Source organism: Beta vulgaris, chromosome 8, assembly GCF_026745355.1.
Source record: "Beta vulgaris subsp. vulgaris cultivar EL10 chromosome 8, EL10.2, whole genome shotgun sequence".
NCBI classification, from domain to species: Eukaryota; Viridiplantae; Streptophyta; class Magnoliopsida; order Caryophyllales; family Amaranthaceae; genus Beta; species Beta vulgaris.
The window spans coordinates 33,190,718-33,262,806 of NC_079209.1; the positions used below are offsets into that span (position 1 = coordinate 33,190,718).

The following is a 72,089-nucleotide window of genomic DNA, read 5'->3' on the forward strand; positions in this document are numbered from 1 at the left end:
GAAATGTAGAAGTCCCATTTGTTGGAACGATTTTAGTGAGAATATCGTCTTGGGGACATAATTTATTGAGGAGACCGTTAAGAATGTCAGATTAATCCAGGCTAGAATTCGAGCTGCGCAAGATAGGCAGAAAAGTTATGCGGACTTAAAACGACGCGAGGATGAGTTTGCCATACATGATAGGTGTTCTTGAAAGTATCACCCACTAAGGGCGTCATGAGATTTGGGAAAAAGGGCAAGCTAAGTGCTAAGTATGTAGGCCCATATGAAATTTTAGAGTGCATTGGAAAAGTGGCCTATCGATTGGCACTACCCATGGAGTTCGAAAAGATGCATGATGTATTCCATATTTCCGAACTTAAGCGATATATCCCTGATGAGCGTCATGTCCTAGAGCCTGAGCGAGTTCAGATCGATAGTAGCCTCACATACGAGGATAGACCTGTCAAGATTCTCGACAGAAAAGTGCGTAGTACACGCAATAAGGATGTCCACAGCGTGAAAGTCCTTTGGTCTAACCACGAGTCTAAAGAGGCAGCGTGGGAAGCCGAAGATGAAATGAGAAAGAAGTATACAGATATATTCCTTGAGGTAAGTTACGAGGGCGTACTCGTTTTCTTTAAGGGGGGGTAGCATGCGATAAATTTTGCGCTTTTTGCCTATTTTTATGAAATTTTCATTCATTTGTATGCCTATGTTCGGCAATTCGCACATGTAGTGCAAAAGAAATAGATTCTCCGCATAAGAAAAAGGTGTTCATAAGGAAAACAAGTGTTTTAACACTGGGAAAAGTGCACAAAGGGCACAATTTTCTTCAAAACTTTCGAAAAGATGAGTCCAGACTTTTAAAAGTATGTGGGTTTTGTGTCAAGTTCCGGGACGAAACTTCTTTTAAGGGGGGTAGACTGTAATCCCCCATAATTTTAAAGGATTTTATAAATATATTTAAGTATTTATATATTTATATTTAAACCCAAATTAGTTTTGAAATGATTTGACTATTTTAAAAGGTTGACTATTTTAAAAGTCAAATGAAATTATTTTTCATGGCTTAATAAAATTGAAAATATTTTAATTAAGCATGTTTTGATAAAATTTTAAAGTACTAATATATATTTAAAAAGAAGTCTAATGGAACTGAGGAACCTAAAAATCCTAAAAGGATAAAAGGAAAAAGAGTCATGTTGATGATTAAAGTCCTAAGCTATTCATCTTGTTCATCATCAAATTTCATTAAATCTTGTATCTTTTTCCTAAGCCCAAAAGGAAAGCCTTTTTATAAATATCCTAATACCCAATTATTTTTCCCCACACAAATTATTTTTCCTCTCTCCTTCACACACCTTTCACGCCATTCACCCTCTCGGTTTTTCTCTCTCCTCTTCGTTCGTTCCTTCGTTTTTCCTCTCAAGCACTTTTCTTCTTCTTCAAGTAACGTTTCTTCTTCAACAAGAAACGTCACAAAGCCTTCAATTTCACCGTGAGTTGCGTCGTGGTGCTGCTGTCGTAGTCCTTCCTTGCCGGCGCCTTCTTTCCTTCTCCTCTTTGTTGGTTGTTTTCTTTTCTTCTTCCTCAAGTTTCCATTAAAGACTATATTTTTTATGTTTTCTTTTATTGTTAATCATAATTATTAGTTTTAATTACTGTTTTATTATGTAATCTTGATTTATATATAGTTTATATTATAAGAAAAATTTCAAATTTGTTATTATGATTAGATTATAGTTTTAATCATGAAAACATGAATTTTTAGGGTTTTAATTGCTAGAAAAACTATAGTAGCTTATTAGATACTGTGAAATCGATTTAGAATATGATTTTAAATATGTTATATATGTTTAAAGGAGGTTTATTAATTTTTAAAGCTGCTGTAATTTCAGAAAAGGTTTTATTAATGGAGTTTTAAGGGTTTTAAATTACTAGTATGATAGCAATATGCTATAAATTACAAATAATTGAAGTTTTGATATTAAAATCAACTTTTAAACGTATTTAGAGGGGATTTTAAATAATTTAAAGCTATTGTAATTTTTATTTAAGATTATTAATTTCGGTTTTGTTGTTTTCTAGGTGGAGAATATTTCGTACGGAACTTTTAGAGAGTTAAAAGTGGCCTACATGCTAGTTTACACGAGGTACGTACATAATTACGTGCTATGTGATTAGTATCATGTTTTAAGAGATTTTTAGCAGCTTGGTGAGGAAGATTAGCGTGCATCTGGCAGTCTTTGCACTTTTGGACCATTATCGAAGTGTCCTCCCTCATGGTGGGCCAGTAGTACCCTGCTCGAAGAGCTTTAGCTGTGATAGTTCGAGCCCCTTGATGACTTCCGCATGCCCCCTGATGTATTTCTCAAAGGACGTAGTCCCTTTCTGGGGGGGTGATGCAGCGGAGAAGTGGGTGAGTGAATGATTTTTTGTATAATTGTCCCTCGTGGTAGGTGAACCATCGAGCCCGCCTCCGGACTCTTTCTGCTTCGAGCTCGTTTTCGGGGAGGATACCATCTCGAGTAAAAGATATGATTTTGTCCATCCAAGTCGGACTTTGGTCAAGAGTGGTTACCCCCCTGTTGATGTAAGGTGCCTTTAGAACTTCCCACATGATGGGTCGAGGTTAGAGATCCTCTACTGAACTTGTTAATCTCGATAGGGCATCTACTTGTTGATTCTCAGATCGAGGGATGTGAGCTACGGTGAAGAGTAACAGGCCTGAGATTTCCTCCTTTACCTTTCTCAGATACATCTTCATGCTGTCGTATTCGGCCTCGAACTCCCCTTTCACCTTCCCAACGATGATCTGGGAATCAGAGTGGGCTTTAAGTTTTTGAGCGCCGACCATTTTGCAAAGTTGGATACCGAGGAGCAGTGCTTCATATCCGGCCTCGTTGTTCAAGTCAATAAAGTCGAACTTGATTGCGTATTCTGTTCTGTTTCTTTGCAGGTCTAGGATCAAAAGCCCAGCGCCGCATCCTGCTTTGGACGATGACTCGTCGACAAATAAATCCCAGGAACCTTCCTCGGTAGGCTCAGGCCGGGAATTGCATTCTGCTATAAAGTCAGCCAGAGCTTGTGCATTGATGGCACGTCGGGGCTCGAATTCAATGCCGAAATCTGAAATTTGGTTAGACCAGTCAGTCACCCTACTAGACTGATTTTTTCCTTTGATTACTTTTCGGATTGGCTGACTTGTGAGAGCTTTGATGGGGTGCGCTTGAAAATAGGGCTTGAGCTTTCGAGTGGGGAGAACCAAGGCGAAGATCATTTTCTCGATGGAAGGATTCTTGGATTATGCGCCTCGGAATACGTGACTTATGAAGTACACTGGATGCTGGTTTTTCTCGCGCTTGGCCATAAGGACCGCGCTAAGGGCATGTTCGGATACAGCCAGGTAGACGAAGAGTGTCTCCCCTAGTAAAGGTGAGACTAACTTGGGAAGGTTCGCTAGGTCGAACTTGAGCTGTTGGAATGCTTCCTCTGCAGATTTATCCCATTCGAATGTCGACTGTTTTAAGGCTTGGAAGAAATGGAAATTCTTGTCGGCAGATCGAGAGAGGAACCGCCCCAAGGCCGCCATGCAGCCGGTTAGGCGCTGGACTTCCTTGACAGTTCGAGGACTTTTCATTTCAATGATGGCCTGAATCTTGTCAGGGTTGGCCTCTATCCCCCTTTCATCGACAAGGAACTCGAGGCATTTTCCTCCCTTTACACCGAAGACACATTTCTTCGGATTCAACTTCATGTTCTAAGTGTGAAGGGTGGAAAGTGTTTCTCTTAAGTCGGAGACATGGTCTCCCTCCTTTTTTCTTTTGACGATTATGTCGTCAACATAAACCTCCACTTTTCGTCCGATTTATTTTTCGAACATCTTATTCACGACGCTGGTAGGTAGCCCTGACGTTCTTGAGACCGAAGGGCATTACTTTGTAACAATAAACCCCTGAGCTCGTGGTGAAAGCGATGTGCACCTCTTCTTCGGCAGCCATAGGGATCTTATGGTACCCTGCATCGGCATCCATGAAGCTGAACAATGCATGGCCTGCCGTCTAGTCGACCACCCTGTCGATCTTTGGGAGGGGGAAATCATGTTTTGGGCAGGCTTTGTTTAGGTCGGTGAAGTCGACGCACATCCTCCAGGCCCCGGTTTGTTTTCGAACTAGGACTACGTTTGCTAGCCACTCGGTGTATTGGCATTCCCGGATGAAACCTGCGGCTAGTAGTTTCTTTACCTCTTAGGAGGCAGCAGCACTTCTTTCGGCCCCTTGATACCTAAGCTTTTGTTTGATCGGCCTGTACCCCTCCTGGATATTCAACTGATGAACCATAAGATGGGGCTCGATTCCCGACATCTCGTCGACAATATAGGCAAACACATCTTGGAACTCATGAATGAGCTTGACGATTTGGGCCCTAATGCTATCACGGACTTGCTTGCCGATTCGGACCGTGCGACCCTTTTCATCATTGATACACACTTCTTCGTCCCTGTCGGCTGGACGAGGCCTTTCGTATCGCTTGGGGTTTTCGGCCGTGTAGAACCCCATGACGGGTCGAGGATCCTCAAGCTCAGGGCACTTTCTCTTCCGAGTCACTTCTTCATCTTTGTTCTTAAGATTGATGACGTAGCATTCCCGGGCGGACTTCTGGTCCACGAATAGTCGGCCAACCTTCCCATCGTCGCCCTCGAATTGCAGGAGCAGATGGTATGTCGAGATGACAACTTTGACTTTGTTGAGCGTGGGGCGCCCTATAATCACATTATAGGGGAGGCTAGTGTCGACGACAAGGTAGTCGACGACCACATTTCGACCTTCTCCTTTTTCCCCCATCCGAGTGGGTAGCTTCACCGAGCCGACTATGTAGGCCCATATGAGATTTTTGAGCGCATTGGGAAAGTAGCTTATAGATTGGCGTTGCCGCCAATGGAGTTTGAGAAGATGCATGATGTATTTCATATTTCCCAACTTAAGCGTTATATCCCTGATGAGCGTCATGTCCTAGAGCCTGAGCGAGTTCAGATCGATAGTACCTTCACAGATGAGGAAAGACCTGTTAAGATTCTCGACAGGAAAGTGCGTAGTACACGCAATAAGGATGTCCACATCGTAAAAGTTCTTTGGTCTAACCACGAGTCGGAGGAGGCGACGTGGGAAGCCGAAGATGATATGAGAAAGAAATATCCAGAACTATTCCTTGAGGTGAGTTACGAGGGCGTAACTCATTTTCTTTAAGGGGGGTAGAATGCGATAAATTTCGCGCTTTTTGTCTATTTTTATGAAATTTTCATTCATTTGTATGCCTATGTCGGGAAATTTGCACATGTTAGTGCAAAAGAAGTAGATTCTCCGCATAAGAAAAAGTGTTCATAAGTAACACAAGTGTTTTATAACTGGGAAAAGTGCACAAGGGGCACGACTTTTCTTCAAACTTTCGAAATGATGAGTTTAAAGCTTTGAAAGCATTTGGGTTTTGTGTCATGTTTCGGGACGAAACTTCTTTTAAGGGGGGTAGACTGTAATCCCCCATAATTTTAAGGGATTTTAGAAATGTATATATTTTATTTAAACCCAAATCACTTTTAAAATGTTTTGACTATTTCAAATGATTGACTATTTCAAAAGTCAAATGAAATTATTTTCATGATATAGTAAAGTTGAAAATATTTTAATTAAGCATGCTTTGATAAAAAGTTTTAAATACTAAATTGTATTGAAAAAGAAGTCTAAAGGAATTGAGAAACCTAAAAATCCTAAAAAGATAAAAAGGAAAAGAGCCCTAGCGATGATTAACGTCTCGAATTAATTATCATGTTCATCACCAATTCCTAAGCCCAACCAAGGAAGCCTTTATATAAAGACCCTAGTACCCAATTATTTTATCCCACACAAAAGAAAAATTTTCTCTCTCCTCCTCCTCAATCACACGGCTTTCTCTCTCTCTTTTCCCCTTCCACATTTTTCTTCTTTCTCTTCCAAAGTTCTATAACGTTTCTTCTTCAACAAAAATGTCACAAGCCTTCCTAAAGTCACCATTTTGCCGCCGCCTTGCTGCTGCCGTGAGCTGCTCCTTTGCCGGCGCTTTTCCTTCTCCTCTTTTGTGGTTGTTTTCTTTTCTTCCTTCTTAAGATTCCATTAAAGACTATATTTTTATGTTTTCTATTATTGTTAATCATGTTTATTAATTTAAATAACTGTTTCTAATAAGTAATTTCGATTCATCTATAGTTTATATTATAAGAAATTTTTCAGATTTATTATTATGATTAGATTTTTAGTTTTAAACATGAAAACATGAATTTTTAGGGTTTTAAATTGCTAGAAAACCATAGTAGCATATTAGGTACTATGAGATTAACTTAGTATATGATTTTAAGTATGTTATACATGTTTAAAATAGGTTTATTAATTTTTAAAGATGCTGTAATTTCATAAAAGGGTTATTTATAGAGTTTTTAAGAGTTTTTAATTACTAGTATGGTAGTCCTATGCTAGGAATTAAAAATAATTTAAGTATTGATATTAAACTCGACTTTTCAACGTTTTTAAAGGGGGTTTTAAGTACTTTAAGGCTGCTGTAATTTTTATTTAAAGTTATTAATTTTAGTTACCTTGTTTTCTAGGCGGAAAATATCTCGTAGGGGACTTTTAAAGGATTAAAAGTGGCCTACGGACTAGTTTACACGAGGTACGTACATAATTACGTGCTATGTGATTAGTATCATGTTCTAAGGAAGATTTAAATTTTAGTATCATGTATAGGAATCTACTTTGTTCATATATATGTGATTTCTAGTAATTGATTTGCATGTTTTATGCCTTTGTGCAACATGTGATTTGGAATTTAGTATGAATATTAGATTGTATGTTTGTATGGAATAATTGATGCAAGCATGAAAAGAAAGTTTATTTATTAATTCCCATGAAGAATTAGTATATGTTATAGAAGTTGAATCATGTTATTCATGTATTCTTTGAGAAGTATTATTTTATTATCTTATGAGGATTGTGGACCTTATTTGGTAATTTTACAAGTTATGCCTATATAAAGGTAAGATTATTGTTGGCTAGGTTCAACAAGTAAAGAAAGTTGAGAGTAAAAAGGAATTAAAGTAGTCTTGGATTGTAAGTTGTGATCACTTGTTAAATCCAAAGATAAAAGAAGTTAAGTTGTGGCTGTCTGATTATTATTTATGTGTTACTTGTATATGGGTGTCATTACAAGTGATAAAATGTAATTAACGTAAAGATTAACGAGAATAGTTATAGACTTTAGACTGGTGCACGTCTAGAGTTGGACATTAAGGGTTGGAGTACATGGTGGTAGCCCACCATGGCTTTTCTAGGAATGGATTGATCACCATCCCTCTTTTATTTCAAGGGCTCCTCGATATCGCAGGTCACTCTGGAATACGGAGTCGCGCCCGTATTTCGCATCAGTAAATAAGACAACTCAGTTCCAATAAGTATTCCATTTAAAGTGAGAAATGATGTTTAGAGTCTAGTTCAGTAAAAGTTATCTGCAGAGTGTTATATGATTATACTATTATTTATCCCTGCATATTATTGTTTAGTATCATGTTTAGGATTACTTACGTTTGATATGTAGTACTCAGCTTTGCTGATTACGTGCTTTGTTTGTGTGTGTGATCATGGCTTTGCCTTATTGGTCATGTGATGATCCTTTTGGTGAGCAGAGTCGGTATAGCATTGACATTACAGGTTCGCAGATGTGCATCATTGGGAATCTGGAGTGGAGAGTTTGTGTAACTAGCTTAGTTTAATTTCTGTTTTGAGAACATATTTATTTAAGTTGTTTGAGTGTTAAGTTGGTTGGTTTATGTCCTAAACATTTGTTATTTATTTTGGGTTATAATAAAGTTAAAGTTTAGTTAATGATTTTCCGCTGCAAAATTCTGAATAAGCCGATACGTTATCACACGGGAGATAATACTTGGGTAATTCTCTACTTGTATATTATAAAAGTATTTTCTAAAAAGAGAGAATTATCGGGGTATTACAAAGTGGTATCTGGGAGCTTTAGGTTATTTTTAGAACTTATAGGCGCCTAACTAGCTAACTAGTTATTTGAAGGAAACTTTAGAATTGCTCCTACTTATTCATTTTGAAAACTTATATAGAGTATATATTTTTTTTGACCGGAAATTTTCTTTTAGATAACCGAATTTTTTTTCGAAAATCCTTATGATTTGAAAAAGAAAAAATTTCATTCGAAATTTTTTGTTAGTGTTCGAAATTTTTTTTCGAATAATGATAGTGCTTCGGAAATTTTGTTTTTTTTTTCGAATGTGATAGTCCGAATCTATTTTATTACTCGAAAATTTTTAGACACTTAAGTATTATTATTCATAAAAAGTGTCTGCATTATATTTTCATGCCTTTAAGGTTTATATTATTGCATTGTGAGAATGAGTAGTATAGGAAGGGCATATAGGATAGAAATATTATATGCCTGCATTCAATAGTTAGTTCAACATCATTATATTTTTCTTCCCTGCTGATAATGCATTATTATTATTCTTTCCTACTAACAATGCATTATTATTATACTTCCCTGCTAATGACGCATGAATGTTTTTCTTCCCTGCTAACTGTTTATATTTTCTTGCCTGCTAGATGTTATGATTTCCTGCCTTGATTTGTGTTTACTCTTATTGTTTCTTGTGGGAATAAGTTAAAAAGAGTACTAAGACATCATGGTTGATTGTATTGTAGTTCCCTAAACATGTCTGCCAGACTAGGAACCTACAATAACCCTATCATCCTAAGTGACGATGAAGTTGACAAATTCTGTAACACCCTATAATTTCAAAGCGGAAAAGAAAGAAATAATAATAATAGAAGTATAGGACGATGGCGGAAACATCGTCTTATGGGAATGTCACTACTACAAGAAATGCGTCTAAATATCTAAGTGATAAAAACCAACATAAATAAATAGTATAAATAAATTAAATTGATAGCCAAAAGAGAAAACTAACTCTTAAATTGATATAAGAGTCTAGGCCTAAAACATCTAACATTTTAATGCTCACAACTTAACCCGAGCCCAAAACCAAATTAAATAAGATTCTCATCAACATAACCTGCAAAAATATACAACAAATATCCACAATCAGTGGGGAGTAACTAACAGCTCTCCCAGCTTAATTAGGACCCACATAGGAGTTATCAAGCATTAATAAATAAGTCTCAATCAACATAAAATATCAACTAAACCAAATAACAACGAAACAACTGCTAACAGTTTAACATGGTTAAATAAAGTAAATCATGATTAATAAATTTAATATAAGCATACAAGATCCATAACATAAGCCTCCAAAATAATTTAACAAAATATTATAAATAACTTTTGAGAAAGAGCAGAACGCCAGTGGATCGCAACCCACTTCCTAAGGTTTGTCAGATCGAAATCTCCAGACAACCTATGAGCTTACGTTCCCTACTGCCTGTGTCTAAGAATGACCAAACTCCCGATGCAGGATAGTACCCAGCTCATTACTTCCCAACCTCTCGGACGACAATAATTAACCCAGGTAATACCCCTAAATCGCAACCAATGTGGTTGGCATGTTCTTCACCGGGGACTACATCTATCCCACTGGATATCTAATCTCAATAAAAACATTTCTACAAATAAATAACTACAATAATTTATTCATCAAATATAAATAATAAGGATGCCCTTCAGGCCTTACACCTAAAATCAGCAGAAACTAGGATCGCAATCCAAAAGTCTCATTTCAACGATCTTTATTCTCCTCAAAGTAATAGTAGTTATAATACTATAAAATCATTTCACCCAACTAAAAAGAATAAACCTTTCTTAAAACATAAATATACACCAAATACACAGTATAATCAGATACTCCAACTACTATACTCTCGTTATCTGAATTTGGGTACAAGGTTAATTACAACGTTAGCTATAATACCCCCGGTACATAACTCTTCACTAGTGGAAAAAACATCAATTGCTCCGGTTGAAAAGCCCACAAATGCTCCGTATTTGACCCGTAGCAGAAGCCATACGAGCATTTGAGCGTTTTGCAAATGCTCCGGTTTCAACCGGAGCATTTGGTGTCTCAAATGCTCCGGTTGTTTAAAAAACCGGAGCATTTGATTGTTAAATGCTCCGGTTGTTAAGGAAAAAATGGAGCATTTGTATCACAAATGCTCCGGTTTTTTCTAAACAACCGGAGCATTTGCTAGTTTTTTATTTTAAAAAAAAAATTACAACTGGCTGAAGCTGTACATGCACCAACAAGGAGTAAAAACTTCTACATACAGGTGACCTACTCAATTACTAGTACCTTTTAATGACAGCCCCTGCTAATCCTAAAACTACAACTAATCCTAAAACTAATCCTACTAATCCTAAAACTTATCCTTCTAAATAAGAATAAAACTAACAATATAAATATATCAAATGCTAAAGAAACTACTAATCCCAATCTCTAAGTCTACTGTAAATCAAAATCATAGAATATTATCATGCTAAAAACCATCAAATATAATCATCAGAACTGATAAAGATCAACCTGAACTAAAATATTCTAGTAAAAATTCGAAGACAATATGAACCAAAAAAAAAACAAAAAAAAAAAATTGATTAAAGTAATAGGATTGAACATTAACACCTAATAGATAATGAAATCAACAAAGGATGAACTTCATTTAGTACCAACGCCACTTCAAAATTAGAATTAACAATAGATTTTGCCGACGATAGAAAATCAACTACTCAAACACAAGAGAAAGATACTACCATTGAATTTGAAATTCAACGAATTACTAGGAATGAACGATTGACGCAGCAAACAAATCGCCAGAAATCTTGCAAGTAGAAGACGATTAAACAAAACACCAGTTATGGGGTTCGACAAAGTAGAGACCGACAACAATCAAAAAATGGCAAGCAACAGCAGAGCGATGGCAGCACCACAAGAGGCAACAACCCGGGACAACAAAACCTTGCAGAAGACAACAAGGAATTCATATTTAAAAAACAACATTAAACAATATTTTTAAATTTGCAGAAAATCTAAAAATTAAGTACCTGAAAATGAGGGACAGCTGACAACCCATTTGATGAAGCACTTGCACAATTGTGCGATAGGCATGTTTGATTATGTTTTCTGGGTCCTTTCCCCTTGTGTGTTCACCATTAAGAATTTTCAAGATGATGTATGTTGTTGCAGTTGTTAACTGTGATCTTTCTAGAGTTGATGATGTGAGTAGAAGGGCTACGAAGTTGTCACATACATTTGCAAGTCTTGGCAGGTTTGCACTTTTCTTAGATGGTGTGCCAGAAGCTGGTTTCTCTCTGGACCGTGTAGGAATTCCACTCCCTGCAGAAGGCAGCGGGTGCAAATTGGTATTAAGTACTAGATCTACTTTGCTGTGCAGAATGTTGGATGGTTTTGAAGCAATAAAGTTGAACGCCTTCCAAGTGAAGAAGCATACCAGTTGTTCAGGCATGAAGCAAGGATCAGTGAGGGCTCTGGACCTTCTCTTCGAGACATGCCTATGTTACTTGCAGATTCATGTTCTGGTGTTCCACATGAGATTGTACAGCTGGCTACTTCCATGTGTGGCAAAGATGACCCTCATGAATGGAGGTATGCACTATATCAATCGGGATGTCTTGGGACAAAGAACAAACTTCAAATAATTCCTGAAGTTAGGCGTGAAAGTAAGAGACTGATAATACTCATATAAGTTCAACACATCAGGGTTTCCTCGGCTCTGAAATCATACATTTGCACATATTTCTTCATTATTCCACAGCAATGATATTGACATTGCAGTTATGCATTAACAACAATACCAACAAATTAAAATTTCTTTGATTCAAGTAATCGTCAGTCAAATATGTGAAGAACTCGCGATGTACCTCAGCATATGCTTTGATTTTAGAAACTCTCTTCTCAACAGCTTGCCTTGTACTTCCATCAGTAACAATTAAAGTAGTTTTGTTAGTTATGACGACTTTCGTAGCAGTTCCTAACACATCCATTCCAACCTTTTCTAAATCGAGACCCAAATCATCTCTGATTACAGTTCCTGCACAATCGGGATGTCTTGGGACAAAGATGGGATCACGTTCATGAAAATGATACAAAAGAGCAAATAAATTTAACACGAAAAATAATCAAAAAATTATCTAACCAAATCACAGCGGCTTTCAAGTGCTGTAGAACTAAAAGGAAATTTGGCACAAAGATGCCGCGCATGGGGATAATCTCTGCATGCGACCTGCAATGAAGTAAAGCCAGCAATGAGAATTCTATGCCATTGGGATGATAATGGAAAACTGAAAGTGGACAAGAAAAACACTTTATTTATACAATTTCTATAACCAAATTTTGTACTCAATTATATTTCATAATGCAACTTCGCGAAGAGACATGATCCATGATAACATGCATGGCACATGAAGCAGACAAAAGCAAAAATAGTTGTCAAACATAGTAAGTGCAGCTAGCAGCGAAATTTAAAAGCACTAAAAGCACCAACAAGCAAGCCCCACATATGATGATGCTCTACAGAAAATCATATGGAACTGTGCAAGGCATACCAATGCACCCATATGTGGTACCCACATGCAACAACTCTTTGAAAGAACTGCATACGCCTGAAAACTGGATCTGCATGAGCCAGCACTTAGAGAGCATTGTCAATCTGCCCTAATTTCATGACTAGCATCTGGACTCAAAGAACTTCTCAGTACATCAAAAACAAATCCAAAGCGAGGGGGAGTTTGACCAAAAGATAAAGAACGCACCCATTTCCCGAACAAGCACTGCAAAGTGACCCAACTCATAGACTACCAAATCCCAAATTTTAATCTCCAAAAGAACGGAAGTTCAGTTCTCAATCCATAAATTCGTAATTATAACTATTACAAGGAAACTATTCTGTTATCATAATTTAAACGTAAAAAACCTACATTTTCGATCCATCCCAAAAAAAAAAAAAAGAGATGAGTAGACTTCATCTCTAACAAAGTATGTAGTCATATGAATTTGAAGTCGACCATGAAAATTTTCCGGCACCAAGTCACAAACTAGAAAAGTGAAAGCAAATCAAAGTTTGACACATCCAAATTTCCACAACTTTTTAACAAATGGATCCATAAAATCTCAAAGAAGAATTTGTATGCCTCCAAGCAATTCTATCAGCCCAATTGTCACAAACAAGAAGGCTATGGACTTTTAGTATACAGAGTAAAGAAGTTGACTTAAAGGCCTTATGACCAGCAACAAGTAGGCAAAATGCATACAACAGAGACAAACTGGGATACTATACGGGTATCTGATCAGCTTCTAATGCTGCCCTGTAAGCAGCATCTTGTTCTTCCCTCAAACGCATGTTGGCACTACCTGCACAGAAAAATAGTTGTAGAAAGGCAAACATCATGCTTAAGTTTGAAGTGAGTTTAATCACATTTGTTATGTCTATAACTTAGAACAAAATATACTGCAAACTTTTAAATACAAAATATTTTAAATATCCAACAAGAGTATCGCTGCAATGGCTCAAAATGAAAATGAAAATGAAAGGTGGGTATATGAAAATGAAAGATATAGTACTGATTCTAAACTCATTCATAAGCATAAAAATAATTGAAATAAAAACACACATACATCATAAAAAAAAATACAGTCAACTCATAATAGTAGATTCCCACCTAGAACTAGAAAAAATAACTATGAAGAAACTCCTCATATATAATTGCGGTTATTATGATTAACAACATTTCCATTTTCAATCATCTCAAATTCCTTCAGTTTCGCTGCTACAAAACACAACCTCTTTTGCTGTACACTCTTAGAAGAAAGGTCATCAGTGGTTTGACCCACACAAACCTAATAGAGCCATTAGAAGAAAGATAAGCTGAGAGAGGGAAATATAAGGTGTTACCAAATATGAGATTTCTCCATTACTGATTTCGATGGTGTGATTCAATTTCAACTTTTTAGTATTTCTCTGCTTCTCTTATGGATTTTTGAATCTTGGATATGTGAAAATAGAAGAACTGTCGTCCCCCATGAGAACTATACCAGTGAAGGAGAAGAACTGCTTTTATAAGATTTCCACTGTCGTGTAACGGTTGCTTGAGAAAATTTTGGGGATTGAAGTTAGTGGGGGAAAGAAAAAAAGAATAAATAAATAAATAATAAACATAATCAAAGATAACAGGTAAGTGGAACACAGTTCTATAACAAATAGATGAACAATTCCACACTACTTTTGATTAGAAAAGATAACATTCATTTTACTAAGGGGATAACTTTTATTTAACATAACACCTCTTCAATTAGGTGTTTTCTAAAAGCTGTTATCTTTGCCTTATATTATAGTAGTGCTACGTGAAGTTCAGTAGAAAATAACAAAACATCAGAAGTATACTAATATCAACTAAATGAATGCTGACGAAAGAAAAACAGTCACAGAAGTTACCCAATCCCCTAGACTTCAATTAGTACAAGGTTAAAAAGAAGAGATAATGAAATTTGATAGGGCATTGCAATTGAAAGACTTACAGCAGAAGCAGCTGCCTCCTTGTTGCCTCCATATAACATTCCTGCAAATATCCCCATGACAGTAGCTGTTCCCCAATTAACAGTCCCATCTAATTTCAGAGTTCCCTAAATTAACCAGAAACTATGTCACCACAAGAAAACACGAGACAAAAACACGAGTTGTAAATTTACAAACAATGCAACCCTCTCCTTCCACAAAGGATTAAAAAACAAGATTAATCTAATCAGATGAAAAGACTCCGCATAATTTGTTAAGCAAATCGTTGAAGACGTATTAGCAAGTTTCTGATTTGACCACAAAAATGTGTAAATCAGCATAACTAATTAGAACATGACATGCTAATCATTCTCATGCCAACTGTCACAGGGTCTCAGTTTTCAAATTAGATATAGACGAAATATAGTTTCTAATTCGAACTAATTAGAATGATATTCTAGATTTGTAATTATGTTTCGTTATATTTTAAAAAATCAGTTATAGAGAGCAAAAATACTTGTAGCTGCCAGAAAGCTTAAAGTTTCAGTGGCAAATAGTGCCTTCACAATCCCTTCTTGAAAAATAAGCTCCACCAATTCCTTAATTATTGGAAGAAGCCCAGAATGATGTACAGCAATTCCCCGTTGAAGAAGTGGCAACATCAACTCAATAGCAGGAAGGCTCCTGTCCTCCTCATTCAAGCACAAAATTGCATATTTGAAAATTCAAAAATGCTCGTCCTTCAAACTTCAAACAAAGAAAACCCAAAAAGTAACAAAGTTAAAGACTCAAAGAGATCCACAATGTGGTTAGAACTAATTCTGTAATTATGGACCAAGATATACGTGAAAATTCAGTTAAAACTGAATCCAGCCACAGAAACCATAAAATTAGATGTTAGGGTTTACAAAATTGACAAAAACAAAATCGAAAAAGATCAGCAACAACAAAAAAATCAAAAGAAACAACAGATAACGAATCTAAGAAAAAAAAACGTAAAATGAGTTCCTCCAGACAACATTAATTAAATTACAGTTAGATGAGCAAAGTTGACACTCAACTACAAAAAAAATCACAAACCTGAATGAACGTGCTGAAGAACCACCATCGCCGCCGCCTCCTACCGCGGTGATGAAGAACGGCGCTGAAGAACTCGTGATGAGACATCAAGATCTGAAGAGAGAACAAAAATTCAGGGGAACTCGTGTAAGGGAGAAATAAATCTTCTTTGATTTCTAGGGTTCAAGTTTTAGAACAAAATAAATCAGAAATCGAAAAAAAAAGCAACAAAAAATCGAGCCACTTACTTATTTTTGTGAAGAATGGGTGAGATGCGAGTGAAAATTGAACTGGAAACCCTAGAAATGGGGGATCCATCCGAATTCAGAGCTTCTTACGAACGTATTACGGATACTAGCCAGGGAAGCTGAAAATCAACAACTCCCAGTTTATTACGTTAGCAAATCCTTGCTGGATGCTGATGCCAGGTACACACCACTTGAAAAGTTAGTATTAGCTTTATATATGGCATCTCGTAAGCTGAGGCACTATTTTGAGTCTCACCCCATTCATGTTATGACTAATTACCCCATCAAAGCAGTATTACGAAAACCTGAGCATTCAGGGAGAATGGCCAAATGGGCCATATCCCTGAGTGCACATGACATTAGGTATCTACCCAGGACAGCTATAAAATCGCAAGCCCTAGCTGACTTTGTGGCAGACTTTAGCCCTGACTTAGCTGCTACCGCTGAAGAAGAAGTGCGCCATGTTAACAAAGTAGGCAAATCAGGCTCATGGCAGCTGTATGTAGACGGATCTTCAAACTTCAGAGGAGCAGGTCTAGGTATAGTGCTAAAGTCGCCACAAGGGGACATGATAGTACGCGCTATCTGCTGCGATTTTAAAGCTACCAACAATGAAGCTGAATATGAGGCCTTAATAGCAGGTATGACACTAGCACATGATTTAAAAGCTAACAGTTTGCGTGTCTTCAGTGATTCGTTGCTAATAGTAAGCCAGGTAAATGGAGAGTACGCAGCTAAAGATTCTAAAATGGCCTCTTACCTTGAGCTAGCCAAAGACAAAGCCAAGTTATTCGAAGAATTCAGCATAAAGCAGATCCCAAGGGACCAGAACACCAAGGCAGACGCCCTAGCTAACCTCGGATCAGCACTCAGAAAATGCGATTTCAAATCAATACCTATAGCCCACCTAGCTGAGCCAGCTATCAGCAAAGAAGTAAACATGGTGCGATCAGATGACAACCAGGCAGGAAGCACCAGCTGGACCCAGCCAATCATCGATTTTCTGGAGAGGGGCATCTTGCCAGAAGATAAGCTGGAAGCTAGGAAGCTGCGAATGAAAGCCACAAGATATCATGTTATTTCCGCACTCTATTCAAAAGAGCTTGCGCCAGCTACGATCTATTACAAAGGTGCTTAGACAAAGACCAATGGGAGCCCACCCTCAAGGAATTCCATGAAGGTGAATGCGGGTCTCATGCAGCTGGAAGAAGCTTATCAAACAAAATCCTAGCATACGGGTATTATTGGCCAACCATGCGTGCTGATGCTAAGAAGTATGTGCAAAAATGCGAAAGCTGCCAAAAACACGCAGGCATGACACATCAGCCAGCTGAGATATTGCACCCCACCTTAACACCCTGGCCTTTCATGAGGTGGGGCATGGACATTGTGGGGAAATTGCCTGTAGCTCCAGGGCAAAAAGTTTTCATGTAGCACTCACGGACTACTTCTCTAAATGGATCGAAGCTGGGGCATTCCAGCAGGTGAGAGATAAAGAAGTAATATCCTTTTTGCATACTAACATTATCTGCAGATTCGGGGTACCCAGCGAAATCATTTGTGATAAGGATCACAATTCATAAGTGACAAGACAAGGCAATTCTGTCACGAATGGAACATCAGCTTGATAACTTCCACACCTAGATATCCGCAAGCTAACGGACAAGCTGAGTCCAGCAATAAAGTAATTATCAATGGCATTAAGAGGCGCCTAAAAGCTAAGAAGGAAGATGGGTAGAAGAGCTACCTAAGGTGCTGTGGGCAAACAGAACAACACCAAGAGGCGCCACAGGAAGAACTCCTTTTTCACTTGTGTATGGATGCGAGGCGGTACTACCTGCGGAAGTAGCTGTCCCAACAGCTAGATATGGATTGATACTCCTGAAGCCAACGACAAAGAGCTTAGCTACGACCTAGATTCCATCGAAGAATTGCGAGATAAGCATTAGTACGAATGGCTGCACAACACAAATAGTGGCTCGTAGCTTCAACAAGAATGTCAAAGCTAAAGTATTCAAGGTAGGAGATTGGGTTCTAAGGAAAGTTTTTCAGAATACCCAAGAAGTCAATGCGGGTAAATTAGGGATCAGCTGGGAAGGCCCCTATCTAATCGATCAAGTAGTTGGAAAAGGAGCTTATCGTCTAACTACTAAAGATGGAAAAGCAATACCTAGAAGCTGGAACGCTTCTCACCTTAAGCTTATCATTTCTAACCTGGGGCACTACCAGGTTACTATCGGGCCAAAGACGCCAGAATCTTAAAGGCAACCACTGCTTTGCACAAAGCATTGGTCCACCAGGTAAACAACCACTTAATTTGTCTAACGACTTAAGTATTTTATGCTCGTAGCAGCAAGCCATCTAAAGTCCACTTCATACGCAGGTAAACGCAAGGGGTTGCAGCACCCAGGTGGGTAGCTGGAATTTCGAGATCCAGCTACAAGGTCGTAGCACCAGCATCAAGCAGCTAAGGGTTAGTTCACCCAAACTTAGCTGAGTGGTCGTAGCACCAAGCAAACGGGCCCAACTTAAGTTGAACAGCACTTACCCCAGGTAAATATGTTGTTCTAATACCTAAGATTAAAAAGCATGCATGTAACTTAAGTATTCATCAAAGTATCAAAAGCTAAGATCAAAAGGCAAAGACATAAGTTCAAACGATTAAATTGCTGAAAGAAAATATGTTCTTACAAACACATTGCCCCCGTAGGCAATGGTAAAAGTATCCAAGCTAATTAAAACTAAATTGTTCCAAAAGAAAAACTAATGAAAACATTGAAGAAATTAAGAGATCACGCTGGCATCATCGCCAGCAACCTTGTCCTTGTCACCAAGAACAGCACCTTCTGGCTGGTTGAGAGAAGGAGGAGATTCAGCTGTAGACTTCTCCGAGTCATTTGTTTTGCCACCTGTAGCTAAAGCTTCCAGAGCGGTCATAGAATCCAGCTTGAGGAATCTGTCAATGTAGAAATTGACACCCTTGTCATCTAGCTTCTTGAACTTAATCAGGAAAGCTAGCTTCGCAGTTTCTATAATTTTTGCTTCAGCTTGGATGTCTAAAGCCCTCTCCTCAGCTTCTCTTACAGCTGCAGCCAGGCGTGCATTTTCCTTCTCCGCCTCAGCTATCTTCTCATCTTTTTCCAGCCTCTCTTTCTCCATCAATTTTTGCTCAGCAGCTAACTTGCTCTCAGCATCCAGCCGGGACTGTTTCTCCCTCTCCAGCTTAGCTTGGTGGCTCAAATTGTCCTTTTGCAGACGAGCCACCTTATCCTGAAGGGTAGCAACAGTCCGCAAGCTGTCCCTGGCAGCTATGCAACTCTGGGAAAGCTGGCGAACAACAAAAATCATAAGTATAAGCGGCATTGATCATTTTCTTGATTTAAAGTAGGTCAAAAGATGTTACTAACCTGTAGGGATAGCTGGACAGCATGGTTCAGGATGACCTCAGGGTCCTGTCCCTTTAACCTCTTTTGTGCAGCTGGGAATACGAGCTTGTCAGCTGCAGGCCAGATCCCACCTTCTAGACCTTCTTCAGCTAGAAAGTCAGCAGGAAAGCTCACAAGGACTTCATCCCTAGGAGAATCAGTCGTGATGTCAATGGTGGTTGGGATGGAGGATGAGCGTAGGTTCTTGCGAGGAACTCTTTCAATCTGAGACTGCCCAGAAGAAGCAGCTGATCTCTTCCTGTTCTTAAGCCTGTCCATTGCATCCTCGTCGGATAAGTTACTGGATCTTGCTGGAGCTGCATGAATGAGAAAAGTTAGTTAGCCTGGTATCTAAGATTTGTGAGCAAAGTATAATCTGCACCAAATATCAAGATTACCTGTCGACATCGAGTTAGTGCGAGAAGATGCTCTGGAATCTAAGGGTAGAACCTCGGTAGGAGCTGCGAAGGTGCGTTCCTCAACAGGAAACTTGAGCAATTCAGGTAATCTCTCAGCTTGTTCAGGAATCTGGGAGATAATAGGGCCAAGACCTGCAAGAGAAACAAGGTAAGAACCTAGTTAATTCGTTTTTAGAAACAAAGCACAAATGGACAGTTAGGTACCTTTGGTAGACCAACCCCCAACTAGAGGGCCCCCAGCTTCGCCCAGCGAATCTTTCACTACAAAAAATACCTAGTTTTCCAAATAGAGTCTGATGCAATTGTACCTTCTATTAATGGGGGGAAGGGAGCCTTAGCCCTAAAAGTGATGAAACCCTTACCCGATTTTCTAACGCTATAGGCAGTCAGTAGTTCATTTAGAGAGAAAGGATTATGCCATGCCTTAGTTAGGGCTTCTAAGGTTAGGCAGGTTTTCCAAAAAGCTGGCATCAGCTGGCCAGGGAAAGGTGCAAACTTCCATGAAAGATCTAGTGAGGGGGGAAAAGGTGTAATTGTATCCTAGGTAAAAAGGGTGTTCGTAATAACAGATGTAATCTTCAGGGCAGGTTTCGGGCCTGCATGTGGGAGTAGGGAGGATAATCTGAGCATTTTCAGGGAAGCCCCCCAGGACCTTAAGCACCTCGATATCTCTCTCAGTGACAGACGAAGCAACGTCATCTATGGCTCTACCCATTAGAAAGGAAGAAAAACTCTACAGAATTCTTGAGGAAGAAAGAAAGAGAAAGAAGCTTTACCTGAGAAGGAGACGAAGTCGCTAGAAAATAAAGTGAAGTTCAGAAAAAGAGGAGGAGTCCTTTAAATACTGGTAGCTCAACGGTAGTTTGGGCTAACGGATAAAAATTTATTGATGCGTGAAAAATTATCTTTTAGCTGTTGATAAGTAATCATTAATCTGATGAATTTTTTCGTTTCCCCAAGAAAATTATCTTTTCAGCGGATTAAAGGGATTTATCTTCTAGAGTAAAAGTTATTATCTTCACACGTTTTCATTCCTCAGATTAAGAGATAAAATTTTGAAATACCAGTTTGTTTAAATCTTAAGTCCTTTTGCTAACAGTTTGTTTTTGATTGGTAACTTGTGATTTTAACTCAGTTGCGCCTAGGTTGGCATCACAAGTTAGGGGCAATTGTTATGTCCTAAAAATCTTGCTAAGCTGAATCTGCAGGATATACATCCGTCCCAGCTAGAAGTTATCAGGTAGCAGCTACAGCAAGCAGGAACGAAGGGAGTTGAATAAATTTGATTCAAAGAACATTGGATACTGATCAAGACCAAGTCAAGTAATGCTGTTGCGCCTACAAAATAGGGTTGACAAAGTCATTAAGCAGAAGTGGAGATACTCCTTGATATTAGGAGATCATGGCATCATATTAGGAGATTAGTTATGCAACGTAAACATGTAAAGCAACGTTACAATAAATGTATGGATATAAATAGGAGTAGAAGTATTGAAAGAAAGGCAGTTCATTAACATTGCTTACATTAGAACACTTCCATTTACTTTCACAAATATCAACAAGTGTATTTAGTATAAGCTACAAGCTGCTAGCTGCTAGCTATAAGTTGTAATCTTCCTACATAGTGGATTGGTGGACTCAATTCCACCCGCGGTTTTTACCCTCCTCTTGGGGTTTTCCGCGTCACCATTTCTTGGTGTCTCTGTCTTCTCTTTGCATCCTCTTTTGATTTCATAGCCAGTATCCCTTGTTATTGCATCTCCATTAGCTGTAGATCCCCAGCTAAGTTCTGCCTGATCAGAATTTGGCATAAACAGTTAGTTTGTGAACTTTTCGTGCATCATGCATGGGTCAAGAGACTAGTATATATACTACCTCTGATCTTTATTAGTTTACCTATATTCCTTTTTGAGATGTCCCTTGTTAATTTATCCATTTTTTTTGTTTTTATTTTTAGAATGGGACCAGTCACTTTCCTTCACACATACTTCCTCCATTTTTTAATAAATGACACACAGAGAAAGGGCACACATATTAAGGAACTTAGAGAGAGAAAGTTGGGGACCACAATTAACAAAGAAATTGCAATGTAATTAAATAACTTAACCACTTAATTAACTACCAATTCACCACCAACCTTTTACCCCACCACCCACTAGGCCACCGACCTAACCACGTCCACAACTAACACCACCACTACCGCCACCTTCGTCCACCATTGCCCACCACCGCGTGCTTGACACCATTGTCATCCACTATATTCTCCACCTGTCAACGTCTATTTACTATCCACATCCACCACCAACATCCACAACGTCCGTACACCATTACACAATGCTTAAAAAATCAAAATTTTCACCAAATTTTTTCCAAATATCTGAACAAGAAGAGGTATGAGACTTTGTTCTTCAAAATTACAGAGAAATAAAAATAAAGAAGATGGTGCCAGAAACCCAGAAAAACCAAGAACCTAAAAAACCGTCGCTAAGCTTGAAGATAGAGAAAGAGCCAGAAACCAAGAACCCTAAAAAACCGGGAAATCCAAAAAACCGTAGCCGGTACTGAGCTTGAGGAGAGAGAAAGAGTTGTGACGGATCTTGAGAGTCATGTGGTAGATGGTGTCGTCGAAGAAAGGGTTGAAGGAAACTGAGATGAGGAGATCTGGGTTGAGGAGAAAGAAGGTTGGTAATTGAACGGTGGTGGGCCGGAAAAAATGGTGGTGTGTTGAGGTGAGAGAAGATAAAGGGGGTGAGAAAGGAGGAAGATGGTGGTTGAAGGGTGGTGGGATTGAGATCAGAGAAAAAAAAATGGGTTGAGGGTGAGGATAAGTAGAGCAGCTAAGACATAGGGAGTGGGTGATTAAATCTAAGTTGGATTAAGTTTATAATTAGGTGATTAAATAGTTTGGTTTATAAAAAATAGTAATGGCAATTTTGTAATAAAAGTAATAAAAAATTTCCATTTTGATCTATGTATCACTTATTGAGTTATTGTGATATTTTCTTAAAAGAAATACGTGCCACTTATTAAAAAATAAAAAAATATATTTCACTGAAATATAAAATAATAATTTCTTTTTCATGTTATATTGCACTCCACCATGTTATTTGTTCTCCTATAGTTTTGTGAAAAAAAGAGTAAAGTAATAGACACCCGAGGCGAGGAGTACTTCTAAACAAATTGTTGTCTCCCTGAATTCTTCCCTCAGTCAATTCCCTTCTCCATACTCCTTCTTCTTCTTCACCGTAACACTGCAACAACAGAAAAAATTAAGAATGGAAGCTGCAACATTATCTTCTTCATCTCCCAATGTTGCAGTGAACAAACCAACGCTAACACCAAAATCCATAATATACCAGAAATTTGGTAATAAAGCATGTTATAAGATAGAAGAAGTCCAAGAAGAATCTTCTCAAAATGGATTCCCAGGTTTGGCTATAACTCAAAAGTGCCCTTCCCTCTTTCGCTGTTACTTGCAACTCCCCGAGTTCTCCGTTGTTTCCCAACCCTGTAAAAAGAAGAAGGAAGCTGAGCAATCTGCTGCACTTATGGCTATACAGAAGGTGAATTTTCTAGTTTTTTGGGTTTTTATTTTTAGTCTGCTTTATACGGACATGTTTAACTTTGTTCATAATGTCTGATTTTGTGTGCCGAATTTTCTTTTGTCGAAAATTGTTTCTTGGGATTGTGTTCCATTGTTATAGTCTGCTGTTTTATTGTGCCATTGGCCACCGGAGATGATTTCTTATGACGATTCATGTGAATCCGATCCCAAAGCATTTTGGTACTAAGGCTTAGTAGTTCTTGTTGTTGTAGTGGTATTTTAATAGTCCAAAGTTGGGTTTCTACTGGTTAACTACATTTTGGGTGAAATGCTAATTATGCTTGGAGTAATTTGTTGGTTTTTTCGTTGATGAGTATTTTTTTTAGGTAGATGAATATGCTTTGCCGGGGGAGGGGGGAGGGGTGGTGGTGGTGGTGGTGGTTGGGGATCCCACTTTGCATGGGGAAATAATCGAAGCCATTTTGGTACTAAGGCTTAGTAGTTGTTGGTTTGTTAATAGTGCAAAGTTGGGTTTATAGTGGTTAGCTACATTTTGGGTGAAATGCTACTTGGACTAATTTGTTGGTTTTTCTGTTGATGAGTATTTTTTTTTTTGAACGTAGATGAATATCCTTTGCCGTTGGGGTGGGGGGGGGGGGGACTGAGGATCCAACTTTGCATGGGGAAAGAATCGAACTATGAGTAATATCCACAAGTGTGGAAGGAAGGCCTCCAACCAACTAGGCCAACGTTGATTCTTTTTCGTTGATGAGTATGGTCTCCATTGTTTTGCATTGTTTTTGATGTTATGACTGGAATCTTCTTAAATTTTGAATGATATCGATTTGCTACTCTTGAAGGAGATCATATAAGAAGTCATGTACGTGTATACATGTGAATCACTGTAATAGGATAATGAGCAATAAATATCGTTGTGACATGATGTGGAATAGAACGGAGAGGAAACTTGATCTTGGAAGCCCCCAAGCTATGATGAAGGATTTACATTTTGCTCTTCACCTGTACATGAAGATACTAGATCTCGGTGGTGGTTATGGGGCACTTTGTCCAAAGGTCAAGTTAAATTTTTCATCGTATAAGGAAATTTGCTAGTGAAATATACTCTCACAAATAAATGCTATAGGATTGTGACACTTGATGTATTTATCTTTTTCAGTTAGGGTTTAGGTAAGATTTAATCTTAAATTCTTGTAAGGAAAAGCCAGCCAAAGCTAGCCTTAAGTCCATTAGTTTAACTTTGATTCGTTAAAGTCAATGTCACCAACAAGCAAAGCTAACCATTTGTGTCATTTTGTAAGTACAAACGCTTTCAACCAATTTGCAAAGGAACAAGAGAAAAAATTATCACCTTGAACAAGTCAGAAGTTGTTGAATGCAATTTTTTTATGAAAGATATTGCCAGTACAATAGCTATAGCTTAAGTTTCCAGCTTGATTCTCCTAGAGAAGGTAGAATTGTACTCCTAATACACCCTAGGAAAACTTGTGAAACCATGCATACGTCCAACTTTAGGCATCAGTCCAAGGAAAGAATCATTTCTTGCTTCACAAGAGTTCAAAAATAGCACCATTTTAGACTTTGAAAATATGTCCAGTTTTTGCATCAGCGTCACATCGATTTCTGCAACGAGTCCCTTGCTCATCTATTAATGTGGTAGTCATAGGCTTTCCTAAATGACTATATATAAACATTTAGTTGACAAGTAAGGGGAGAATATTTGATGATGGATAACTAATTAGAGAGTGACATGTGTCATATGCTGAGTAATTTCCCGTTGCAAAATTTGAAGGCTGCTACATGTCTTTTCCTAATCAATGGATTTGATGATGCTGACTAGTGAATGTGTGCAATTATGGCATGTGGCAAGTTTTAGGTGACTCGTGGTAGAAGAATGTTGGCTGGCTTTCAAGTGGGGCACATCAACCATTTCATAAATATCAAGAATTGCTCCTCACTATTTCCCTTGCCAAATGATTTTGGGACGCAACCCCACTAGAAATGGTATATATTCCTTGCCAAATGATTTTTGAATGGAACCCCACATGAAATGATAGGTGGTTTGACTCTTCTCCTTCAATGGGCAATAGGTGTCCTCTCAAAACTTAAACAAAGTTTGATAAAACAGTGGTATTAGTATGAGTTAAGTGTATATTGATATGTTGTTTGTTAGTGTATGGAGATTGACACTGATGCACAAATTGCAACTAATGACCTGTTGATATTATTATCTATTTCATTGATTGCAACGGAGATAAAGGATATGTCCTACAAAAACATAATTCTCTACCTAGATTTGTTATGCTAGTTCAGAGTTATAGTACATAACTATGTCTATGTATTATCTCACTTCTCACATGTTTGGTATGGTGGCTGGAGGGTTTGTTGACAAACTAGGTAACATTGTTGGAGTAAGTTTCAGATTCGAGGAATTAATCATATTTTGCGAGGCGAATTTTTTTTGAATATATTCATTTATTGAAACCCTTAACTCATCTTATGTGAAGCTTTGCATTCTTTAGCAGAATACCTTGATTTTGTTCTTGGAAGGTAGAAAGGAAAAATTAAATGGATCTTCTATTGTAGCGGAATGATCATAATTCTCTCGAACGACCCCATACACATACACGTGTTTATTTATATGAATAATTGGATGAGCAATCTCTGATCAATCTGCCTTTTGTCATATTATGGCATGTGTGCAAATTTTAGGCGACTCACGAAATTACGTAACATCGCGATGTCCGATACGTAATGCTGAGTTCCCGCGATTTTCTTCCCTGTTTAGGGCTACCTTTAAGATTTTAATGATTCCTTAAATCTATTATGTGTCCACAGACCGATAATTTAGTTTAAAATTTGAGTCAACTTAGAGTTGATTGATGCCATAAGATTTTTGTCCTTGTGAAATGCTCAAATGTGGTAACTTAGAGCTAATAATTTTCACAGAAGATGCATGCTTTGAATAGAGGATCATGGTTATGGCCTATGGGGAATTCCAACATAAAAAAAAACTTTTAATGCAGTAAGATTTTGTTACCAGTCAGGATTATAAAGATAGGTGACTAGTAGAGAGGGAAATCAGGGAATTGTATTGGACTCAGTTGTTATCCTTAGTAATCTAAAGAAGGGGGTAGAGTTTTGATGCATTGGTGCTATGATTACCTGGTAGTTGGTACACAAGTGTTATAAAAACTCGGCCAGACTCAAGACTTCACTTTACTCAAATAGAGGATTGGTCATCTTTGCTTCTCTCTTTCCAATAATATGCTGACATTGGACCTTGAGCCTCATGATTAAAAGTATACTATGCACTTTGGCAAGTTATTTTGATAAAACAACAATAAGCTTTAAGTAAGTGGTGACATTTCGGTTTGTTATGTATTGTCTTGCATGAAAGCTGCACATCCAAAGAGTTGTTGGATTTCTAGAGATTACTCTCGTTTTTAATGTAGCTAAAATGTTGTTGATCCAAGTATTTTTTTCATTACTGTTTTCTTTCTTCATTTTTTCTTGCAGCTAGGCATTGATTCGCTGAAAAGCAGCCTCACTGTATCAGATGCAGCTGTTGAGTTGATCTCTCGTCTCTCGTTTATATTTTCAAGTGAGGTTGGTGTCTTTTCCTACTTGCCCTTTTTCCTCTTCTAGGCAGTTTGACCAATATCTTATTAGCCAGTAACCCGTCCTCCCTCTCTGCAAAAGAATTTGTTGGGTTAATTGAAGTCCTTGTACATAATATGCTGTAGGAACAGGGGAGTTTACCGTTGAAATCTGTACATGCAAGGTGCTAATATGTATGGTACATAAGCAAGATTATGATGCCCAATATAACAAGTAATAGGTCACTGCTTTTTTTGAAAACCGTTGATTTTGTATCTAATCTCCTCGTGTCATTAGTAATAACATTGAGCTAAAACATACCAGGTTGGTGTTCACTGCAATTATGCATATGACACAAATAACTCTGATTATTGTCAAACCATTTAGATTGTGTTCATTTTTGGCCTATGGGGGTTAACAGCTTTGTTTTCTGTGAACTTGTGGTCAATCTAAGTCTGGAACATAACTAGTTCTTATCTTTGCTTATTTGTTGTAGTTCCTATCATCACTTCATCCACTGAGCAGTCACTTAAAGGCGATTTCTTACAGACAGGGTGAACTTAGTGGCTTTGTTCCTGTATCTGTTTTAATTGCTTGTGATGCAAAGCTTGGAAATTTATGCAGATCCATTGATGCAAGGGTTGAGTCAAATCCTTTCTTGTCTATACCTCTTGTCATGAAAGCTGCAGCTAGATTAACAGAATTACTTATTACCTTAGAGGAAGATCTTTCGATCAGGAGGAAGAATCCTTATCTCTCAGATGCTATATTAGCATTACCCTGCCCACGGTCAGACGTGACAAATGAACCTTTGACAGAGGCTGTATATATTCCATTTTCCCTTGCTAAGGATGTGAGATCCCTTAGTATAAATTTGTATCAGGAAGGCTATTACCTGGATGTTATTGCCAAAGAGCTTGATGTTGTTATTGCTTCAAAAGTCCTTATCTCTAGGTAAGTTACTTTAAATCACTTAAACTGCTTGTCAGGCATGATTTGTTACCTAAACTATGTTCCAGTTGGCTACAGAGCTTTTTCTGTTTTTGCCAAATAAACAATTTCTTTTGACGGTTCATGTTAGCCAACCCCAAATCATTTTGGGACTAAGGCTTTGTTGTTGTTGTTGTTGCTCTCAGAGTCCTTACACTAAGATACAAGTTTATAATTTTCTATCTTTTGCAGGACAATCGGTAAAGCTTCGTCTGAGTCAAGACTGTATTATTCTGCTTCAGAGCCAAGTAATTTGGATTCAGTTTTGGTGTCTCATGAAGCAAACGAGCTATCTTATTCTGATAGTTCTTTCAATGTCCGTGCTAGTTACATGCTGGGACAACATGTTTATGGTAATGCAATTTTAGCATCAGTTGGATACACATGGAGAGGTGCAGAGTTATTCAATGAAGATGTATCTATGCGTTCCTATTACAGGTCAATTTCTCGTTCCGTGCTTGCTTTCTCCACTTCTATATAATTTATTCTACAATTTATTACTATGCTTAATGAATTTCTCAGTAGCGACTACTTCATAGAGTGGGAATTTGTCAATGGAGACTCTTACATGTTACATCTTTATTGAAACTGTGATGTTGTTTCATTTTCAAATGCTAAACAAAAAAAATTTTGTGCAAGGATCTTCATAAGTTTCCTTTTCGATTGTGGTGGAGTGCACTCGAATTACCTTGATCAGGAAATTGTAACCAGTGCTTGGCATGTAAAATTATAACTGGTCCTAAATGTGCCCAAGTTGTCAAGTATCACATGAGGTGATATCAATTTAGTGTCTGACCTGATAAACGCTTGTCCAGAATTCATAATAATACTACTACTAATTACCACTAAATTTTCTACTGACTGACCTCATTCATGAAGTCCACTGGTTGGCGATGCTTTTAAGTCACTCTCTTAATAGTAATCTTTTTTTGATAATCTGGGCCAATGAAAAATCATTTCTTTGACAAGCATTGCTATATTCTGGGTCAAAATTTAGGCCTAATGAAACATGTAAGTTGTGATGTTGTCTATTGCTTCATGGATGTGCAACTTTTTGTTTCATGAGGAGGTTTTAACTTCTCTGTCTGAAAGGATTTGATTTGTCTATTATGTCAGAGTATCATGTCTTAATTATTTGTGTAAGCTGTATTGCATCTTCCCTGGCATATAATAACTTTAATCTTTACCTGAGATCCTGCATTTGCCTTTTGTTCTGTTAGCAATATGAAGTTGTGACATTTTTTTTGTTTAGAATATCATTTCTTTGTATAGCAGAATAGGTGAATGGATGTGTATCTTTATGTTTTAGCCTTTTGATTCTCATATAAGTTCAAAATTATGTTTTACTTGCTTTACAAATGAATATGGTATTTTCAAGAATTTGATGGTGGGTTCATTGATATAAATGATTGCCAGGATGCTTGTTGCGAGAATGCCTGATGGGCTTTACAAGTTATCTAGAGATTCTTTACTCATAGCTGATTTACCTGGGTTGTTTACCACTAAAACAAACTGGAGGGGCTCTTTGCCAAGGGATATCCTCTGTGCATTCTGCCGTCAACATAGACTCTCTGAACCTGTTTTCGATGTTGTCTGCAACTCCAATAAATCTGATCATGACTCGCATGGATCATGCAGTAACCTATCAACTGAAAAGTTACGCACGGGAGTTGCATCTAAAACTAGAGGAGCTCTGGCCACAATTGGCCCAAATTCAGCTAAAATAGAATCCTTTAGTTGCGGAGTTAAAGTGTTCTCAAAGAATCACAATTTAATTCTTGAAAGTTCTCGCATAGATACTTTTATGAAACAAGGGGATGCAGTGCAGAATGCTTCTCTGAGAGTTCTTTCCTTTTTAAACTTGTACTTCAAGCAACCAAATATGACTATAGAGGAGCTGTGTTTACTTGGTGCTGATTGTGATATACAATGCCACTCCACATGTTTTATGAAGGAGTTTTCTCTTTGTCAACTATTGCATAAGGTTCAGCAGCCAAGTCATTTACGAGGAGGCCACAAACTGAACACAAACCATAGAGATCCATCAAATGTTGTGTCCATCTTCGAGAATAAACAATGGAGCATACAAGGAGCAGCGTGTGGATCCTTGCCGTCTAATGGATCTCTTGTCTCTATAAGCTATAGTGTAATCTTGGTTTCTAAAAGCATTCAAATCCGAGAAATACTGGAGAAAAGCGATGAATTTGAGTTTGAGATTGGCATAGGAGCAGTAATTTCATGCATTGAAGCAGCTGTTTTGCAGTTGACAGCTGGACAATCTGTTTGCTTCTATCTTGACATGCCACAAACAGAGCTAGTTTTGGCAGCGACTATGGACTGTGAAAAAGTCCTTTCCTTTTTATCCTCAAGTGAGCTGATCCATTTTTCTTTTTCTTGTACGTTGTTTCTTTCAGTTGCTACACTTCGATTTGCATTCTTGCTAATGCATAACTTTGACCATTAATATCTTGATATTACGTATTAGTGACCAATACAAAGCTGCTATTTTGAAAATATACCTTTTATAATCCAACATCTTACATACTAATGTTTTATATATATATATATATATATATATATATATATATATATATATTAGTCAAAAATATTCGGGCTGGTTAGTATATGAATTGCATATAGAAAGTGTTGCAACTAATTGAAAACATAGATACTACACTAGCCTCTTTGAGGATGTTTGAATTGATATGGCCATCAACTGGATTTTTTTTGCAATTTCCACTTTCCATGCGTTCTAAACTTTAGATTCCTTTAGTCTTATCATATAAAAGACTGTTTTACAAACTCTTCAACTATCCCAAACGTTAGAAAGTGTATATGTCAAATGGTATTAGATTCCTTTGAAATTTGGCAGGGTTTAACCTACAGCAGTACACATCAAACCCTATGGTTGAAATTATTTCTAGTGATTAAATGTTTAACTAAGATATGCCTGGATTTTGCCTACCTTCTATAATCAAGTGTATTTTTTTGTGAGTTCTCTTTCCAGAATCTTGTTTCTTGGAATACTCCATAACAGTGCTGCGAGTAACAGAACCTTTGGAAGATAGAATGGAACAGGCTCTGTTCAGCCCTCCGCTGTCAAAGCAGCGTTTGGAATTTGCATTACGGTGCATTAAAGAATTTTCTGCTACTTCTTTGGTACATATTTATGGTTTCTTTCCGCTATATTTTAGAACATGCACCTGATTGCTGACTCCTATTTCTTATTTAATTAGTAAATTAAATTATTACTATTACTATTATTATCATTCCAGCAGATAATTAAAAGAACTGACCTCTTATTTCTACAGATCGATTTTGGGTGTGGTTCTGGAAGTTTATTGGAATCGTTAGTTGATACACCAAGCTCTTTGGAGAAGATTGTCGGTATTGATGTTTCTCAGAAGGGTCTCATTCGTGCTGCCAAGGTATGCTATCATGGAGCCTATGACATTCTGGTCCTTAACCTTAGACCTTTGCCTTTTAGTGTCTATGTAATTGATGAGGTTGACTATTGTCAAGAATGAGAAGTTGGGGGTAGCTATTTTAAAAACAAGGGGACTTATATATTTTGATGGAATGGCTCACTTTAAATATTTCTCCTCCATACCCTATAATCTTTTTATTCCATATTATCTGTCATTTAAAATACCCATGCTCTAGTATCTATCAGATTAAGGTATCTAAACCTACCTATCAATATATAAACAGGTCAGAGGGTGTTGTGAAAACAACTTCAATATTTGCAGGTTCATTAGGATTATCATTGGAGTTTATCTTTTATGTTTAATTTCATGCATAGATTTAGTCCCTTTAGAGGGTCGGTTCATTATCATTTTCTTTTTTCTAAAGCCAAAAGTATGGAAAATCAGAAAAAGTAGTTTCTAGTTTTCACAATTAACATGATTAGTACAAGTATTTTAAGCTCATTACAGGCTATAGCACCTATATCATAGACTTTAAAATAAATATCTAAAACTGTTAGTGATGCTGGATGGCTCCCTTTCTTATGTTTTGATAACGTTTTAAATGGGTGCTTTATTGCTACAATATATGCATGTGGGCTTTCGGTTTTGCTATTGTTTATGACTGTTTACGTGAAAGCGGGATAAATCTGTTCTTTGCCACGTGCTTCTTGTTAGCGAGATTGTCAAGGAGTAGCGAGTTAGGCAATACTAGTGTTTACTAGATACTTGGAATACATGGGGATATGTTATTTATGTACTGCCTCCATCACCCTTCTCATTGCTGAGTTATGGTTTCATGTTGTATTCTCAGGTCCTAAATTCAAAACTAGATAAGTTGGAGGCTGTGATGCTCACATCAAATATTCAATTAGCAATTCTTTATGAGGGTAGCATAACTGAATTCGATTCTCGCCTGAGTGGATTTGATGTCGGTACATGCTTAGAGGTTTGTTGAACTTTCTTCTCTGATTTTTGACTTTATCTTCCTTGGTTTTTACATATCTTCTGCTTGTTTCAGTAATAGGACTCTGGTAAGTGACTTAGATTTTTACATGATTTGTTTTAGACTACGCCACATAATTGTTTACAACTTTGATAGGACAGAACTATGTGGATCTCATCTAATTTGAAGCTGTCTTTGTTGAACTAGCCTTTTCTTTCGGATAGAGAAAAACCAAGAACTCTGCTGGACCAAGTTTAAGCAAAATTGATGTGCCAGTCACCTTTTGATTGGATAGAAGTGATGGAGGGAAAGGGATAGGAGGGAAGGAGAGAGAAGGGTGAGGGAAGGAAGGGGAGAGAAAATTAAGCTTGCATTTTCTTTCCAAATCTATTCAATATGGGAAGAATTTGGTTCATTAAGAGGGGAGAAATCCTTCCAATTCTCTTCCCTTTCCCTCTCTATGTTGTATTGGACACAGGAAAATCCACCCCTTCATTTCCCTTCACTTCCTTTCCTAGATTCCTCTACCTGAACAAACTTAACTACTGTTTTGAATAACGTTAATGGAGAGAAGATGAGGAGAGGGAAGAAGAGGGGAGGAAAAGGCGGGGGAAGGCTAAACTTAAAGCCTTTTCTGTGAGTGGGTTCCCATTTTCCCTTAAATTATTTCCAACATGGAAAGGATTTTTTTTCTTTTGAGGAGGGTAAATTGATCCCTCCCTTCCCTCATCAAACCCTTATCCAAAAAAGTGGAATTGAATCCCCTCACTCACCCTCTCCTCCGCTTCCTTTCCTTTCAAATCACTCTATTCAAGAAAACTGTAAAAGGTATTACTAAAAAGATCTCCATACAATCTAAAGAAAGTGAGGCACATTGCCTTTATCATTCAAATCTTCCTTATCCAAAGTGCTGAAAAATTCGAATTTTTTTTTACTTTCAAGACTTATAAGGTAACAAATAAACTTATGTCAGTAAAACGCCTCCCCCTTGCTATCCTTAATCTCAAACCAGATATGCTGATGTGACGAGAACATGGTTTCAGATCTCGATGTGTGGGATATACAGGTCATGGAGCCACTTGTGGGCAAAGAGGATGGTTTGTGGCTGTCACTGCCCTAGCGGACTCGGGTAGCTTAAAAGCTTCAACAGTGTGGTGATGCATCTGAAAATTTATAGAATGGACGAGAAAGAACGTGGGCTAACCCACTTTATACCGGTTATTGCAAACAATTGAAAGCAGCCTTTTCACTGATCCAAGGGTACACAGCACCCATTGGAAGACATAGTACATTATCATTAAGTGCTTAAGCTTAGGCCCATACATTCATGTTAATTGTTAAGCCTCCACAAACAAGCTGCACATCTGGCTTTAACTTTGGGATGTTCCTTTCCAGTTATGTAGCCAGGAATGGAAGATGCACGTGGAGATTTTTGTGGCTACAAAGAAGATGTTCAAGTCAACACTTGACCCAGTTCCTGATTCTTATGCAACTGCTGATACCCTTTAAATCGCTTTCTAGTTTATTATGCTTTAGTTTCAGAATCTTCTGTTTTTTTTTTTTCTTTTTCAAATCTAAAGAATGTGTTCCAAAGGTAAGTTGTTTTCCATATCTAGAGATTTCTCTCGTCTCTGGTTAGTTGTAGCATCGGGAGGATCCCCCCTCCCCCCCCCAAACAATTGAAACAACAGGCAGCCTTTTCACTGATCCATGGGTACACAGCACCCATTGGAAGACATAGTACGTTATCTTTAAGTGCTTAAGCTTAGGCCCATACATTCATGTTAATTGTTAAGCCTTCACAAACAAGCTGCACATCTGGCTTTAACTTTGGGATGTTCCTTTCCAGTTATGTAGCCAGGAATGGAAGATGCACGTGGAGAAATTTGTGGCTACAAAGAAGATGTTCAAGTCAACACTTGACCCAATTCCTGATTCTTATGCAACTGCTGATACCCTTTAAATCGCTTTCTAGTTTATTATGCTTTAGTTTCAGAATCTTCTGTTTTTTTTTTCTTTTTGAAATCTAAAGAATGTGTTCCAAAGGTAAGTTGTTTCCCATATCTAGAGATTTCTTTCGTCTCTGGTTGGTTGTAGCATCGGGAGGATCCCCCTCCCCCTCCCCCCCGGTATGAGGGATCACACCCTCCCATCTGCAAAATTAGAGATAGCACAAGGCTTTATATCAACCGACAAACTAATCAATCATCATATTTTACTCTTTAGGACTTACAAGGTGAAATCTTGAAAAATACACCTTCTTTAGCAATAATATCCAAAATAGGGGAATCATTAATAGTAAAGAGGCAGTAAGTACAAGAAATAGTAAGAAATTGCTTCTCTATATAGAAAGGTCACTAGAGAAACTGGTCTGCTACCAATATCAGTCCTGTAATAGACCACGGGGAAAAGAAAAAGATGAAAGTATGATGTAAACATTTTTCTGTTAGAACAAGGTATATTCCCTGAAAGTATGTCCCGTTTATTGTGCTCGAGTCCATATACATGCTTTCATAACTTGACACCAACAGAAATGTGCATAGAGAATGAGCCCTTAAAATTTTGCCTTATTATTTTCCTCTGTTGATGCTTATAATTTCTTTTTAGGTGATAGAGCATATGGAAGAGGATCAAGCATGCTTATTTGGTGATATTGCACTCGGCTTATTTTGCCCCAGGGTTCTGATTGTCTCAACCCCGAATTACGAGTACAATGTTATTCTGCAAAGGTCTAATCTAGCAAGCCAAGAGGAGGATCCAGATGATAAGGCAAAAGTACAACCATGTAAATTCCGTAATCATGATCACAAATTCGAGTGGACAAGACAACAGTTTGATCACTGGGCAACTGGCTTGGCCCTGAAATACAATTACAGTGTCGAGTTTGGTGGAGTGGGAGGTATACAGGGCGTGGAACCAGGGTTTGCTTCTCAAATAGCAGTTTTCAGAAGAAAGCAACACGAACCTGTGAAAGATTCTGGAGAAACCACACATACTCAAAGCCATTACAAAACATTATGGAAATGGGATGCTACTAATTCGGTTGGCGAGTCAGGACCTTGCTCAGTTGAATGCAACTGAAGATCTATATGTTGATTGCTAATATGTTAAATGTGTTCTCATCGACTTCGCTTCAGAACTTGTGGGTTGTTTCTACACTATCAGAGGTCCTTTTCTTTTATATGGTCCTGGTCTCATCCTACTTCAACTTAGATTACCCACAACTTTTAACGTGACGTCTAAGTTGGCATTTGTGGACACACTAATTTATTACATATAATTGATTTTCTGAACATGCTTGGAGTAGGAAGTTTGTTAGGCTGTTGAACAGCCTGTTGGCCAATCTCCTTGTAATACATGCTTTGGCTAATACTGGGAATTTATCAATGTTCCAGTTGATGGTGGAATTTCATTACTTTTGGTACAAGTCTTTGAACCGAAGATGCAGTCGGTTTGTGATACAAAATTTCGTTAACAAATCTTTGAGCTTTTATACTTGCATATTACTTAGAGCCAATTCTCTCATCAAGAGTGGTGCTTTTGTATGTGATTGACTACAATTATGCCTCCGATTCTCCCTTACAGTTCACCCCCTCCCCTTTCCCCTCATATAAACACAATTCCCGTTGCTTGGGAAATCGCCTCCAACTCATTCTTTCAGATCATTTTTTGATGGGTCCGTTCGAGGTTCTTCAGGTGCGTGGGAGTCATCCTCTGTGTTGAACCCTAGTTTTGATGATGATAAAGGAACAAAGATGCAAATTAAGTAGTGGACTAGCGAGTTATTTAAGTGTATGAATTTCAAGGTATCATTGAAAAGAACAAAGAGAATAATAAGTCAAGGGAGAAATCAAGTTTGAATTTTGAAGACTAAGTGAAGATGTTTTCCTAATTGATACTGGAGCAACATTGGAGCAAGAAGAATAAAGCGAGGCGTTTTATTTCTAGTTCCATTGTTAAGGAACGAGTAAAGATGGTAAGGAACTGTGACAATTTTTATTTGAGAATGATAGTCTGTTCCTTTGTAAGGAACAGACGAATTAGCACTAAACTAATGAGTTAAAGGAACTAACAAATAAAAGGAATTAGACTTAGGTTGAAGCATTACAACGGTAAATTGATGGCAGTTGAGAAGATAATGCATAGAATATAGGTAACCGTTTTTATCTAAGGAAAAATCTGATTTTATGGAAAATCTTTTTAAGGAAAAGATTTTATTTTTCAAACGATAATAAAAATGTTATTCGGTTTTTACGGAATTTATTTTAAAGATAATATTTTTATTAAAGTAATTTAATTTCAGATTTAATATTTAATATGTTTTAAATTAAATCCGATTTTCGAGTAATGCTCAAAGTAGTTACTATAATCAAGGAGCAGTAACCAAAAACACTCCCACGTCTAAAAGTGATCATGGGATCATGGGATGTTTTGAGGAACGTGTTCCTTGGGGTAAGGAACATCATGGGATAATGGTGTTTCACAAATGCATGATTTAATTCCCACGTTCTACAATACTGTCACTATAATTAATAATGTCTAAGTAAGTTCCAAATTGTGTCTGACTAAGTGCTTTAGGGAGTTTAACTAATTAAAGTGTCAGTGCCTTCATTCTCTCATAATAGCCATTTGTTATTTACTTTCTTACTCTAATTCCACTAAACTTATTTCGATATATTGTATTTTGGTTTTTGGGGTAATAGGACTTTGATTGAAGTTCTGCAAGAGAGAAGCTTTGGGTGAAGCTAGAAAGAGAGAGAAAACTTTGAGTGAAGTTGAGAGGAACTGCTGTTAAGGGAACAATGGCTCAGGAACTTGAGTTTAGGAACTCAAGGTGTGGCTCGTAAGTAGAATTAGGTTGTAACAGAGTTGTTTGGCCTAATTAGTGAAAGGGTTGAGTTTAAAATCTCTAGTGGTCGAGGTTGTTTCTTCTTGTTGGGCCCAAGAAGTTTTTTCTCGTAAAAATCTCTTGTGTTCCTTTAGCTTGTTTATTTGTTTAAGTTTGAATTTCCGCAAAAAGTTACGTTTATTTCTACACATACAATTCACCCCCCTCTTGTAGTGTTCCTAGTGAAATAACAATTGGTATCAGTGCAAAACTCACGAAAGATAGGAAACCCTATTGAGAAAAAGATCCAAGGAACAATGAATACCACCGAGAAACTTGAGGAAGGTTACTCTACTCAAAGGCCTCCCATGTTCAATGGTAAAATCTACTCCTACTGGAAGAACCGAATATAGATATTCATCAATGCTGAAAACTACCATGTATGGAGAGTCATTGAAGTTGGTGATTTCGAGGTCACAACTACAAATGACAAAAATGAGGTAATTCTGAAACCCTTCTCTGAATATGACAAAGCTGATGTTGAAAAAATGGAAGTAAATGCCATGGCTGTTAAATTGTTGCATTGCGGACTTGGACCTCATGAACATAATAGGATCATGGGATGCAAATCCGCAAAGCAAATATGAGACTTACTAGAAGTAACCCACGAAGGAACTAATGAAGTCAAAAGATCTAAAATTGATTTACTAATAAATCAATATGAACTGTTCTCCATGAAGATTAAGGAAAGTATTGAAGAGATGTTTACTCGTTTCACTAACATTATTAATGAGTTAGCTTCTCTTGGAAAGTATATTTCATCAGAGGAACATGTTCGAAAGGTTCTTAGGAGTCTTCCTAAGGACATATGGATGGCTAAGGTCACTGCTTTACAAGAAACAAAAGACTTCACTAAGTTCAATTTGGAACAGCTGGCTGGGTCACTTATGACTCATGAGCTTCACCTTGACACTGAGTATGGTGAAAGCTCCAAATCAAAATCCATTGCTCTCAAAGCAGATGATGAAGATGACTATGACTCAGAAGAAGAGGAAGCAACACTCATAGTTCGAAAATTTCGAAAGATGTACAGGAACATGAAAAACGGGAACTTTAAAGGTAAGACTAAAAAGTTTTCTAACAAAGATGCTTGTCATAAATGTGGAAGTACATATCACTTCATCAAGGAATGTCCACTTTGGAAAAATGATAAAACCAAAGAAAAGAACAAGGAACGCTTTGCTGAAAGGAACAAGGAATCAAAGACACCTTTCTCTAAGGCAAACGTTCGAAAGGCAATGATAGCTGCTTGGGGAGATTCAGAGACGGAAGAGGAAGAAGATCAACAAACTGAAGAAACTGCAAATCTTTGCCTCATGGTAAACATTGATGAAAAAGAAGATGAAGAGAATGTTGAGGTAAGCCAACATGGATTTGAGTCAGACCTAGATTGTAACACCCCGATAATTCTCTTTTTCTAGAAAATACTTTTAATAATAAACCTTAGAGAATTACCCAGGCATTATCGCCCGTGTGATAACGTTTCGGCTTACTCAAAATTTTACAGGGGAAAACAACTTTCTAAAACAACTTTATTAAAACTTATGAAACCAATAACAATGTCAGAACTAAAAACACACCAACTTAACTATTGTCTGAAAACATAAGTTCCTACGAAAACAACTTAAATGCTACTAGTAATACAAGAGTCTCTCCATTCCAGATTCCCAATGAGATGCATCTGCGAACCTGTAATGTCAATGCTGTCTTGACTCTGCTCCCCCGAAGGATCACCACAAGATCAATAGGCAAAGCCATGATCACAAACACAACAAGCACGTAATCAGCAAAGCTGAGTACTACATATCAGACATAAATAATCCTAAACATGATACTACAAAATAACATGCAAGAACAAATAATAACATAAGTATATAATAATCTGCAGACAACTTTTACTGAATTAAACTTAAACCAACTTCTTATCACTTAAATGGAATAGTTATTAGGACGAGTTGTCTTGCCTACTAAGATGAAATGCGGGCGCGACTCCGCATTTCAGAGTGACCTGCGATATCGAGGAACCTTTGAAATAAAGAGGGATGGTGATCAATCCATTCCTAGAAAAGCTATGGCACGCTCACCATAACCCCAACCCTTATGTCCAACTCTAAACGTGCACCAGTCTAAAGTCTATAACCTATTCTCGTTTCACTTTACGTTGAATATATTTTATTACTTGTGTTGACACAACAACCAAGCAAATAACACATAATTAATATTCAAACAATCATAACAGTCTTCTTTTAATCTTCAGATTATTAAGTGTTCACAACTTATCAATCAAGACTCCTTTAACTTCTTTTTATAATTTACCAACTTACTTGTTGAACCTAACCAAAAATAAACTTTACCTTTATATAGGTATAACTTGTCACTTACCAAATAAGATCCACGGTTCTTATAAGATAATAATAATACTCAAGAATCCATGTAAAACATGATTCAAACTAACTTACATTAATTCACTCACAAATTAATAAATAAACTTGACTTATCCTGCTTGCATCAAACTTCCATACAAACATTTATAATCATAAATACTTCTAGTTTACATGTAGCACACAGGCAAATAACATGTAAAACAATTCCAATAATCATATATATGAACAAATAGAGTCCTATACATGATACTAATAAATAAAACACTCTTAGAGCATGCTTCTAAATCATGTAGCACGTAGACGATGTACGTACCTTGTATAAACAAATCGATAGGCCACTTTTACTCGCTAAAAGTCTCCTACTGCGAAATCTCCGCCTAGAAAATAAAATAATGAAATAAATATCTCGAACTAAAAATTTACAGCAACTTTAAAACGATTAAAACCCCCTTAAACGTGTTTTAAAATCGTTTTTACGTACCAAACTTTCGTTATTTTTAATCCCTAGTATAGTGCAACTATTCTAGTGATTAAAAATCATTTAAAACTCTTAAAATACTTACTTTCTGAAATTACAGCATTTATAAAATTTAATAAATCTTCTGAAAATATATTCAATACATATAAAATTATGTACTAACCAAATCTCATGATTTATACTTTATATATATAGTTTCTTGTAATTAAAAACCCTAAAAACTATAAATTTCATGATAAAAACTAAAAATAACTTAATATAATAAATTCTGGAATTTATTATAATTATATATATGATAGCCGAAATTCATGTTGCATATAAAACAATAATTTAAATCATAAACATGCTAATTAATAATAAAATAATATAAAAACTAGTACTTTAATGGAATCTTGAAGAGGAAGAAAGAAAAACAACCACAACAATGGAGGAAGGAAGGGCACCGGCAGCAATAGCGGCAGCAGGGGACCAGCGGCAGCAAGTTTCTTGGCTCAAACAAATATTTGTGACGTTTCTTGTTGAACAAGAAACGTTACTTGAAGAAGAAGAAACAAACTTTCGAGGGAAAAACGAAGAACACGCACAAACCGAGAAGAGAGAGAAAGTGCCGAGTGAGAGAGAGGAAGAATGACGTGAGAAGGAGGAGAAAATAAGTGTAGGGTAAAATTATTTTGGGTTTTTAGGATATTTATATAAAGGCTTTTACTTTTGGGCTTAGAAAAAGAGATTTTAATTAATGAAACTTTGATGACTAATAAGATGGGCTATCTAAAACTTTAGTCATCAAATTACTCTTTCCCTTTTTATCACTTTTGGGCTTTCGATTCCATTAACTACCTTTTCAATATACTTTTAGTTTTTAGAACTCTTATTAAAACATGCTTAATTAAAATATTACAAACTTTATTAAGCTATGAAAAATAATTTTAGTTGACTTTTAAAATAGTCAACCCTTTTTAAAAGTCAAATCATTTTCCAAACTCATTTGGATTTAAGTATAATTACATAAATACTTTAATATATTTATGAAAATTCTTTAAAATTGTGGGGGATTACATAGATTGCAAAACTAGGGCTGAAATATATGATCTTCTTTATGATGCAATTCTTGAATGTAGAGATGAACGTGAAAAACGTGAACAAACTGAACAAGCTCTTAAAGTCTGCAAGAACACATAGAATGGCTTAAGAAAATGAGAACAGATGTTGAAACTAGATTTCTTTGATTTGTTTGAAAAACTTAAAAATCAAAGAATATTATGAAAGTTGAAAAATGAAAATTATCTAATAATTTAGAATTTCACACTTGAAGGAGTTTGTCCCTGTTCTAGTTCCTTTGATATAAGATCAACCCCTTTGAAAGGATAAATCTGAGATTGAAATTTGAATAAAGAAAAAAATGTTTTGAAGGAATAGATCTGTAATCTTAAAAAGGAACTGGTTGTCGCAAGGAACAGAGGCAAAACGATGGTTGTTCCTAAGTGGATTGAGAAACCACAGACCAAAGAAAAGAAGGTCTTGGTTTTAAAACTACAAGAAAAGGAACAAGACAAGAAATATGTTGACTACCTAGTGATAAATTTGTATGTGTATTGTGGAAAGGTAGGTCATTACATAAATCAATGTCAACTAAAACTGAGATGATTGGCAAAAATGTGAAATAAGTAAAAAAAATGGGTTGTCAAAAAATAAGTCCTAGTCAAGAACAGGAACCCACGAAAGAGGGGTTCCTACAACTAACAATAGTTGATTTTTGCAGGTTGGAGTGAGGGGGAACAACACATGGTATCTGATAGTGGTTGTTCCAAGCACATGACAGGAGACAAAACTAAGTTTCTCTCACTCACAACCTATGAAGGTGGAAGTGTAACATTTGGTGACAATAAGAAAGGTAACATAGTTGCATGGGTAAGGTTGGTAAGTCACCATACACTCCATTGAAAATGTATTTTTAGTTGAAGGTCTAAAACATAATCTATTAGTATTTTCAATTCTGTGACAAGGGAAATATTGTAAATTTATAAGAAAAATGCTTGATCATAACATTAAAACTAAGAAGGTTATCTTGGAAGGAACAAGGAAAGGGAACACATATATTGTGGATCTTGACTTGTTCCTAAAATCAATTAACTGTCTTAGTGTTATTGAAGATGATTCACTCTTTGGCAAAGCGTCTAGGACATGCTAGCTTTTCATTACTTGAAAACTTAGATCAAAAGATCTTTTTTTGGATTACCATCATAAAATTTATATTGATCAAGTTTGTGATGCATGTGCACGAGGAAAGCAAGTAAGATCCTCTTTCAAATCTAAAACTATAGTAAGCACCACTAAACCATTAGAGGTAATTCATATGGATTTATGTGGATCAGTGAGAATTCAAAGTAGAAGTGGGAAGAGGTATGTACTTAGTTATTGTAGATGATACTCTAGGTATACTTGGGTTATTTTTCTCTAGTAAAGATGGACTTATGATGAGTTCCTTGTCTTTGCTAAAAGAGTTCAACACTTGAGTGGTCATAAAATAATGCATGTTAGATCCGATCATGGTAAAGAATTGAAAATTATAAATTTGATGATTTAAGCTGAGATAATGGCCTAGATCATAATTTTTCTGCCCCTAGAACACCACAACAAAATGGTGTTGTAGAAAGGAAAAATAGAACTTCCAAGGAACTTTTGGGCTGAAGCTGTTAATACTGCTTGTCATATAATTAATCGTGCCATGATGAGACCTATCATTAAACAAAACTCCTTATGACTTTACTTTATTGGAAAGAAACCAATATCACTTATTTTAGAACATTTGGTGCAAATGTTTTGTCATAATAATGGAAAAGATAATCTTGGAAAATTTGATGCAAGGAGTGATGAAGAAACATTTTTAGGATACTCCTCACATAGTAAAGCTTATAGAGTATATAACAAAAAAACTATGTGTGTTGAAGAAAGATTCACATAATCTTTGATGAATCTGACAAATTCAATCCAAGCATACAGGTTGATGACTATGAAATTTGGTTGGTATAACCAAAATGCAGATTCAAATGAAGAAGAAGAAGTAAAAGAGAAAAGGAACGAGGAAAATGAAAATAATCACAATAATGATGTTCCTGTTCCTCAAGGGAAGAGTTGTTTGTTCCTCAAGAGAAGGAATGAGTCTACCATGGCTAACAGAGGAACAACTGATCAAGTTCCTCATCTTCTCAAGAAACTCATCACGAGGAACAACATGTTCCTATAAGAGAGTTTCAACCAAAACCTTGGAGACAACAAAAGTCACATCCAATGGAACTCATAATCAGTGACATATCAAACTAGATCTCAGTTAAGGAATTTAATTTCATGCGTTCCTATCAATGATGGAACCAAGAAATCATGAAGAAGCCCTGACTCTGATTGGATCACTCATGCAAGCTGAATTAAATGAGTTGAAAGAAACAAGGTATGGCATCTAGTTCCTTCATCTAAACAACAAAAAGTAATTGGCTTAAAATGGGTGTTTAGAAAAAACTAGATGAATATGGAACCATTGTCAGGAAAAAAGCTAGACTTGTAGTAAAAGGTTATAATCAACAAGAAGGAATAGATTATGAAGAAACCTTTGCTCCTGTAGCTAGATTAGAAGCCATTAGAATTCTAATTGCATTTGCTGCTTAATGGGATTTAAATTATATCAAATGGATGTTAAGTGTGCATTTTAAATGGCTATTAAATGAAGATGTATATGTTGAACAACCCCCTGGTTTGAAAAATAATAATCTCCCAAACATGTCTACAAGCTTGATAAGCTCTTTATGGGTTAAAACAAGCGCCTAGATCATGGTATGAGAGATTATCTAAGTTCCTTTTAGAAAACAATTTAAAAGAGGAAAGGTTGATAAAACCTTGTTCCTAAAATCAAAGGAACTGACATTTTCTTGTTCAAATATATGTTGATGACATCATATTCGGAGCTAACAAATGAAACATTATGCAAAGAATTCTCAAATCTCATGAGTAATGAATTTGAAATGAGTATGATGGGTGAGTTAAATTTCTTTCTTGGTACAAATCAAACAAACTGAAAAAGGAATAATTGTTCACCAACAAAAATACATAAAGGAACTATTAAAGAAATATGGCCTCGAAAACTCAAAGATAAATCACACTCCTATGGGAACTTCAACTAGATTAGATGAAGACTCCATAGGAACAAGTGTTGATCAAACAAAATATGGAGGAATGATTGGTTCACTTTTGTATCTAACTGCTAGTCGTCCAGACATAGCTTTCAGTGTTGGTTTGTGTGCTAGATTTCAAGCAATCCAAAGGATCTCTTTAACCACCGTGAAGAGAATTCTTAGATATCTTAAAGGAACAAATGATCTTGGACTCTTCTATCCAAGAAGTGACACATTTGAATTAAAAGGATATGCTGATGCTGATGCTGATTATGCGGGAGATCTTGTAAATAGGAAAAGCACCTCAGGTATTGTTCAATTTCTTAGTCATAGTTTAGTTTCTTGGAGCACCAAGAAACAAAACACAGTCGCTTTATCCACCGCTGAAGCAGAATATGTAGCTACTGCTGCATGTTGCTCTCAAATGCTTTGGATAAAGCAACAACTATGTGACTATGGAATAAACTTTAATTGTGTTCCTATTTATTGTGATAATACTAGTGCCATTAGTATTTCAAAAGATCCAGTGCATCATTCAAGAGTTAAGCATATACATATCAGACATCACTTTCTAAAAGAAAATGTGGAAAAAGGATTGATTAAGCTTGCGTTTTGTCAAACTGAAAATCGAATTACTGATACCCTAACTAAGCCTCTACAAAGAGATAGATATGAAAAATTAAGGCTTAATAAAACTTAAGTAGTTGTTCCTATTCCATTCCCCCATGTTTGAATTAATTTGACTTACTCTATGTGATATGAAGTGATTGTGATTGATTGCCTAAGACCATTGCAAAATAAGATGTTAAAAACATAAACATGAATTCAAAGGAATAAAACAACTCACAAATGTCACATAATACTCCCCTTATTGTTCCTAAGTTAAAGAAACATGCATAATATGAAGAACATTAATATGTAGCATAAGTTGTTCCTATAGCACAGGTTCCTTACCTTTTATTTTCTTTCCCAAAATTAAAAATCCATAAAAAATCAAAAAGATCCGAAAATCCCAAAAATATATGAATCAGATTTAATTAAATCATGGTTCTCATTTATCTGGTTTTCGCTTATTTTTTCATTTTTATCTATTTTTCTGCGTGTAACTCTTCACCTACTGTTACATGCATTTCTTTTCCTTCTTTATTTCATCCCAAAACCGCGTTCCTTAGTCGCTTCATCTTCACCATTGTTTATCCTCTTCACACCTCTTCACACCATAAAACCCAAACTCCCTTCACAAAATGGCAAAAACCTCACGCAATTGACCTTTCCCAAATACAAAATCTCCCAAAACCTCTAAAATGAAAAACCCCTCTTCTTCTACCAAAACCCTAGAAACCGAAAAAATTCAAGAAAACCCATGGTGGACGAAGAACAAAAATTAGAATCACCAAGAAGAAGTGTGAGAAGGAGAAAATTGATTGGGGAGGATGATGAAGAAGAATCCCCGGAACAATCTCAGGGGGAAGAAGAAGTTACCCATGTTCCTTCCAAACGAAGTGCTACTTCTTCCTCCAAGAAACGAGTGGAAAGAAGTGAATCAAGGTATGTTTTACGTTTTTGTGTCGATTTAGAATGGGCAAAAGAGGTGAAATTCAATGAATTGACTGATATTCTAAAGGATCAGGGTATGGAATACATGTTTGAATATGCATTTAACAATGCCCTAGTTCCTTTAGCCATGGATGAATTTTGTGCAAATTTTGCTAGCACTGATGGAATTTGTACTACTGAAGTAAGGGGGAAGAAAATAAAATTTTCTAAAGAAAGTTTGGCAAAGATTTGGGAAGTTCCTTGCAAAGGAACTGATGTGTACTTTAAACGGAAAGGAACTGTTTCCTTTCCCAATTTTCCCCAAGACAAGATTGTTGAATCTTTTGGGGGAACTGCTGGCCAAAATAAAATCAACCATAACCTACTCTCTCCTGTCCACAAAATACTGTTTAACTTAGTTTGGAGAGCACTCATTCCTCGAACAGAAAAGAGGAATGAATTGGGTCTTTTGGACATGTGTTATATGTTCTGCCTTGACCACCACATCTAAATAAACTTCCCTTTTCTTTTCATCCAACATCTTACTCATTGCATTTAAAACAATTGTGTAGTTGGCTATGGAGCTTTAGTTACTTCTCTCCTTCATCACTTTAAAGTAAAATTAACCGGATGTCCTACATTGGGAACTAAGCAAGGAAATATCCTAAATAAGAAAACACTTCATGGTTTGGATCTCTCTGTGCAAGAGGGAGTACTAACTCAAGGGAGAACTGCTATCAGTTCCTCTAGGAAGAGGAAACTGCCTAGGGCAGTTGAAGAGGAACTGGCTGACGTTATTTTGGAGCAACAAGTTCCTGCTCCCACCGAATCAAAGAAACCGAAACCCAAGAGGCACAAAACGATAGCCAAAAAGCCTATCCCTCCTGTTCCTAAAAGAGTTAGGTAGAGTTCTAGACTGAAAATTGCTCAAACTGTCCCTGTTCCTTCCAACAAGGACTCTCCATTAGTACTTTCTGATGCAGAGGAACAAGAACATAACTCTTTTAAGGAACCAACTCCTCCATCCTCACCAAAAATCTCTGTTCCCCACACTAAACTCTCTTCCATCTCTCCCTCATCCTTCTCTGTTCCTTCTAGCTTTGAACAGTTAAAGGATGAGATAACTGGTCCCAATCCCTTCTCCACCACCTCTACTGATCTTCCACCTCCTCCTCCTTTTCTGCCTTCCATTTATACCACCACTTCTCCATCTATTTCTACTCCAGGAACAGTTGGTCCTTCACAAGACACCACCCTAGTTCCTCCACCAAAACCACCTACCGCCTCTGGTTCTAAGAGAGAGGAACAAGTTCCTTTTGATGGTTGTGGCTGGGTAAATGAAGTTTGTCTTCCTACACGACACATGATTAAATTTTATAATCACCTTCACTGGACTTTAGATGCCAAAACTGATAAGATGCCACTTAGCCATCCAAAAAGAAGTGCGAAACATCTTCATTGAAGGAGAATACCTTGTGATTAAATGCTGTGAAAACTATTAAAATAACAAGTATAATAAAAGATTGTGAGAAACATCTTCATTGAAGGAGATTGTTTAATAGCTGGGAGATCATGCACAATACATGTGAATCAAATCGAACGACAAATTAGATAGTTAATGTAGGTCATCTAGTTGATAATTATTGTAATAATTCTATTACCTTTGTAAACTATGAATTAGAAGTTTTTATCAAGTAAAACGCCTCTTAATAAAAAATTGAAGTTACCTGATGTAATACTCCGTATTTTTGGGAGTTAGTTGCTATAAATAAGAAAATATAAAGAATATAATTGAAAGTATTTTAAATATTATTTACAGAAAAATATAGTTTGGGTAAGCTTACAGTTATAATTTAAATATACAACGTAATTTTTGTCTTTTTGTACCTAATTATATTTTAATTCAATTTTTGTTAAATAATAAATCGGAATTGGATTTGGAGACAAATCCTAATAAATCAAGTTTCTCATACTATAAATAGGATAGAGAAAAAAACCCTAACTTTCTTCTCCCTCAAAGTTTTCTCTCTCCTCTCCTTTTCTCCCTCGTCAATCTTCACTTCCCTTCTCCCCTGTTTTACGTCGACTATCATCGACGTCAGGGCGTGCGTTCTGTGCGAACGTTCGTGTGCGAAGGTCGAGTGTGGGCGGAGCGAGTCAAGCAGTGTGCGGGGCTCCGTATGGGAGTCGAGGGTGTGTTGTGCGAGGGCTGCGTCGTGCGATGCAAGTGCTGGATGAGGTTGTGATGTGCGATGCGAGTGTTGTGGCGGTGTGCAGTGCATCGAGACTCGAGCGTATGCGGTGTACGGCGAGGCTTGCACGTGGTGTAAGGCGAGGCTTGCACGTGGTGTATGGCTCGAGGTCGTGCGATCGCTGTGTGTGTGGCTCGACGTGATGGTGAGTGAGCGTGATGTGTTGTAACGAGTCGGGAGAGGTGTGCGAGCATGTGTGGCTCGAGTGTTGTGCGAGGGAGTCAAGGCTTGCAAGTACGGTGGTAATGCCGGAGTTCCTCGTGTCGCCGGTGGTTGTCGCCGACGAGTTGGTCTGCTATAAGAATATAAACAAAAAATTTTCTTTTCTACTTTAATTTAATTGTGAATTCTGATTTTGTAATTCTTATACATATATATCTTGGATTAAGTTTATTATAAATAAAGTGTAGCAAGAGATAAAAGAAATCAAATTTATAATTATACTAATAACTCATGACGATTTTTATTTCTCCATTCTGATTTAATTATACTTATGTATATTAGTTTAAGTTTTGTTATTATGAATAAGTATAATATAAGCTAAGTAAAATCATATTTGCATTTGATTATTAGTTCCTAAACATGCTAACTCAATGAAATTGAAGGGAAAGTTTAAACAACAAAATTGGTTTTTTATTATACTCAAAACATGTAATCCCCCATAATTTTAAAGGATTTTATAAATATATTTTAGTATTTTGTTATTTCACTATTTTGATAATGACATATAATTAACGTTTACATGATTTTTGTTTATTAATTCGATTTTTAGTTTATTATGTTAGAAGTAATTTGTATATGTCTGAGATTTATTTTTCTGTTTTCGTTTATTTTATTTTGTTTGATTTATTCTTTCTAGTTTTAATTAGTTTAGTTATCTTTAGATTTCACAAATAACATGTTAAATAACTTATCAAGAATTGATTAAGTGTTAATCGAAATTAAGTTGTTTATAATTTATTTGTGATATCCGATTAATATTATGGATGTAACAAAATTGAATATATCAAGATTCCATGATATTGTGTTGAGTTAGTGTGCAGCATCTTTCGGTTGCCTACAATCTAGGAGCCGCAAAGCACTAACCTAAGGATGCGCTTCAAAATAGAACGTTGAGGTAGTTCCTACATTTTAGGAACTACAAAAACCACTCTATCTTTAAGGCGTGTGAACGTGGATAAAGTGGCTACGATTAAGGAAGCCAACTGCCAACGAAATTATCAACGAACATATTGAGGAGAAGTGGCTGAAGCTACGTGGGTTAATGGAGAATATGTTGAGAAGATCGTGGAGAAGAATTCGAGAAGAAAAAGATCCCTACAAATAGAGTTTTTGTAATGGTCTAAAAATATACTTTCAGAATTTTATGTAATATTCTTAGAGAAAGTAAATTCGGTTTTTCTTCTTCTTAGAAATTGATGTATTATAGATTGGCTTGAGTGAATCTAAGTCTGTAATTATTTTGAGAGAAAAAGAGAAAGAGAAAGAGAAGAGAGAAAGAGAAAAGACTTTGAGTAAAGTCAAGAGAGAAGTTAACTGTTCATGGGGGAACAGGCTGACAGGGAACCAGTTCCTATAGGAACAGAGTTGGTCCGAGTTTAGGTTGTACAAAAGAGAGTCTTTTGGCCTAGAAGTTATTGAAGAGAATTGAGTCAAAATCCCTCGTGGTAAAGGTTTTTTTCCTATTGGGCCTAGGAAGTTTTCCTTGTAAAAATCCCGTGTTCCTAGTTCTTTCTTAATTCATGCAATTATTTCTTTCTTACTTAATCATACTTTTACTTCCGCAAAAAGTGTGAAAATCTCTCCAACTACAATTCACCCTCTCTTGTAGTTGTTTAAGTGTTCATCCAAGACTAACAATTGGTATCAGAGCCTAGTTCCTCCAAAATCAATTAACACTGATGAGCTAGTTCCTGGAAATGATGAACACATCAGGAGAAAGATTGAAAGAAGGTTACTCAACTCAGTGTCCCCCAATGTTAATGGCAAGTATTATCCATACTGGAAGAATCGTATGGAAATATTTATCAAGGCTGAAAATTATCAAGTTTGGAGAGTTATAGAGATCGGTGACTTTGAAGTCACAGAGAAAAATGAAAAAGTGAAGAAATCCCCAAGCCACTCTCCAAATATGATAAGGATGACTTCGACAAGATGGAGATGAATAACTTGGCCAAAAAGATTCTCCACTGTGGTCTTGGTCCCCATGAACACAACCGAATCATGGGATGCAAATCAACCAAGCAAATGTGGGAACTTCTTCAAGTTACTCACGAAGGAACAAACGAAGTCAAGCGATCAAAGATTGACATGCTCATGCACAAATATGAGCTATTCTAAATGAAGCCTAAGGAGTCTGTTAAAGAGATGCTTACAAGATTCTCCAACATCATAAATGAACTTGAATCTCTTTTACTTAATCATTCTTTTACTTCCGCAAAAAGTTTGAAAATCTCTCCAACTACAATTCACCCCCTCTTGTAGTTGTTTAAGTGTTCATCCAAGACTAACAATTGGTATCAGAGCCTAGTTCCTCCAAAATCAATTAACACTGATGAGCTAGTTCCTGGAAATGATGAACACATCAGGAGAAAGATTGAAAGAAGGTTACTCAACTCAGTGTCCCCCAATGTTTAATGGCAAGTATTATCCATACTGGAAGAATCGTATGGAAATATTTATCAAGGCTGAAAATTATCAAGTTTGGAGAGTTATAGAGATCGGTGACTTTGAAGTCACAGAGAAAAAAAAAAAAGGTGAAGAAATCCCCAAGCCACTCTCCAAATATGATAAGGATGACTTCGACAAGATGGAGATGAATAACTTGGCCAAAAAGATTCTCCACTGTGGTCTTTGGTCCCCATAACACAACCGAATCATGGGATGCAAATCAACCAAGCAAATGTGGGAACTTCTTCAAGTTACTCACGAAGGAACAAACGAAGTCAAGCGATCAAAGATTGACATGCTCATGCACAAATATGAGCTATTCTAAATGAAGCCTAAGGAGTCTGTTAAAGAGATGCTCACAAGATTCTCCAACATCATAAATGAACTTGAATCTCTTTTACTTAATCATTCTTTTACTTCCGCAAAAAGTTTGAAAATCTCTCCACCTACAATTCACCCCCTCTTGTAGTTGTTTAAGTGTTCATCCAAGACTAACAATTGGTATCAGAGCCTAGTTCCTCCAAAATCAATTAACACTGAGGAGCTAGTTCCTGGAAATGATGAACACATCAGGAGAAAGATTGAAAGAAGGTTACTCAACTCAGTGTCCCCCAATGTTTAATGGCAAGTATTATCCATACTGGAAGAATCGTATGGAAATATTTATCAAGGCTGAAAATTATCAAGTTTGGAGAGTTATAGAGATCGGTGACTTTGAAGTCACAGAGAAAAATGAAAAAGGTGAAGAAATCCCCAAGCCACTCTCCAAATATGATAAGGATGACTTCGACAAGATGGAGTGAATAACTTGGCCAAAAAGATTCTCCACTGTGGTCTTGGTCCCCATGAACACAACCGAATCATGGGATGCAAATCAACCAAGCAAATGTGGGAACTTCTTCAAGTTACTCACGAAGGAACAAACGAAGTCAAGCGATCAAAGACTGACATGCTCATGCACAAATATGAGCTATTCTAAATGAAGCCTAAGGAGTCTGTTAAAGAGATGCTCACAAGATTCTCCAACATCATAAATGAACTTGAATCTCTTTTACTTAATCATTCTTTTACTTCCGCAAAAAGTTTGAAAATCTCTCCAACTACAATTCACCCCCTCTTGTAGTTGTTTAAGTGTTCATCCAAGACTAACAATTGGTATCAGAGCCTAGTTCCTCCAAAATCAATTAACACTGATGAGCTAGTTCCTGGAAATGATGAACACATCAGGAGAAAGATTGAAAGAAGGTTACTCAACTCAGTGTCCCCCAATGTTTAATGGCAAGTATTATCCATACTGGAAGAATCGTATGGAAATATTTATCAAGGCTGAAAATTATCAAGTTTGGAGAGTTATAGAGATCGGTGACTTTGAAGTCACAGAGAAAAATGAAAAAGGTGAAGAAATCCCCAAGCCACTCTCCAAATATGATAAGGATGACTTCGACAAGATGGAGATGAATAACTTGGCCAAAAAGATTCTCCACTGTGGTCTTGGTCCCCATGAACACAACCGAATCATGGGATGCAAATCAACCAAGCAAATTGGGACCTTCTTCAAGTTACTCACGAAGGAACAAACGAAGTCAAGCGATCAAAGATTGACATGCTCATGCACAAATATGAGCTATTCTAAATGAAGCCTAAGGAGTCTGTTAAAGAGATGCTCACAAGATTCTCCAACATCATAAATGAACTTGAATCTCTTTTACTTAATCATTCTTTTACTTCCGCAAAAAGTTTGAAAATCTCTCCAACTACAATTCACCCCCTCTTGTAGTTGTTTAAGTGTTCATCCAAGACTAACAATTGGTATCAGAGCCTAGTTCCTCCAAAATCAATTAACACTGAGGAGCTAGTTCCTGGAAATGATGAACACATCAGGAGAAAGATTGAAAGAAGGTTACTCAACTCAGTGTCCCCCAATGTTTAATGGCAAGTATTATCCATACTGGAAGAATCGTATGGAAATATTTATCAAGGCTGAAAATTATCAAGTTTGGAGAGTTATAGAGATCGGTGACTTTGAAGTCACAGAGAAAAATGAAAAAGGTGAAGAAATCCCCAAGCCACTCTCCAAATATGATAAGGATGACTTCGAGAAGATGGAGATGAATAACTTGGCCAAAAAAATTTTCCACTGTGGTCTTGGTCCCCATGAACACAACCGAATCATGGGATGCAAATCAACCAAGCAAATGTGGGAACTTCTTCAAGTTACTCACGAAGGAACAAACGAAGTCAAGCGATCAAAGATTGACATGCTCATGCACAAATATGAGCTATTCTAAAGGAAGCCTAAGGAGTCTGTTAAAGAGATGCTCACAAGATTCTCCAACATCATAAATGAACTTGAATCTCTGGGAAAGATCATCACTCCCGAGGAACAAGTACGAAAAGTTCTAAGAAGTCTTCCTCAGGATGAAAAATGGATGGCACACGTCACTACCCTGCTCGAAACAAAAGATTTCACCACATTCAATATCGAGCAACTTTCCGGTTCCTTGTTAACTCATGAAATCCATCTAGGAACTCATGAAGTTGACTCTAGTAGACCTAAGGCCTTGGCTCTCAAGTCCGATGATCTGGAGGATTCAGAAACTGATGATGAAAGCAGCACTGATCGTGAAAAGATTAAAAAGTTCTTCAACAAGAACTACAAAGGGAAGAACGTGAAAAAGCCAGGAAAGCTAAGCTGTCACAAGTGTGGAAGTCCGGATCACTTCATAAAAGAATCCCTCTCTGGGAAAATGAAAAGAGCAAAGGAAAGTACAAGGAGAAGGGAAAGGAACAACAAAAACCTTTCTCAAAAGTTGATATGAGAAGGGCCATGGTAGCTGCATGGGGAGAATCCGATTCAGACGAGGAGCAGGAACAACCAGAAGAGGAGACAACTCATTTATGTCTCATGGCAAAAACAGACGAAGAAGAAGACTTGCCAAACAACAAGGTACGCATAAATGTTATTGAAGAAGAGTTAAAAGAACTTTCAAAGAATCAATTAATAAAACTACTTTTGGAAACCTTAGATGACTACAAGGCCATTTTGTTAGAGAAGAAAATTTAGAAAAAGCCTTAGAAGTCACCAAAGGTCATTCAAATTGGTTTAAAACAGTAATGCAAACATTAGGGAAAGATTCTTTGAAGTCTTTGATGAAAACCGACGTATTCGAGAAGCTTTTGAAAATGCTAAAAATGAAAATTATTTCTTGAATATGGAAATGGCTGAATTGAAACTTTCTTCCTGAAGGAACCATTTCCTCTATAAATACCAGATCCGAGTTCGAAAAGTTAAAATTCAAACATGAAAAGTTTTAAGTAAATATCTGGTACTTAAAGAGAAAATGGAAGCTTCAAGAACGACACTTCCTGATCCAGTAAGTGGATACAAAAATATAAAAATGAAGGAAGAAGTGGGCTAGGTTTCAATCACAAGAAGAAAAACAAAATGAAAAAATATGTTGATCTTCCAAGCAGCCGAATATGTCTTTACTGTGGGAACAGTGGACACTTAGTGTCTGACTGTTCCTCCAGAGAAGAACATATTAAAATGAACACTCACTTAGTTAAACAAGTTTGGAAAGTCAAGAGAAATACAATCCCGACAGAGGAACCCAAGTCAAACTGGGTTCCTACCACTGACTGATTGCTTTGATACAGGCTAAAGTGAGGGGGAACAACCTGTGGTACCTCGATAGCGGTTGTTCTAAACACATGACAGGAGATAAAGAGAAATTTCTCTCGCTTTCAGCCTATGATGGAGGAACTGTGACCTTCGGAGACAATCTTACCGGTAACATAGTTGCAATGGGAAGGTAGGAAAGTCTAAGTCACATTCCATAGACAATGTATTTTTGGTCGAGGGTTTAAAACATAATCTGCTTAGTATTTCTCAATTTTGCGACAAAGGGAACAGTGTAAATTTTACTGATGAACATTGTGTAGTAAGTAATGCAGGAACAGGTACCAAAATTCTAGAAGGAACAAGGAAAGGGAACACCTACGTTGTTGATCTCAACCTTGTTCCTAGGAACAATCTAACTGTTTAATGTGCCGTCGACAATGAACCACTTCTTTGGCATAAAAGATGTGGTCACGCAAGTATGCATTACTCCAGAAGCTAAGTGGTAAGGACTTGGTGTTGGATTACCAACTATCAAAGTCAAACCATGAAGTTTGTGGACCTGTGCAAAAGGTAAACAAGTTAGATCCTCGTTCAAATCAAAGAAAATGGTAAGCACACAAAGTCCCCTTGAATTGATTCATATGGACTGTGTGGCCCTTTCGAATCCAAAGTCGATCTGGTAAGAGATATGTGCTTGTAATAGTTGATGATTTTTCAAGATACACTTGGGTTATTTTTCCACATAGCAAAGATGAGACATTTGATGAATTTGTTAACTTTGCTAAAAGAACTCAAAGAATAAGTGGTTTTAAAATTAAGCACTTGCGTTCTGATCATGGTAAGGAGTTTGAAAACTCAAATTTGATGAGTTTTGCGAGAAATGAAGGTCTTGATCACAACTTCTCAGCTCCTAGAACTCCACAACAAAATGGCGTGGTAGAACGGAAGAATCGCACTTTGGAGGACATGGCAAGAACAATGATCATAGCAAGCAACCTTCCGAAGAATTTCTGGGCTGAAGCGTGAATACGGCATGCTACATAATCAATAGAGTCATGCTAAGACCTATTGTCTTGAAGACCCCTTATGAGCTACTCAAAGGAAGAAAACCCAATATCTCATACTTTAGAATCTTTGGCTGTAAATGCTTTGTACATAACAATGGTAAAGACAATTTAGGAAAGTTTGATGCTAGAAGCGATGAGGCTGTTTTTATTGGATATGCTTTAAGTAGTAAGGCATATAGAGTTTACAACAAACGAACAATGTGTGTTGAGGAAATGTCCATGTTATTTTCGATGAAACTAACTCTCTGCAGGAACCAAGTCATGAAAATGACTTTGAAATAGGACTGACTCGTATTGAGGAGTCAGTAAACATTGATGAGGAACTAACACCTGCAGGAACCGACAAAAAGCATATTTCTGAAGAAGAGATAGCTGTTCCTGATCCTGTTATACCGGAGGAACATGCACCATAAATTCATCCAGTAGACAAAACAAATGAAGCTCCTAAATCTGGAGGAGCAGAGACAAGAAGACTGGAACCAAGACCTTGGAAACACTTAAAATCCCATCCGTTGGATTTAATAGTAAGTGATATTGAAAAGGGAACTCAAACGAGATCCCAACTGAAAAATTTCTGTTTCCATGCCTTTTTGTCTATGACAGAACCACGAGATCACAATGATGCCCTACTGGAGTCTGACTGGATAAACGCCATGCAAGAGGAACTGAATGAGTTCCAGAGGAACAAGGTCTGGCACCTTGAGACCAAGCCTAAAAACCAAAAGGTGATTGGACTAAAATGGGTCTTCAGGAACAAGCTAGACGAGCATGGAACAGTCATAAGAAACAAAGCCAGACTTGTAGCCAAAGGGTATAACAACAAGAAGGTATTGACTTTGATGAAACCTTTGCTCCTGTAGCTAGAATAGAAGCAATAAGAATTTTGATTGCCTTTGCATCATTCATGGGTTTTAGGTTGTACCAAATGGACGTCAAATGTGCTTTTTAAATGGATATTTGATTGAAGACGTCTATGTGGAACAACCTCCTGGTTTTGAAAACCCGGATCTTCCAATCATGTCTATAAGCTAGATAAAGCTCTTTATGGGCTTAAGCAAGCTCCTAGATCATGGTATGAAAGACTTTCAAAATTCTTACTTTCTAATGACTTTATACGAGGCAAAGTTGATAGGACCCTGTTCCTTCGATCCAAAGGAACAGACATCCTAGTGGTTCAGATTTATGTGGATGATATAATTTTTGGTGCAACTAACGAATCTCTTTGTAAAGAATTTGCTGAGTTAATGCGTAGTGAATTTGAAATGAGTATGATGGGAGAGTTAAACTTCTTTCTTGGTTTGCAAATCAAGCAAACTGAAAGAGGAACATGATCCATCAACAAAAATACGTAAAGAGTTATTGAAAAATATATGGAATACAAACCATACTCCTATAGGAACAGGTACAAGGTTAGATGAGGATCAAAGTGGTAAGTCCGTAGATCAAAAACTCTATAGAGGTATGATTGGCTTCTTACTTTATCTAACTGCTAGTAGGCCTGATATATCCTTTAGTGTTGGTTTATGTGCAAGATTCCAATCAAATCCTAAGGAATCCCATTTGACAGCTGTTAAAAGGATTCTTAGATATTTGAAAGGAAGTGATGACTTTGTTTGTTCTATCCTCGAAGTGACATCTTTGATCTAGTAAGCTATTCCGATGCTGACTATGCTGGAGACTTGGTGAATCGCAAAATACATCGGGTATTATCCAGTTCCTAGGATCAAGCTTGGTTTCTTGGAGCTCAAAGAAACAAAACACCGTTGCTCTTTCCACAACAGAAGCTGAATACGTGGCAGCTGCTGCATGCTGTTCTCAGGTATTGTGGATCAAGCAACAGGTACGTGACTTTGGCATAAAATTCAAGTGTGTTCCTATATTCTGTGATAACACTAGTGCAATTGCATTCTCAAGGATCCAGTTCATCACTCTAGAGTCAAGCATATTCACATTAGACATCATTTCCTAAAAGACAATGTAGAGAAGGGTTAGTCAAAGTTGATTTTTGTCCTACTAAAATCAAATAGCTGACATATTGACAAAATCTCTATCTAGGGACAGGTTTGAAAAGATACGCTTGGAACTAGGAATGATAAAAATTGTTTAAATGTACACATAATGTTGTTTCCCCCCAAATTGTTTCTTACTAAGTATGTCCTGCAATCTTCATGAATTAATTTCATACACCTAGGGTCAAGTATAAGGACTCACATATGTCTCTGAATATTACCCTTAGTGTCCTTGCACATATTTGGTACGTATGTAGTTTGTATATTATGGCACATTTTTATCATATGCAAGAGTAAATTTTTCTTCTTTCCATTTCTTAATTTACCTCCAAAATTCCTTGTTTCTTTTTCTTTTCGCACCTTTCCGTCCAAAAATTAAAAACATTAATCTGAATTATGCCAAAATTACGCGTTCAATTAATCTAAGGTTAAATGAAGAAACCATTAATTGCCTTCCAAAAACCCATAAACCGTTTCATTAAACCTACTCTCCATTTCTTTTCACACGGAATCATGATTACTTTATAAACCCAACACATCAAATCACTGACCCTCATAATTTCTCTCTCACATCAACTCACAAGTCTCTCTCTCTCTCTTCATTCTCATCTTCAACCTCACACAAACTCTGTCACCATGTCTTCCAAAACTCAAAATTCTGGTGATCATGAAAATTTCCGCAAGAGAAAACACCATCCAGAATTAAGTGCTCAAGAATCATCCAAGAATGACGCAGATTCTACTGGGTCAAAATCGGCATCTTCTGCACCTGTTTCTCTCTCCCGAAAAAGGAAGAAGGTGATAACGAGTAGAAAGCGATCAAGAACAAGAAATACTGTACCTACAAAAGAGGTAAGAAAACAAAATCTTCACAATTTCTGTGGTTTTTGTGTAGACATTGCATGGTGCAAAAAGTCTAAGTGGAATGAGTTATTGAAAATTTTAAAATTTCAGAAGTGGTTAAAAATTGTTAGCATAGATGAGGGACTTTATGAAAAAGAGATGAAAGCTTTTTGTTCTGGGTTTACATAACGAGGGTGTTGTGTGTCAATTGTTAATGGGTCTGTAGTTACAATTACTAGAAGAAACTGGGGGAATGGTTTGATGTTCCGCATGAGGGTTACAAGGACTACATTAAGGGTAGGGCTAAGTTGAACATCAATGGAGTCACCAATGCTCAAATTCTTGCTTTCTTTAACGGCAATTCTAATGCTTTATCTTTAGATCAAAAAGAATTGTCTCCATTTCATAAGCTGTTATTTCAGTTGGTTTGGCGTTTCATTTTACCCCGTTCCTCCAAAAGAACCCAGGCAAGTCTAATGGATCTTTCCATTATGTACTGCCTTGCTGAAAACATAAAAATCAACCTTCCCTCCCTCATAATTTCACATCTCTCTCACTGCATTACCCACAACTCCAAAGTGGGTTATGAAAATCTTCTTTCCTCTGTTTTCAAACAATGCAAAGTTAAACCCTCCTAGTCCCTCCTTTTCTTTGAGCCAGAAAATTATCTTACCAAAGAAACTTTAACTAGGCTGAGTTTAAGGTTGGTGAATGGGAAGATAGATTTGAGAGAGAAGAAACTCCCATTAAGGTTGAAGTGGGAAGTAAGAGAAAGTTGGATGAAGAAGGGGTTGCCAGCGGATCTGTCAGAAAAAGCCAAAGGTTAGCTGGGTCCAAGTTCCAGAAGGAGCAGGATCAAGGTGACACGGTCTTATTCACCTAGATTCTGACCTGTCCCTTCTACTCTGTGGATTTTCCATTACTCTCTACAACTGGGCTTAACAAGCTCTCCGGGAAATTCAGGACTCCTTGACCCTTCTGCACACAAGATCATGCAATTGAAGCTACTGTCCATGTTCTGGACTCTCAGCAGCAAGATCAAATGTTTGCACTCAAGGCTGCTAATACTGGGATCAGGAACAAGGTGGATGGTGTGCTCTCAAAAATAGACTCTGTGGTCTTCTCTCTCTTCAAAAGAACCAAATCCTAACTTCTCTTAACTTTGGAAAATTTGCACAATTTTTTTTTGGCTGTAATTATTAAACAATCTTTTTGATTTCGCTTCCTGTGTCCTTCTGAGACACATGAAGTACTTTTTAATTTCTCTTTACTTTATTCACTATCTTTTGCCTTACTCTGCATATTGACTGATTATTGATGTCAATAATATTGCTTTCTACATGCCAACTCTGCTTGTGTGTTTGGATGGCTAATATTATGAGATGTCTGTTTGAGCAACTTGCTTGATGCCTAGACTGTTGACTCTCTAGTGCTGCAGGTACAATCCTTAGTTTTGATAATGACAAAGGGGGAAGAGATAAGTGTGTCAATTTTTTTTTTTATCTTAGTTCCTATGAATATTTTTCTCATCCCTGTTCCTTGTCTTGTATGATCCTGTTCCCAGTCTCAGTAGAGTTTTTAACTAGGTTAGATTGTGGATATTTTTATTTTGTGTAGTTTATTTTCTGTGTAGTTTTGTGTCTTAATCTTTGTAGGTTCTTTTTCAAAAACATAAAAACTTACATTTTTTTTAATTATTTGTCATAATAAAAAAGGGGGAATATTGTTATTTCACTATTTTGATAATGACATATAATTAATGTTTACATGATTTTTGTTTATTAATTCGATTTTTAGTTTATTATGTTAGAAGTAATTTGTATCTGTCTTAGATTTATTTTTTTGTTTACGTTTATTTTATTTTGTTTGTTTTATTCTTTCTAGTTTTAATTAGTTTAGTTATCTTTAGATTTCACAAATAATATAATAACTTATGAAGAATTGATTAAGTGTTAATCGAAATTAAGTTGTTTATAATTTATTTGTGATATCCGATTAATATTATGGATGTAACAAAATTGAATATATCAAGATTCCATGATATTGTGTTGAGTTAGTGTGCAACATATTTCTGTTGCCAACAATCTAGGAGCCGCAAAGCACTAACCTAAGGATGCGCTTCAAAATAGAATGTTGAGGTAGTTCCTACATTTTAGGAACTACAACAACCACTCTATCTTTAAGGCGTGTGAACGTGGATAAAGTGGCTACGATTAAGGAAGCCAACTGCCAACGGAATTATCAACGGATATTGAGGAGAAGTGGCTGAAGCTACGTGGGTTAATGGAGAAGATCTTGAGAAGATTGTGGAGAAGAATTCGAGAAGAAAAAGATCCCTACAAATATAGTTTTTGTAATGGTCTAAAAATATACTTTCAGAATTTTATGTAATATTCTTAGAGAAAGTACATTCGGTTTTTCTTCTTCTTAGAAATTGATGTATTATAGATTGGGTTGAGTGAATCTAAGTCTGTAATCATTTTGAGAGAAACAGAGAAAGAGAAAGAGAAGAGAGAAAGAGAAAAGACTTTGAGTAAAGTCAAGAGAGAAGTCAACTGTTCAGGGGGAACAGGCTGACAGGGAACCACCCCTAGAGGAACAGAGTTGGTCCGAGTTTAGGTTGTACAAAAGAGAGTCTTTTGGCCTAAAAGTTATTAAAGAGAATTGAGTCAAAATCCCTCGTGGTCAAGGTTTTTCTTCCTATTTGGCCTAGGAAGTTTTCCTTGTAAAAATCCCGTGTTCCTAGTTCTTTCTTAATTCATGCAATTATTTATTTCTTACTTAATCATTCTTTTATTTCCGCAAAAAGTTTGAAAATCTCTCCAACTACAATTCACCCCTCCTCTTGTAGTTGTTCAAGTGTTCGTCCATGACTAACATATTTATGTATTTATATTTAAACACAAGTTAGCTTTAAAATGATTTGACTATTTAAAAAGGTTGACTATTTTAAAAGTCAAATGAAATTATTTTAAGGATTTCAGAAAGTTAAAATTTTTTATTAAGCATGTTTTCATAAAAGTTTTAAATACTAATTTATATTGGAAAAGAATTCTAATGGACTTGAGGAACCCAAAATCCTAAATTGATAAGGAAAAGAAGTCATATTGATGATAGGAGTTCTATTTTATTTATCCTATTCATCATCAATTTTAATTGAGCCCAATCTCCTTTTTCCTAAGTCCAAAAGGAAGCCTCCTTATAAATATCTTAATACACATCTAAAGAGTCAGTGCCATTCCTAAGAGAATTCATACTTACTTTATTCGAGTTATTACTCTTCCATTGTCTTACAAATTATATTTTTGAGTTAAGGGTTTGAGTGAACTCTTGTAAGTGTGAGAAGATTTGAGTGAAGCAAGAGATAGAGAAAGAGAAAGTAACTTCTATTGAAGTCTGAGAGGAACGACAGTTGTGGGAACTGTCATTGAGAACTTGAGTTTAGTTACTTAAGTTGTGGCTCGAGAGAAAAGTAATAGGATTGTAAACAGAGTTATTTTGGCCTATTATAGTGGAAAGTTTGAGTTAAAATCCCTTGTGGTCGAGGTTCTTTCTTCCTATTGGGCATATGAAGTTTTTCCTCGCTAAAACCTCTCGTGTTCCTATTGTGTGTTCCCAAGTTAACTTTTAATTTCGCAAAAAGTATAGCTTATTCTCTCACTATAATTCACCCCCCTCTTATAGTGCTCGTATTATACAACATTTCATATTATTAAGCAAAAGAATTTCAGATTTAATATTTTATGTTCAAGACGAGATTTAAATATTAAAGTCTTGATTTTTGAGGTTTTAAAAGCCTATTTTAGTAGTACCATATTTTAGGGTTTGAAATATTTAATCTTTGGTGTCAAAAGAATTTTAGAAAAGTTTTTGACACGTTTTTAAGTGAAGTTTTATTGCTGTAAATTTTTTGGTATATTGATGTACCAATGTTTAGTATTTTGTTAGGCAGAGATTATTCCCTAGGCAACTTCTAGAGTAGAAAAACGGCCTCTCAATTTGACTATACAAGGTACGTACATACTTGTGTGCTATGTGATTAGTATCATGATTTAAGGAGAAAGGACTTTAGTATCATGTGTAGGAACTTATTAAGTTCATATGTGATTTCTAGTATGATTGATTTTTATATGTTTTATGCTTGTGAGCAAGCATGTGATTTGAGATTTATAATGAGTACTAGATTGTATGTTTGTATGGAATATTTGATGCAAGCATGTAAACGGGAATTTTATTTACTAATTCACATGACGAATTAATATATGTTATAGAGATTGAATCATGTTATTCATGTATTCCCTTACAAGTATTATTTTCACTATCTTATGAGGACCGTGGGCCTTATTTGGTAAGTTGATAAGTTATGCCTTTTTAAAGGTAAGATCATTGTTGGCTAGGTTCAACAAAAGAAGAAGTTTGAGATTAAAAGAAAGTAGTCTTGGATTATAAGTTGTGATCACTTATTTAATCCTAAGATAAAAGAAGTTTAGTTGTGAATGATTGATTTATATGTCTGTGATTGCTTGTATGTGTGTGTCATAACAAGTGATAACATGTAAATAACGTAAAGTGTAACAAGGATAGTTATAGACTTTAGACTGGTGCACGTCTAGAGTTGGACATTATGAGTTGGTGTTCATGGTGAGCGTGCCATGACTTTCTTGGGGGTGGATTGATCACCATTCCTATTTTAGTAAAAAGGTTCCTCGATATTGAGGTCATTCTGGAATACGGGGTGGCTTCCGTATTTCGTTTTCGTAGGTGAAGGCATTAGTAGATAAGACAGCTCGGGTCCAAGTAACTATTCCATTAAAGTAATAAAAAGATGTTTAGAATTTAATTCAGTAAAAATTGTCTGCAGAATATTATATGTTTATATTATTATTTATCCTGGCATGTTATATATGTAGTATATGTTAGGAATGCTTATGTTTTAGTATGTAGTACTCAGCTTTGCTGATTACGTGCGTTGTTTGTGATTGTGATCATGGCTTTTGCCTTATTGATCATGTGATGACCCATTTTTGTGAGCAGATTCAGTATAGCATTTACATTATAGGTTCACAGATTGCATCATTGGGAATCTGGAATGGAGAGAATGTGTAACTAGTATATTTTACTTTGCTGCATTAATAAGAACATATTTTATTTTTGTTTGAGTAAACTCATTTAGATTGTTTGAGTTCTAAATGCTTATTTATTAATTAATAATAAAGTTTAAAGTTTAGTTATATGTTTTCCGCTGTAAAATTCTGAATAAGACGATACGTTATTACACGGGCGATAATACTTGGGTAATTCTCTATGTTTTATATTATAAAGGTATTTCTGAAAAGCGACAATTATCATGGTGTTACACAACATCATATTTTACATAATTAGCAAAGCTAATTTTTATGTTAATAATATCAAAGACTTAGCACTAAAATGCTTTATTATTTGATTAGGTCCCAATTTCATAAGCAAAACGTTTTAAGTAGTCAACGAAAATTCTCTGTTACAAGGTACATATGCATACTAGTTCTGTTCGATGCATTAGTATAATATTTAGGTTATGAATTGTTATTGGAACCTAGAATCATGATAGGGAACTACTGTTTGGTTATGAATACCCCGAATTTTTAGATCTTATTGTATTATTTAGTAAGGTTTAATATTATTTTCACTTAAATTTAATTCTATAATAATGCATTTTTATTTGATAATTATGTTAATTAATATAATGATTCCATTTAAATTTGATTTATTTAACAAGTTTTATTTAAATGATTTAATTGAAACTTGTTTTATTATTCATTTTCATTATTTCTAAATAATTTAATTATGATAATTGGAATCTTTACTTGGTCATGGGTATCCTTATATAAAGAATTGCCCATCCATATCAGCAACCTATATAGAGCCCAATGACAAGTTCTCATAGCCCATGTATCTTTTTTTTTGCCAAAAAGAAAAAGGAAAATATTAAACAAAAAAAAAAAAAAAAACAAACAAAAAAAGAGAGGAGGAAAACGTGATTTCATCACCATCTTCCTCCCCCTTCTCACAAAAATGAACAACACCAAATGAATATTTTTTTTCAACAAATCAACAGTATTTGTTAGTAGAATTTGAATTCAACCCACAATTCCAGATTTTTAAGAGTAAAATTGGTCAAAAGCTAAACCCCTAACACCATAGCTCACCATACCTCACCATTAATGGAGCTTGACCAAAAGCTCAAAATTCTGACCAAAAACCCTCTCTAAATACTGAATTGCATTCACCCAAATTGCTCAAGCAAACAAACTTCAAAGGTTTGCTTCAATCTCTTCTCTTCTCCCTTAATTTCTGATTTTTATTTTGAAATACAAATAAATAAAATTTACAATACATTACCACATTGCCTTTGTTTCTGTAATCCCCCATAGTTTTAAAGGATTTTATAAATATATTTTAGTATTTATACATATATATTTAAACATAATTGAGTTTTAAAGGATTTATTTATTTAAAGAAGGTTGACTATTTTTAAAGTCAAATAAAATTATTTTGAGAATTTAAGAAAGTTAGAATATTTTATTTAGGCATGCTTTGAAAAATATTTGAAATACTAATTTAATTTGGAAAAGAAGTATAAGTGGGCTTGAGGAACTCAAAATTTTAAGTAGATTCGGAAAAAGGAGTTATCTTGATGTTAGGAGTTCTAATTCATTTATTCTATTCATCAGCAAATTTTAATTGAGCCCAATATCCTTTTCTTAATTGTTGAGTCATTTAGTATTTTGATGATTGTAAACAAATGATGATTATCTAACTAACATGTATGTTTGAGATGTGCATATTACATTAACATGAAACAAGTCATCAAAGGTGATATATCATCATGAAGGTTTTCCAACAAGTGAAGTTCCTAAAAGAGTTCATATAAGGAACACAAATAGAGCGGTTCCTAGGTACATCCTATGAGGAACATTGAATATGAAGTTCTGGAGCGGTTCTTGAGTTGGAGCAGCATGAAGCATGAAGGCAGAAATATGAGTTTATTTTCTAGGATTCATGTAAGTATATGGAGAAACATGAAAGGTAAAGGAACAATGTCTAAAGGAACTCGTAAGGTCAAAGGAACTCGTGGAACTTAGAGTCAAAAGTATTTAAGAGTCAATAAATCTGATGCATATTATTATCTTTATCTATAAGAATTTATTTAGAGCTTATTTTTTAATAAATCTCTACTTGGTTAATTATTTATAAATAATATGCATTAGTTGTTTTAGGATAAGTTTTAGTTTTAAAATAAAAGATAAGTTTTAGTTTTAAAATGAAAGATAAGTTTTTAATAAATTGGTTTCTTTAGGAATCTGATTTTAATTAATTTAATTTTATCTTTTCAGTTTTTGAAAAATAAAAAGCCTAGATTTATAATACGTATGATGAGTGTTATTAAAGAAATCGTCTGTCTGTTCCTCTCTAAAGGAACAGACGTGGTAGTCTATTACACTTATGAGTTAAAGGAACTAGACTTAGGATGAAGCATTACAACGGTTCATTTATGTCAGTTGAGTAAATTACGCCTAGATTCTAGGTAACTATTTTATTTAAGGAAAAATCTGATTTTATGGAAAATCTTTTTAAGGAAAAATTTTTATTTTTCAAAAGATAATAAATATTATTCGTTTTTTACGGAAGAAATTTAAAGATAATATTTTTATTAAAATGATTTAATTTCATATTTAATATAATATGTTTTAATTAAATCAGATTTTCAAATTAATGCTCAAAGTGGTTGCTAAAATTTAGGAAGCAGTAACTTAATTCTCTCCCACGTTTAAGAGTGATCATGGAGATCATGAGATGTGTTAAGGAACGTGTTTCTTAAGGGAAGGAACATCATGGGATAATGGTTTAACCACTAACACATGATTCATCCCGCGTTCATTCTAAAAGATTGCTATAAATATACAAGTTCAATTGAGTTTCAAATTGTCTGACTGGTGTCATTCCATAGTGTCTGACTAGTGTCTTTCCATAGTGTTAGACTTTTGTCATTCCATAAGTATGGCTTAAGGAATAGCGTTACAAAAGAAATATATTTTCTATTCCTTGTTTGAGTCAGTTCCTTTGAGTTTCAAGTTCCTACGAGTGCCATGTTCCTTTACTGTTATTCAGTTTCTATATACTAGAGTTAAACCAAATTATCAAGCGTCTGTATTTGAGTTTGGGGTTAAAGGGTTTAAGTGAACTCTTGTAATGGGAACTTGGTAAAGGGTTTGAGTGAATTCTTGTATCAAAGTTCGAGTTAGGAACTTGAGTAAGTTCGAGTTAGGAACTTGAGTAAGTTCTTGTTGTGTATGCGTAGACTTAGGGTGAAGTCTATTTAGGGGTGAAGGGTTTGAGTAAACCTTTGGTAAAGAGTTGAGGGAACTCTTGAAAGACTTAGAGTTAAGTCTAAAGTATAGAGTGGAGATTGTGAGAGAGTTGGAGTTCCGAGTGGAACTTGAGTATGTAATAGGTTGAATCATAGGAGATTTCCTATTATAGTGAAGAGTTTAAATCATGAGTAGGTCGTGTTTTTTCTTCTTGTATTGAGACAAGAAGTTTCCACGTAAAAATCTCTCTTGCACTTTCAGTTCCTTATTGCTTATGTTTTAAATTCCGCATTATTTGGGCAATAAGTTCCACACTACAATTCACCCCCCCCTCTTGTAGTGTTCCTAGTGAAATAACATTAAGCCCAAAAGGAAGCCTCCTTATAAATATCTTAATACCCAATTATTTTACCCCACACAAAGATTTATTTTCTCTCTCCTTACACTTAAGAATTTTGGCCCTCTCTATTCTCTCTCTCCTCACGATTTTCTTTCCCTCCCTTCACTCGATTTTTTTCTCTCACCCGAATCTGATTATCCATATTTCTTATTGTTTTATTTATTTTTAGCCAAAACTTCCTTCTAAGAAATGGTATATCTCGAAAACTTATTGAACTTAGGCTCAAGAATCACTTGATTCAGATTAATATTCTATCAGTTATGGCCTCTGCAAGTTTCGCAATTTTGCTGCCATATTTCACTCGCGGTATCGGTATTTCACTCTTTTTCTCCCTTTTTTCTTTTGATTCTTTTCCTCGTTTTCTTATATATTGATTTCATATATATTGATTTAATATTTCTAAGTATTATTTTGATAAATTATTGTTTAAAGCTTGTATCTTTAATTATTTCAGATTATATGTTTCATATAATTAAGCAAAAGAATTTAAGATTTAATATTTTATGTTCAAGATGAGATTTAAATATTAAAGTCTTGATTTTTGAGGTTTTAAAAGCATATTTTAGGGTTTGAAATATATAATCTTTGGTGTCAAAAGAGTTTTAGAAAAGTTTTTGACACGTTTTTAAGTGAAGTTTTATTGCTGTAAATTTATTGGTATATTGATATACCAATCTTTTGTATTTTGTTAGGCGGAGATTCTCCCTAGGCAACTTTAAGAGTAAAAAAGTGGCCTCTCAATTTGTTTACACAAGGTACGTACATACCTGTGTGCTATGTGATTAGTATCATGATTTAAGGAGAAAGAAATTTTAGTATCATGTATAGGAACTTATTAAGTTCATATGTGATTTCTAGCATGATTGGTAGTTACATGATTTATGCATGTGTGCAAGCATGTGATTTTGAGATTTATTATGAGTAAAGATTGTCATGTTTGTATGGAAATTTGATGCAAGTGTAGAAGGGAATTTTATTTATAATTAATCAAAAAAATATATGTTATAGAGATTGAATCATGTTATTCATGTATTCCCTTACAAGTATTATTTTCACTATCTTATGAGGATTGTGGCCCTTATTTGGTAAGTTGATAAGTTATGCTTATTTAAAGGTACGATTATTGTTGGCTAGGTTCAACAAAAGAAGAATTTTGAGATTAGAAGAAAGTAGTCTTGGATTGTAAGTTGTGATCACTTATTTAATCCTAAGATAAAAGAAGTTCAGTTGTGAATGATTGATTTATATGTTTGTGATTGCTTGTATGTGTGTGTCATAACAAGTGATAACATGTAAATAACGTAAAGTGTAACAACGATAGTTATAGACTTTAGACTGGTGCACGTCTAGAGTTGGACATTAGAAGTTGGGGTTCATGGTTAGCGTGCCATGGCTTTTCTGGGGATGGATGATCACCATTCCTATTTTAGTAAAAAAGTTCCTCGATATCGTAGGTCATTCTGGAATACGGGGTGGCTTCCGTATTTTGTCTTCGTAGGTGAAGGCATTAGTAGTAAGATAGCTCGGGTCCAAGTAACTATTCCATTAAAGTAATAAAAAGATGTTTAGAGTTTAGTTCAGTAAAAGTTGTCTGCAGCTTGTTATATGATTATATTATTATTTATCCCTGCATGTTATTATTTAGTATCATGTTAGGAATGCTTATGTTTTAGTATGTAGTACTCAGCTTTGCTGATTTACATGCTTTGTTTATGTTTGTGATCATGGCCTTGCTTTATTCATCATGTGATGATCCATTTTGGTGAGCAGATTCAGTATAGCATTGACATTACAGGTTCGCAGATGTGCATCATTGGGAATATGGAATGGAGAGAATGTGTAAATAGTTTCTATTATTTTTCTGCATTAGTAGGAATATACATTATTAAGTTGGTTTGAATAAGACTCATTCCGATTGTTGATTTCTAAATACTGGTTCATTTATTAATTAATAATAGAAGATTAAAGTTTAGTTATATGTTTTCCGCTGCAAAATTCTGGATAAGCTGATACGTTATCACACGGGCGATAATGCTTTGATAATTCTCTATGTTTTATATTATAAAGGTATTTTTGAAAAGAGAGAATTATCGGGGTGTTACAGTTTCACTTCACCACTGGAAACCACCGCAACCACATCGACAAACCACCTGAACCAACGGGGCCTGAATTTCGAGAAGCTTAACAAGAATCTCGAGGTAGAGAAAAAACGCTGGGCCGAAGAGTGACGCCCTAAAGCAAAAGATCCAGGACACAGTGAGCCAACGGGATAGCGTTTTGCGTACCCGGGACCTCATAATCGAGGAATGGAAGCGCTCGACGGCAGGTCAGGACTTCACAGCTGATATGGGATTGGAGGCAGCTGAGGTTGCCGCTCGAGAGGCCGTGGAAAAACTTCGTGAAGGTGCACCCCTTGGCTGACTGGGAGACGGTCGAGGCGGAGTACAATGCGGCCGTCGACGCCGAGCTCCAAGTGGGCAATAATTCTGACGCAGAGTTCCAAGTGGACGATGATATTGACATAGGAGACCTTATGGGAGAGGACGTTCCACGGCTAGACAGGGTGCCCTCGGCTGTCGAGGTGCCTGCTATCCGAGGTGAAAGAGGCCCATGAGGATAACTCGGGGGTACGAGTGGCGAGATCGAGCAATACCACCTCCTCTGAGAGTGATGACGAAGAGGGTGTGTCCGAGACTTCAGACAGCGATACCTCGACCAGCTCTTCTTAACTTTGTATCTAGCGTAACTTTTGTCTTTTTGTCTTTCTTGTATGTATTTAGCTAAGCGTTGAGTGGCTCCTAGGGTGTAATTCTCCTTTGAATGAAATGAAGATTCATTGCTTTTTTGGCCCATGTTTTCTTGACTCGTTTTCTTTTATTTAGTCATTCGATGCATTGCATACTTCGAGACCTGGAACTATTCTGTGGAACTTCTGTTATTTCTTTGATGAGCTATAGCTTATGCGGGTGCGTGGTGCGTGGTGCGTGAGGCTTCCTTCCCGGGCTTTGACACGTGGAGCCCATTGAAGGGTAGGTAATTAATGCCTTTGGGGGAAACTGCGATTTGACTTGCTTATAAGTACGAACAACATTCCTGTAGAATTCATAATCTCATTCTCCTTTCTTCTCTCTCTTAAACTTATTTTTACCCCTCTTTCTTCACCTCGACCAGCAATGTCTCAACCCTTGATTACCGTCGAGGCCCTTCGAGCGGCCAAACGTCGGAAGCGAGCTAAGGCCAGCTCTAGCTCGTCCTCGGCCTAGAGGGCGGTAACGGGGCTCCAGAAGTGAAGCTCGAGGCTGATCCCTTCACAGGGGGGGGGGGGAGCAGCTCCCCAGCATATTGGCTTCAAAACCTGAGTCGAAGGACGTTAAGGCTGGGGTCTTGACGTTGGTTAAGGTCGAAGATCCTCTTGCGGCCGCTACCTCGAGTGCCGCTGCCACGAAGGCCTCGAAGAAGAGACCCTGGCCTGAGGAGACCACCAGGCTACCCTTCTCAGCCCTCTCGAGGGCCGAAATGGCTGCGAGGTTTGACAAGGCCTCGGAGCATCTCATGACCGAGTTGGATGGGAAGGTGTGCCTGACCCCTGATGGGCAGGAGGTCGAGGCCGTTAAGGCGACCATGACCGAGGTAGGGCTATTTAATTTTTGTTACTTTGAACATTTTGTTTGTTTTATGTTACTAATTTCCCCTTCTTACGCCAGCTGTCGATCCGGGTGTTGGCCCTGCTCGAAGGTCTCAGCCGAGGATAGCCACCGGATTTGCCTCGGGGGATATGTCCTGGGATGAGAGGAACACTCTCGTTAATTGACTGCGTCTAGCCGAGATGCGGCTCTCGGAGGCCTAGGAGGCCATGGCCAAGTCTCTCAAGGCCTTCGATGAGAAGAAGGCGGAGCTCGAACATGCTGTCGAGGTCGCCATATTGCAGAGGGAGTCTGCCATCAAGAGGCAAATGGAGGTTGTGAAGGACTACAAGAAGGACGACCAGCGAGCCGAGAAGGCTCGAATGAATGCTGAGGCGGCTATTGCCAAGGCCCGGGAGTGCCGGGAGGCATTAGTTAACGATTGGAAGGATTCTGATGAAGGGAGAACCTTCCTCGAGGATTCGTCTCTGCAGGCTTATGAGATAGGCCAGGCCAAGGCGCTCCGTAGGGTGCGGCTGGTTCTCGAGAGGGTCGCTCCCAGCGTCTCTTGGGTTGTCGTCGAGGAAGGCCTTAAGGCCCTTTCTCAGGAGGCAGGAGCCACTGAGGCTTCTCCCGTCGAGGGTCAGGCTCCTCCCCCTGCTCAACTCGAGGGATGAACCCCGGCTCTTCCTTCTTTTCTTCCTGCCCCTCCTTTTTCTCTTCCTTCTCTTTTCTCGGGCTCTTCTTTCTTTTCTTTTGTCTCCTACTAGGGTTAATGTCAAACCCTTAGGTTTTTTTGTTTGATATAAGTTTTTTTCTTGAACCTGTAATGTAGTAGCTTCGATAGCTTGTACCAAGATTAATGGAATAAAACTCGATTTTTTATTGTTTCTTAGTTTGTGCCTTCGAGCTTCTATATGTTTGTATATTTTGAATCGACGTGCATGCTAGCCGAGCAAACTCGAGGCCTTTCAATTAACAAGCATTATATTTTGATTTGAAGTGTATGCTGGCCAAGCAAACTCGAGGCCCTTTATTAACAAGCATTTTTTATACGCAACCACTGTTATAATAAATAATGCCTAAAATGAAGGCAAGTGACTCTTGTAACGTTATAAAAATCGACATGCTTTAAGGTCTAGTGCATTATAAAATCATACAAAAGGAGTGTCTATTTGGTATGCCCCCAAGCTCGAGGGACAAACCTTCAGACATAGAATTTTCGGAAATTATCCGCATTCCACGGTCGAGGGAGGGGGCGTCCTCCTGGTCTTCTAGGCGGTAAGTGCCTTGGCGAACTATCGAGGTAACCTGATATGGGCCTTCCCCGTTGGGCTGTAGTTTACCCAAGTTAGGTTGTTGTCCGATTGCTTCAAACTTCCTAAGCACCCAGTCATTGGCTTGCAAGGGTCGATGCTTGACTCGACGGTTGAACAACCGAGTAAGTTTGAGTTTGTAGGAGATGACCTTTAGAAGAGTCGTGCCTCGAGTCTCTGGGAGGAGATCGAGGTTAATTTTCTTTTCCTCCTCATTGAGGTCGCAATCATAGA

General features: G+C 36.7%; 2 protein-coding genes and 1 long non-coding RNA gene across 8 annotated transcripts; 1 reads left to right on the forward strand and 2 right to left on the reverse strand.

Annotated features, from left to right (window-relative positions):
* Positions 1-8,836: 8,836 nt before the first annotated feature.
* LOC125492810 (uncharacterized) lies at positions 8,837-11,718 on the reverse strand. Its single transcript, XR_008967270.1, has 3 exons — positions 11,484-11,718; positions 11,077-11,368; positions 8,837-10,990 (listed from the first exon to the last, which is right to left on the reverse strand). It is a non-coding gene; the product is annotated as an uncharacterized LOC125492810 (long non-coding RNA).
* A 6,841-nt stretch (positions 11,719-18,559) lies between these two features.
* LOC130589892 (uncharacterized) lies at positions 18,560-19,554 on the reverse strand. Its single transcript, XM_057391521.1, has 2 exons — positions 19,258-19,554; positions 18,560-19,177 (listed from the first exon to the last, which is right to left on the reverse strand). The coding sequence occupies exons 1-2, from the start codon at positions 19,552-19,554 to the stop codon at positions 18,635-18,637; spliced, it is 840 nt and encodes a 279-aa protein (XP_057247504.1). The 3' UTR covers positions 18,560-18,634.
* Positions 19,555-22,826: 3,272 nt separating this feature from the next.
* On the forward strand, positions 22,827-35,671 carry LOC104901238 (small RNA 2'-O-methyltransferase). Of its 6 annotated transcripts, none has more exons than XM_010688787.4 (10): positions 23,117-23,257; positions 23,862-24,010; positions 26,776-26,865; positions 27,481-27,810; positions 28,039-28,284; positions 29,263-30,215; positions 30,854-31,005; positions 31,158-31,274; positions 32,125-32,259; positions 34,864-35,671. In XM_010688787.4, exons 4-10 carry the CDS (start codon positions 27,533-27,535, stop codon positions 35,335-35,337), a joined length of 2,355 nt encoding a protein of 784 aa, XP_010687089.1. In that variant the 5' UTR covers positions 23,117-23,257; positions 23,862-24,010; positions 26,776-26,865; positions 27,481-27,532; the 3' UTR covers positions 35,338-35,671. The 6 variants fall into 6 exon arrangements, with proteins under 6 accessions (XP_010687087.1, XP_010687089.1, XP_019106741.1 ...); XM_019251196.3 differs by lacking the exon at positions 23,862-24,010 and adding an exon at positions 25,127-25,260 and having other exon boundaries at positions 23,120-23,257; positions 27,353-27,810; XM_048634270.2 differs by lacking the exon at positions 23,862-24,010 and adding an exon at positions 25,133-25,260 and having other exon boundaries at positions 23,121-23,257; positions 27,353-27,810.
* Positions 35,672-72,089: the final 36,418 nt, after the last annotated feature.

Excerpts from the sequence above, each read along its gene's own strand:
- LOC104901238 (XM_010688785.4), top strand. The coding sequence starts at position 22,970 with ATGGAAGCTGCAACATTATCTTCTTCATCTCCCAATGTTGCAGTGAAC. Across the intron at positions 27,811-28,038 it reads TCAAAAGTCCTTATCTCTAG|GACAATCGGTAAAGCTTCGT; the intron begins GTAAGTTACTTT and ends TATCTTTTGCAG. Across the intron at positions 30,216-30,853 it reads CCTTTCCTTTTTATCCTCAA|AATCTTGTTTCTTGGAATAC; the intron begins GTGAGCTGATCC and ends TTCTCTTTCCAG.
- LOC130589892 (XM_057391521.1), bottom strand. The coding sequence starts at position 19,554 with ATGGACAGGCTTAAGAACAGGAAGAGATCAGCTGCTTCTTCTGGGCAG. Across the intron at positions 19,178-19,257 it reads CTGTCCAGCTATCCCTACAG|CTTTCCCAGAGTTGCATAGC; the intron begins GTTAGTAACATC and ends GTTGTTCGCCAG.